Source organism: Nuphar pumila, chromosome 7 (assembly GCF_984573655.1).
Source record: "Nuphar pumila chromosome 7, dmNupPumi1.hap1.1, whole genome shotgun sequence".
In the NCBI taxonomy this organism is placed as follows: domain Eukaryota; kingdom Viridiplantae; phylum Streptophyta; class Magnoliopsida; order Nymphaeales; family Nymphaeaceae; genus Nuphar; species Nuphar pumila.
The window spans coordinates 33010996-33083084 of record NC_143255.1 but is presented as its reverse complement, the minus strand read 5'-3'; the positions used below and the strand labels follow the sequence as shown (position 1 = coordinate 33083084).

General features: G+C 37.6%; 4 protein-coding genes across 4 annotated transcripts in view; 2 read left to right on the top strand and 2 right to left on the bottom strand.

Moving 5' to 3' along the window:
* The window catches only part of LOC149831825 (pentatricopeptide repeat-containing protein At1g19720-like), a 3535-nt gene extending 1750 nt beyond the window's left edge, over positions 1-1785 (top strand). The window contains exon 1 of the mRNA XM_090012247.1: positions 1-1785. This exon is cut by the window's left edge and continues 1750 nt beyond it. Coding sequence (XP_089868373.1) covers positions 1-986 — 986 coding nt within the window. The 3' untranslated portion in view covers positions 987-1785.
* A 439-nt stretch (positions 1786-2224) lies between these two features.
* LOC149831824 (DNA repair protein RAD51 homolog) lies at positions 2225-11223 on the bottom strand. The gene is made up of 9 exons (XM_090012246.1): positions 11128-11223; positions 8319-8463; positions 8108-8218; positions 7902-7993; positions 6781-6875; positions 6589-6702; positions 4286-4415; positions 3750-3871; positions 2225-2653 (listed from the first exon to the last, which is right to left on the bottom strand). Exons 1-9 carry the CDS (start codon positions 11221-11223, stop codon positions 2530-2532), a joined length of 1029 nt encoding a protein of 342 aa, XP_089868372.1. The 3' UTR covers positions 2225-2529.
* An 8821-nt stretch (positions 11224-20044) lies between these two features.
* LOC149831823 (proteasome subunit alpha type-5-like) lies at positions 20045-44590 on the top strand. The gene is made up of 10 exons (XM_090012245.1): positions 20045-20132; positions 20540-20590; positions 20704-20785; positions 21115-21195; positions 26201-26314; positions 26390-26491; positions 27192-27250; positions 27762-27864; positions 28259-28324; positions 44299-44590. The coding sequence occupies exons 2-10, from the start codon at positions 20577-20579 to the stop codon at positions 44389-44391; spliced, it is 714 nt and encodes a 237-aa protein (XP_089868371.1). The 5' UTR covers positions 20045-20132; positions 20540-20576; the 3' UTR covers positions 44392-44590.
* A 2065-nt stretch (positions 44591-46655) lies between these two features.
* LOC149831822 (alanine aminotransferase 2-like) lies at positions 46656-66170 on the bottom strand. Its single transcript, XM_090012248.1, has 15 exons — positions 66036-66170; positions 62951-63001; positions 62537-62587; positions 61898-61963; positions 61757-61818; positions 54243-54321; positions 54036-54140; positions 53817-53927; positions 52879-53016; positions 51226-51300; positions 50942-51062; positions 48558-48712; positions 48415-48489; positions 47671-47874; positions 46656-46975 (listed from the first exon to the last, which is right to left on the bottom strand). Exons 1-15 carry the CDS (start codon positions 66075-66077, stop codon positions 46859-46861), a joined length of 1452 nt encoding a protein of 483 aa, XP_089868374.1. The 5' UTR covers positions 66078-66170; the 3' UTR covers positions 46656-46858.
* Between the last annotated feature and the right edge of the window lie 5919 nt (positions 66171-72089).

Sequence of the window (72089 nt, the reverse complement as noted above, 5' to 3'; positions counted from 1 at the left end):
ATACATATTCTAAGTCTGGGGGCATAACAAGTGCCAGAGCTGTATTCGATACAATGTCACATGGGGATATTATATCTTGGAATTCAATTATTGCTGGCTATGTTCTTCATGGACAAGCAACATTAGTCCAATCTCTTTTTTATCAAATGATGTCAGTTGGTGTCAGAGCAAACAATATAACCTACACAAGTATGATCACTGCCTATGGTCTCCTGGGTATGGTTGCTGCAGGGGTAGAGTTGTTCTCCAACATAAATGAAGGTGCTTCATCTATGCCAAGTTCAGAACACATTGCCCCCATGATTTATCTATTTGGTCGATCGGGTAGGCTTAGAGAAGCAACAGAGTTCATTGAGAGAATGCAGATGGCACCCACTTCAGCTGTTTGGAGTGCATTGTTCACAGCCTGCAGGATCCATGGCAACATTAGATTAGCAATCCATGCACTGGAGAAGTTGAATGAATTGGAGCCTGGAAATTCCATTAATTACAGAATTTTGGAGCAGTTGTATATTTTAGATGGAAAATCTGAAGAAGCTTCAAGGTTGCGAAAGTCTGTGAGCATTAATAGGACCACAAAGTCTCTCGGTTACAGTTGGATTGAAGCTAACAATATGGTGTATCATTTTATCACAGGAGACCAATGTACACCATGCTTTGAATCCATCCATGCAAAACTAGATAGTTTTGCTCAAGAAAAGAAGACCACCAAACATGATTTTGGGTTGAGAGGGCTTCCGATTGAGGAGGAAGAGGGAGAGGACGTCATTGGCATCCACAGTGAGAAGCTGGCAATTGCTTTTGGTCTCATAAGGAGTCCTACTTCTCAACCTATACGGGTGGTTAAAAACCTTAGGATCTGCCTAGATTGCCATACTCATATCAAGTCAATTTCTAGAGTTTGTGGGCGCGAAATCTTTCTGAAGGATCCCAATTGTCTGCATCATTTTAAAGATGGTAATTGCTCTTGCAGGGACTACTGGTGAATGACACTGCGATGATACTGATACCCTATACGGGAACATGAACAGCTTTGTAGACTTGCACTGTGGTTTCAGTTAAAGTTGAGACTTAACTTGAACTGGTCAGTCCAATCCTAGTGGAGGGTTATGCAAACTGGAGCAATTTAATCCAATCCCTCATGGACCCAAGCTGCACCTAACTAGTCTGAGAATCAATTAAGCTGTATCGTGCACATCACAAGCCAGATTCACATTTTCATACTTTGATGAAAAGCAAGCATTCCACAAGAGTATTGGTGTTTTATGAATCAGCAGATTGACCACAGGTATGATTTTACATCTCTTTTCTTGAAGATTGAAGCTCTTCATCCAAGGGAATTGTATGGTGGAAACTTGCAGACATGCTTGGCTGATTAATTGAATTCTGATCAACTCAAAATGTGTGCAGAACTGTCAAATGTACAGAAGTTATGATTTCTTGAAAATGTGAATATTTCTCAAACAAGTTAGCATGGTATACTAACCCATCCAGCAAAAGATATTGGAAGATCATACATGATGCTGTATTGGAACTGCATGTAGAGAAGTACATGGAACAAATAGACCATCAAATCTCATTTACTTTCAATAGGCCCTTGAATATCATAATCATCAGAAGCACAAGAGAAAAGCATGAATGAAATTACAAATTTCTTGAATATTAGGCTTATTAAACTTCCTGTCTTTCCAAATTGGTCAATATCATTTGCCTTTTCAACAGGTGTATGGTTTTGTACAGATGATTGCTTATTCATTAATTTATATTCAAGTATGTTCACTTAAATTTGGTTATTGTTTTGATGTTTTGAACTTGAAAATTGCTCCACTAGAACAAGTTTGAACTACTAGAGCTGGAGCATTTTTCCTATGAATGCCAGCTGGAGCATTTTGAGGAGCGTCTCCTGTTACCCTGCATTTATTTTGGAAGATACTTTACAAACTGAGAGCGTGCTGTTGTAAACATGCAAGATTCTATATAATATCCTGACCTCTCAAAAGATAATCCGTCCTGACCCAAGTTATTCATCAGTTCCAGCAAATTCATGACTCATTACCGACATGCAAATTGCATGACTGCAAGGCTTTGCATGCACCAAAAGAAAAGCAGTATTCTGACTTTGGACTAAACTGTCAATGAAAAACAGAAGACAACTGAAAACCAAATAGAACTGCTGTAGGCATGTTAGAATAATTAGGAAAAGAGAATAGAACTCATTTGATGCATACAAAATAATGGCCATTATGATGCCCACAAGGCGCAATGTCGCTCTACATGATGAATTTTACATTGCAAAATTTGATAGTATTACAGTACCTTGAGAGTAGTTGCTTGGACACGAAGGTATTGACTCCTTTCTGTGAATCAATTAAACAAGTTATAGGATCTACACGACACACTTAGGGATCTATGAACAGTACTGGATCTATTTATCACTAGTGACATCATCTGAATTTGTAATATATATATATATATATGTGTGAGCATCACAAGTTGCCAAAATTGGAGAAGTTTCCTTGCTGGCAGGAATCAATCTTTAACATCAGTCACGCCTTCTGCAGAGATTTGGAAGCGTGCTTCAGCTTCAGCTAAGCAAGGTGAACTTATGACTTTGCAGATGCGTTCTTCTCCTCTTCCCTTACGTACAGCAAGTCTGATATAAATTAAAGTAGTTCATCAAAAACATAAACGGCTGTTTGATTACAAGGAAAATTTGTCAGGCAGGTGAAATTTATCCGCAAAACTGTGGAGCCTGCAAGTTTCTCCAACTCACTACAAACATGAGAAATATTTCTCTTAGAAAAGTTTGGCAATTTAGACAGCTTTTGTAGATAAAAGAGTTGGACCTCCTGAGGCCCGACTTTTTTCTCCATAAAACAGGTCTCTATGCACATTTCCAAGCAAAATCATGTTCCTTTGACAATTTATCTAAATAAAGTTGTCTAAATATCAAGCTTATCCCAAAGACAAAAAGACTTGGGTAATCAAACGGACCCTAAAAGAAAAGAAAGAAAGAAAACAAGAGAAAAGAGGGGCAGAAGACTAGTATAAGATAGACTACAGACATGAGACAATTAGGGTATTCTTCAGCCATTCTTGACAGGCTTCTATTGACATGCTATGAAAATATGCAACCTCAGACTTGCAGACAGCATATTTCACAATATGTCAAACAGCAACAACTCGTTAAAGAATAAATACATGATTGAATATATTTTGCATTAGAATAGACATAAGAAATCACATAAAACATGAATTAAAATAAAAGCACAGATGAGGCCAAAGAAAGGGTTGTCCGAGAGTTTTTTTCCTTGAAAACCAAGTTATCATATATGAACTCCTGGACTTGAACCCAAGACCTAACATGATTTGAGTCCGTCATCCAGTAATGTTGGATCAATACTAGAGTTTTTTTTTTAAAGTGCAGAACATAATTTTGTGTTTTAAACACTTTTTCCATTTCAAACTTTCATCAACAAAAGAAGTGTTTTAAATGGAATTTTGCTTACTATGGGCCACTCTCCAGAGTGAAGTAATTGGGTGCTTGTATGACTGGGTGAACTCAGGCAACTTGATGAAAGCCTCTGATGGGCAAAAGGTGGCTCATACAAGTTACAACTGATGCATTTGCAGTCTAGCGTAGATTAATTGATTCAATACTGATCTCTATGCAAACTTCATGGCCATTGAAACTTAGTTGCATGTAGAAACACAATGACAAGAAAAAAGTACAAGCTTCGGTTTCAGACCTTGTGGTAGAAGCATGAGCGATAATGTTGCCACCAATAGGCTTGATCTGTGGCCCAGCAAAGATGGCAGACCCATCCACTTGTGCAACAACTTGGTTAGTAATAACTACTGCTACACCAAACTGAAGCCAGTAAAAAGAAAAGTTAGCAGCATGTAAATTCAGCAAATTTTCACCTAACTTCAAAAACCATAAGCAGCTTCATGTTGCATCGTGCTTTTGACTCAAACAACTTGCTGAAGACCTTCAAATTGAACAAGTGATTAGGTTTTGCAAGACTTTGCCTTCCATTTAAATTGTTCATCATGAAATCAAGTATTTATTATCCCATAGCAACTTTTCCAGGTGCCTGATTGAACGTTAAGTCATGTAATGTTTTCTACATTTGCATATAAAAATACCAGCAAACATTGATACATCTTCCAACCAAAAGTCTAAAGAACACAGGAGCACACACAGGCACAGAGAGAGAGAGAGAGAGCAAGTTGCTAAGTGGCATGACATGAAATTTGGATACAAGAAAAAGGCAGCAAATACCTCATCAGCAAGCTTTTGAAGGCTTCTAAGAAATTTTGCAAGATGCATTTGCCTGGCTGATAGCTCTCCTCTTCCTGAAAAATCTGTCCTATAGAGAGCAGTGGCACTATCCACAATCATAAGGGCAAACCTAGAAACAAATCTTACGTCAATAGTGACTGATTTGCAGCTTGGCTCTCAATGACAATAAAGTCAATTCAGAATCGCATTGAAGTATAAGAAGACAAAGGATTCCAGTCTAGGAGTTGGTGCTTTGAATCATTATATTTGAATTAAAATACAGATAAAATAAATGACATTGAATTTGGTTATATCATGTTGAGGATGCAGTTTTCAAAATAATAGGGAAATGAATCCAACTCAGGCTAAACTTTTCCAATGACAAAAGCGTTGGTGAATGATGGAACATATATGGACATGGTTCCTCCATTTTAATTTAAGTGGCTTGACCAAAGCTCCCTCGTCAAGACACCACCACAGTTCTGGCTCCTCGGTCAAGTCTAACGTGGCTCCGCTTGTCTGGTAGGAGCAGCTAGTGCATGTCACCTTGTGTTGGGATGTTGCAGGTTCAAAACTCAATGGTAAAGTTGTATAACTGCTAGGGGTCTGCCTAACCCCAGCTTGCCTTTCAAAAAAAAAAAGTCTATAACCTAGCCAGTGTGCTCTTGCGGTTGTCTTTTTGACCAGGGCAAGTTAGTGGCATTAGCACATATGCATGTTATTGGATCCTCAACAAATCATACATCAGAGTGCGGGTGGGGGTGCGGCACTTTAAAAAAACTTGGGTGCGGGGGTGCGGCAAATATATATATATATATATATATATATATATATATATATATATATATATATATATATATATATATATATATATATATATATATATAAAGTCCAAAAGTTGAACATAAATGACCTTGGGTACCCGGGGTCAGGTTGACCCTATGTCACATAGGTGCAGGTGCGGGTGCAGCGATGTGGCACTTTAAAAAAAACTTGGGTGCGGGGAGGGTATATATATAATTTTTAACAGTTTTAAGTTAACACTACGCGTATGTGTGTGCATTTATGTATTTATATATATAATATAGATAAAAATGGACTTGATTAGGGTTAACTGAATCTACTTTTGGACAAAAATGGACCTCAGTATGGTTGACTTCACCTAACACAAAGGAAGCTATGTCCAAGTGTTGCACCCGCCTGGGTGCGGGTGCGACGTGGGTGTGGTGCCCTGTTAGAAGAGTTTGTGTGACATAGAGTTGACCGCATCGGGTGCCGCACCCGCGCCACGGGTGCGGCACCCAGTTGGCCGAGTCCATGTGACACAGCTAAGAATCTAAAGGAGTAAAAAACCCAGTCAAAATAGTCTTTTGCTGAAAATCACAATTTAATTTGCATTATTTGGTGTATATATATATATATATATAGAGAGAGAGAGAGAGAGAGATTCAACCACTTCAACAAAGAGATGTCCCATTTGAAGATGAAATAGTGGAATATAACCAGTGTTTTGAATATGTATAAACATGCATGACATAGAAGAACAGATGATTTGAGCATATTTCAGTCTCAGCTTGAGATGCAATTGCACTTGCAAAGTAGGGAAAGATTTCAATCTCAACATGAGAAACGCTTTTCTTTGGCACAAACCAATGCTTTATGTGATTAAACATGAGAAAGGCTTATCTAGTTAACTTTGCACTTTCAAACACTTTCAAATATGACCATGTTAATTATGAAAAGATGGAATGGAAAAAGAAAGAACACATAGAGAGAGTAAGATAGAATAAGCGTAACTTGTAAAACTGGTTTGACTTGGAGAATGCCCGGTGACCTTGATTTATTAGGCACACCCAATTCCAGAGGGATTCAGAATTAGGCTCCAGCAGCTCAGTGGACTATATTGAAAATGAGGTTATTTTGACCACAAACAATAGTTGGAAACACTGTATAGGCTTCATCAAAGAGACAATGCAATTTGATAAAATATTTTTTACTAGAGTATTGACTTTTATATAATATTGCACCAGGCCAATACCGATAAGCCAATTTTTAAACTGTATAAATTAAAGTTATAAAGAATAGTAAACATTTTAGACCAAGAACTATCAAATAAAGATGCTAAATGTGCAAACAAGCTACCTTTCTACCAATAGAATGACAGAATGACCTGAGACCATGCAACTATCAACCTGGAGTCTCTGTGCCAGATGCTTAATTTGCAGGGTTGCAAAGCCTTCAACATTAGCTTCTTCAGTGACCGACAATTTTAATACAGATATTCATCAAATAATGTAGCATACCTAGTCTCCACCATCATTGAAGCTGCTTCAAGAAGAAGCCTTGACTGATGATCAGTATTATAAGCTCTAGCATAAGCTACGTTCTCCAATACATCAGCACCATTTAATCCAAATCTGCATTTTCCAGGCATGAGTTATGTTTTTGTTATATTGTACTAGTCTAAGTCAAGACTTGAGTGGAAACTCTAATACCTATCTGCAATCTGTAGGAGCCTTTGTGGCCTAAAAGTGCCTTCCGCATCAATGTACATTGCTTTCCCCTCACCGCCTCCTTGATCCAAAGGAAGCTGCCAAGGAAACAGACTCAGAAAACATGTATTTTAGAAGGTTAATGATTATACATTTAACCGTATTTAACTGCATGCCTACATTGATATGCAATAGAATAATCATAAATAAGCTCCTAATTTTGTTCTATCAATTCATTTTTCTCCAACATTTACTGATGATGCAATAGAATGAACATTTCCCTATTGTTCATGTTTTGTACTTTTATTTAATCACTCGTTGATCATCAATTGTTATAGTGTGCTTGTTTTTAGCAGATTTTACCTATATATCAATATTGATAATGTGTTGTAATAGCACAATGTATTGGCTTGCTTCTTGATTTCCTGCATAATATTCCATTTCTTTCCATACCTTACTATAAACAAAGTAATGGCTTTTATTTTTGGAAATGTTCAATGAAATTCTCTTATTTTTATTTCTTTGTTTGTCCGTTTTTTTTTCCTCTGTGAGGCATAAACAACAAGTATTTTTAAGTGTACGCCTCACCGTATAGAGGTTAAGTGCTTCGCCTTACCTAAAGCTTTTAACACTGGACATTTTATTAGTTCCAACAAATAATAGATTTGCCCCAAGGCGCCTAAGCCATTAGTGAATAATGCCACATAAAATATTAGTGAAATGGCAAGACTTAAGCAATGGTTTATATTAGTTTTCGCCACTGCTGGATTTGCTTAAATTTTCCAGTTCATTAGCAAAACAAATGCCACTCTAAAAGACTAGGAGGAAATGGATGTAGGATTTGAGAACCTGACCACTAGTGTACTTGGCTTGAGTTGTCCTAGTCTATTAGTGGCTGAAACTATCTTGGGAAAAAAATTCTGCTAAGATACTGAAACTGCCCTCCAGTGCTTGTAAGAGAGGAAAAAATGAAAATCATTTTCTTCCACTGGTTACAGAATTTTTCTTCGAATTAAAATTCATTTTTATGCTCTAAAAATACTACTAAATAATTGACACCTAGTTGTGATTTGAACCTTTATTTTCAACACTGGAACATATGCAACCAGAATGCAACTGCTTACTTGACAAGTGACGCACAAGGTGTGACACAACTGAGTCTTTCCTGACCGAAATTCACCATATATCTCAGTAATTGAACCAGTTTCAATTCCTCCTGCTCAAAAGTTTAACTTCATAAGTTCCATGATCTTAACTTTTAGTAGAATATCAGATGCTGTAAACTCACTAAACCAGACACTTTTATATTGTTGTGGGCATATTAACGTACCCTCTAAAATCTTGTCGAGTTCCCTTGAACCAGAAGTTATTTGAATGATTTCAAGTCGTTGAGCATGCAGTTGGCTGGCACTCGTAAAGCCCAATGGGACCAGCTTGGATGCTGTGTAAAATAAATCATACACCAAATGAGGGCCTCAAGAGAGAAATGGAAAAGGGAATACATTGAACAAGAAGTATTATTCTTAAAAATAATCACATGCCTGCTTCAATAATCTTGTCAACTTTTGCCTCGCTGATCCCTTTGATCTGCAACAGTTCCTTCCGTGGTGAATAAGCCACAGCTTCCACCGTACATAGACCAGCATCTTTGAGCTTTTTAACATCAATAGAAGCAATTCCAGATGCCTGAAACATTCAAACCAGAATCATCACAAGACATTATATGATGCTAAAAAGTCAAATAAACTAATCATATTTTTGTATTATGCACTACAAATTCATTGGCATGCCATGGTACATTGATTAGTAAGTGTTCCCCTTTTCTCTAGTAAATGTTAAGAGAATACCAAGCTATGCACAAGATTTCCACAATTCAGCATCCAGTAGGTGAGGTTCTCCGTTAACAACTGAAATTTTGAAAAGAAAAACTGATTCCCAAAATGAATCGACAACTACTCATGATTTGAAGAAAAACCAAATCACAGAATCAGGTGATGGCCAGAAGTTCCCCATACAACAACAACAACAACTACGCCTTCATCCCAAAACAGAAGTTCCCCATATTTACTAAAAATATTTTGGGGCTGTTTGCATGTTGCAGAAGTAGGGATGCACAACGAGCCGAGCTACCTGTTTAAGCTCGGCTCAAACTCGTTCGAAAAAATAAATAAGCTCAGCTTCAACAAGGGTTCAGGCTCGGTACACGTAAACAAACCAAGCTTGAACAGGCAGTTCAGCTTTGATAAGCTCGGCAAGTCCGATTAAGCTCGGCTCACATAGTTATATAAAGAAATTAGATTTTATATGTGTATATATTTTGTTCATGCTATGATCACAAAGAGAGGTCTTACCTTAACAGGTAAATCACAGGTCTTCTTTGGAAGTGGCATGGGTTCAAATCTCACCATCTTCCTCCCTTTCAAAAAGCATTTGACACAAATTTCAAATAAATTTAAAACATTTTTAAAATAAAGGTGTTCAGCTTGAGGCCAAGCCAAGCTTTGCTCGAGATGAGCTTGAACAACCAGATTTTCTGGTCGATCCAGCCCAAGCTCGGCTCAAACCCGACTCGTGTGCATTCCTAGGAAGGAGGCTCTATGCCTCAATCCGCACAAAGCCTCCTTCTGTGGTAAATGAATCAGAGAACACCCCCCCCCCCAGCGGGAAGCGTTTCTGCTGAAAGGGAAAAGGGAGCCCCATGTTTGCATTGTCGTGGTGGGCCCCTCTGAAACGCATGAAAAGTGCACTTCTGCGGCACGCAAACTCACCCTTAATAGTTTCACAAATTTTCATGCAGCAAATCTACTTTGAGAAAAAACTAACCAAATTTTAAGTCAAAGGATTCTCTCAAAAAATAAATCTAATTCGCAGGAAACCCTAATTCAAGAATCAACTGTGAACTCCATGATGACCAACTACTAATTGAACCGCCTAGTTCACTGGAAAATGTAAATGCATCAAACTGTCTGAAGAATGATCACCTAAAACCAAAAGAAACACCTAGATAAGTACATGATTGCACAACATTTAGCAGAATACCAAGTTGGAAATAGAAAGTTGTATAAAAATAAGATTCATTTTCAGAATTGAATACAAATAACACACTTTATGAATTGAGGGCAAATCGAATTCGCAAACCAAAAAAAAAAAACCCATAGAGAGGAGTGAAATGCTCCAATCTCCATGAAATAAACCCACAAAATTCTTGGAAGAATATCTTTTTGCAATTATTCATAATTCAGAGAGTAACCCAGTATCAACAAACCAATGGTTAAATGTACAACGAACCACTAAATGCTTATCACACACAAGGAAAAAAAATCATATATATTTTGGAAAGAACAAAAATAAAATAAATTCTTTGCAGGATAGCAAGTCAGAACACCCCTCACCCCCCAAAAAAATGTCTATTTTTCACCATTCGAGAGCTGGAAAAATACACGAGGCATTGAAATACTTCAAATCTCCAAAAGACAAGAACTCACAAAGCCTGTCCTTCATAGTTCAAAAACTCCCATAAATAGCAACCCACATAATCCCATTAAGAAAAAACGATTATTCGTAATTTAAAAGGCAATTCAATATCAAGGAGCCAATGCCCCCAAACACCTAATTAGCCACTAAATGCCTCTAATCACCAAAAAACAGAGAAAAAAACCGCATCTACTTCATGAACGTCATCAACTTATAACACAAAATAACAAAGGAAAAAGAAAACTAAAAGCATATAAATTCTTGCAGAATAAATACTCAGCACCTAAATAATCTATTTTCCATAATTCAGAGGAATGCCTGATTCAGATATCCAAGAAAACCAACATTCAACGCCCCCAACGAGTTACCAAATGCCTCAAATCTAAAAAACATTGAAGAACCCACAAAATGTCTCGGCTTCACGAAGCAGATATCAGGCAAAACCAACACCCCAGGTACCCAACAAGTTGCCAAACGCCTAAAACCACCATAAAAAAACGAAGAACCCACAAAATTTTCAGATCCACGACGCATATATCAGAATAACCAATGCCCCAGGCTCCCAAAGAATTGCCAAACACCTCAAATCTCCCAAACGAAGAATAACCCTCAAAAAATCTTGGTTTAAATAAGCAGATATCAAAGAAAACCAACGATCCAAGAGCCCAACGAGTTGCCAAACGCTTCAAATCTTCGAAAAGATGAACCCACGAAATTTCTCTGCTCAAAAGAAACAGATATCGAAGAAAACCAGTGCTCCACGTACCCAACATGCTACCAAACGCCTTAATCCGACGCAAAAAAGTAGAACCCACAAAATTTCTCTGCTCAATGGAGCTTGTAGTAAACCAGAGAGAGAGAGAGAGAGGGTCAAACCTGTAGCTGCTCGATGGGGAGGGGACCGTGCTGCATCCCCTCGGCCTCTTGCTCTTCTTCGACGACCTTCTCATTCCTGCGATGCTGCTGCTCCATGGTCCACGACGCTTGAGAGAGAGAGAGAGAGAGAGAGATCTTCTCCCACAGCCGAAACAAGAATTCTCTCTTTTTTATTTTTCTTCTTTTTTTCCCACAGCCGAAACAAGAATTCTCTCTTTTTTATTTTTCTTCATTTTTTCAAATGCATCTAAATGGGCGCCAAATTTTTGGCAAGCTTCTCCCACAAGCCTCTCGTTTGGAACCGCACGTGCCATCTTCAGCCTGTGTGCGGTGAGATCTGTAAGCAATTCAATGAGCCTTCTTTGGGACAGTAGTGATCCACCCCAGTTTGACCACGGATCGGACCAACCCAGGTTCAAGCAGACCTGTCCTAGGACCATGTAGATCAGACCTGATTTTGGAATCAGACAACTATAAATGTAGGTTTCGGGAATGGATCATAGGGTTAGCATCGTATGTGTTAAGTTTTGTATTCAGGTCAAATGGAACGATGGTCCGAAGTTGTAAAAGAGGGTATTCTGCTAGTATATTACTCATTGTGGGGGTTTTTTTTCATAAGGAATAGAGAAACCACCCTGGGAACAAAAATCTATTTACGCTGGCTGAGCCTACCCTACTTACAATCCTTGTTCCAGCAATATTAACCTGTGGCGCACACCTCACCCCCCCCCCCCCCAAGGAGTCGCCTTACTTCAGCAAAGCGCAGCTGTGATGTCATTGGGAATGAAACCCCAACCACATGTTTAGTAGCCCATGCCAGCTCCCACTGCACCAAATCCCTTGAAGTTTTTTTTTATTTATAACTCAAAGAAACTGCACCCGGAATGAAGACCTGGTCCGGACGTCATGCCAGCAGCGTAAAACTCCAAGGCTATAACCCCTGCCCTGGGGTCTATGCTACGCATTGACTTGCGCAGAGAGGCGACGCCCATGAAAATCGAACCTTGACTGCCCGTCTAGCAGCCAAGGCCCCACCCCACTACACCAACCCCCCTTGAGGCAAATGGCTTGAGATTATTATAAGGAATTTTATTTTCTTACTAGGAACCCTCCATGCTGCTTTGTCTGGATTTTGTTTGTGCCAATTATGATAGGTGTCGGTTCAAACATTGGATCAGCTCATAAGGAAAATAGTCAATATTCATATCAATAGTTCAGTACGGGTTTGGTTTTTATATATTAGATCCATTGCTTAAAGTCATCCAACTAATTGAGCCCAAAATGCACACAATGTGGGGGCAGCAACACTTGAGGGGTATACCTTAGGGTTTGTTTGATGGCTTGTCCATGAAATTACTGAATAGAAAAACAAAATAGACAGAACACTCGTTTGGTTCATTCAATAACAATTGTACCAAGTTCAATGTTTGTTTCGACCGCACACAAAAGTTCTATTCAAAAGTTCAATGTTTGTTTTACGTTGTGCACACATAACATGAACACACAAGGATAATGGGTCACATAACTTCATTTTGGATTGTACGACTGGATCCGCCTGTTATTATCCACGTTTTAGCAAGTTTATTATGGATGATAATCTTGGATATGGATCTTGAATTGGATATAAATATGAAAAAAAATGTAAAAAAATACGCAAACCATTTTTTGATTGATATTTTAAGACTAAAAAAGGAAACTGACAACTGTAGAGGGGCAGGGACAGGGAGGCGATCTCGTCTCTGCCACCCAAAATGGTGAGGCATGGAGGGGGTTCCCTCTGCCCTCACAACTAGCAACCAGCAGGTTGCTGGCGACAGAAAAAAAGAATGGCAAGGGCATGCATCGAACCTTGTCGCCTATCGCTCTCAGTAGGGAGGCGCAAGGGGGGTCGTTCCCTCTACCCTCACCACCGACAATTAGGTTGTTGACGACCCATTATTGTGGATAAAAAAAAAGATAGAAAAGGGATGCCAGGGCGAACAGTCGTCGACAATCATTGATTGTCGGTGGTGCCGTCGCGATAGTAGTGGAAGGCAAAAGGGGAGGTGCCCTACACTAGCTGTCGATAACCATGAGATTGCCAAAGGTAGTCATAGTAGAGAAGATGGGGGAGATAGAGAGTTCCAACTCTCTGTCTCAACCTCGAGTGGGCAGAGCAGACTCGGTCTGCACCGAGTGGGCAGAGCAGACTCGGTCTGCACCGAGCTGGCCAGGCCACTCGGTCTATCTATGACCCAGACCGAGTCAGACCAACAGTAAAAGACTAACTCGGTCTGGTAATGGTCAAGACCAAATCAGGCAAAAAAAATGGCAAGCCGACTCGATTTGGAAAGACTGATTCAGACATGTTTTTCTGCAGACCGAGTCAGGTCAATTTTTTAGGCAGACCGAGCCGTCTATATTTTTTGATAGACCGAGTCGGTCTATTTTCGACAGACCGACTCAGTCTAGACCGAGTCAGGTCTGCTGTTGTCAGACTGACTAGATGCAAACTGAGTCGCCCCAGCTTTTGGACAGACCAACTTGGCCTAGATCAACTTGGTCTATACCGAGTCGGCTATGTTTCAGAAAAAAAATATAAAAATAAAAATAAAAATAATGAAGCATTCATATATATATATATATATATATATATATATATATACATGTGCGTAAGCGAATATAGGTATGTATATGGAATGGAGAAAAAATTGAGATGGTGAAGACCTCAATTTTTCCAATATGAGTCAAATTTAGGTTTGGATCCAAACTCAGATTGAATCTCGTGTACGTATAGTGGATCCCAAATAAATTGGATCAAGTTGGGTTTAGTTCAAATCCAAGTCTTTTTCATCATTGATGCCACACTTGTACCAAACCTATTACAAAAAAATATTTAAACTGATCATACCAGATCCAGGATTCAGTCAGGTTTATATTTGAAAAGCTTGAATGATTCGCACTAGAATAAGACTTGGATTCAGATCCAAAACTCAATCAACAGATGCATTAAAATTAAATTTAAACTATAGTGAATGAAAATAAGGTGTTGTGTAAATACAAAACGAATCTAAGAAAAATTACATGAACTCAGTAATGGTCAAATACTAAAAATACCATTTTGCTCTTGATATGCCTGATTAATAAATGAGACATAACTTTTCACCCTGATATCAGATTTAGGTGATTTTTGGATTCTTAGATTTTTCTTTTCAAGTAGGATCCATTAGCAGGGGACACAATGACAAACTCTAAAAAAATAAATTCAAAGTTTGATATAAAAGCCAAGGGGCATTTTCATATTTTTTTACAAAGACAATACTCTAAGTGATGATACGAGATTTTTTATCTATTTTAGATCAGAACTTGCAAGAAGACTAAGGTTATTCTTTAGAATTTGAAATTTAAGCGTTCCAAATAAGTGAACATTTGCAAATTCCTCCTTAGTTAAATAAAATACATGTTGGTTGGTTTAGGCATCTTGCAATGTGATTTCATGTGTTATAAGTATGCTAGTGTGATCGTGTTTTGAATAGAACAACTGAGTAGCATGCTTAGGAATCCATAACTTTGATGTTCAGTATGATGCTTAAATATGTTCATATATGTTACATGTTTCTTGACTTATGACATGATTTAGATTATGAATGTATATTGGAGAAAATCATGACATTGATGCATATAATATATTGTTAAATATTGATGTATGACTTTGAAAAATGAGATAAGAGTTCCAGAGTTTTAGGATAGGATCTGCCATAAGAATGTCACGTTTATGCCTTGGGGGGCATTGTAATTATCGTGGCGTAATGAGTTGACTATATGGTGGGATGTTATCCTTAGATATATGATGTGTCTACATGTTAAAAGTAGTTAGTGAACATATATTGATTATTGTATAATGCACTAACGCTAGGAAGTAAAAGATAAAAGAATAATGTGTATAGGATAACAATATAGATCATGATAAAAAACTCTACTAGGTGAGACATGGTCTAGGGCATTGTTTGTGGTATATGTACATCATTCGTACCTCAAGATTTGTTGAGAATTCTTAGGTGACCCTTAGGGATTAAAGATAATTGCCCACTAGACATATATAGGATATATCATAAACCACAAACCTTGAGAGTATAGTTTCTTGATACCTTGGGGGTAGGTATAGCTCTTTGAGTACCTTGGGGGCAAGTATAGCCTCTCGAGCTCTGTGGCTAGCTACCGATGAGTACTTTGTGGCTCTCGGCTTCCAACCGACGAGCAATTGCAGCGATTGTGTGTCCATAGTCTGAGTTGGTTTGGACTATATTGTGGTGAATGGTTCATATGTCTGGCTAACACTGTAAACTCTGAGTTGTCTACATGGGTTGCTACACTCAAAATGGCTACTTTTGGAATAGCCGATTAGAGTAGAATATGAATATCAACTTTAAGAATGATGATAAAGAAACAATAAATGAAGTAAAATCCATAAAAAAATATATGTGCTTAGTTTGCAAACTAAACTAATATTAGTAGCTTAGAGCCCACCACAATTGTAATAGTCATATCTAATTTGTAAATAGGCACTTACTGAGTTGTAGACTCACCCCCTCTCTTTGTTACAATTGTAGGTTCAGAGACTGCTGCCAACCGAAGGAATTGATTGTTGACTTAGACTCAGCTACCACCAAAGTTTTTGACAATAGAAGTATTTTTCATCCTATAATTTTTTTTTTATTCTGAATATGTAATTTTGATGCTTTTATTTGGATGATTTTCTGGCATGATTTTGACACTTTCCACCAAAAAAGTTTTTTGGCATAATTTTGAGTTTATTTTGATAATTTTTTTCTGGTGGTTACAATATATATTCAAATTAGTTATCCTAAAAATATGTTATAAATATATACGATAAATTAAGCAATAATTTATAATTATCAATGCAGTTATCTTACAAACATGTTTCACACACACATATATAACATTTTACACATTGAACTGTAAGAATAAGAATAATTATCCTAAAAGCATGTTTCACACACACACACATATATACATATGATAATGTAATCAATGATTGTAAGTAAAATTGACAATGATTGGAAACATCTTACAAATATGTATATACCAAATTACACTCATGTGCAAATTACTTGTCAACAAGCATTTGACATTGTTCCTTACTGCAATGTCTTCCTCGAATGATGCACATTCTCCGCCAAGGGGTGATCTACTCGAACATCAACCTCATATTCTTGGGGATGTTTATTTGATCCCTTCAAATGATCCCCCTTAGGATTGTCCAATGCATTATCCACCGTAGCCTTAACTTTTGGTTGAGTATCCGATCCAGCCATACGACTTTAGAGTGAGCCAATGAGTCAAATTTCTTTTCTACTAAGTCCCCCTCTCTCTTAGATGCTTTTGAGATGGAAAACATGAATATGGCAACAAACTCGTTAATCTTTTTTGAAGATTTTGCCTTAGATTTGGGTCATGATGAAATCGTTAGTTTTTTGTTTAAGCATAAATTGTTGGGTTTTCGATTAGTGATGCTACATTTCCTATGGTAAATATCGGGCTCTCAGGCTTTTGGTCACGGTGTAGACTCTTTCTCTTCCCATGTATCAAGCTCACTCCATACTTAATAGTAGGAAGGATCACCCAGTGTATGATTTTTCTTCTTTGTCTCTTTTTGCAATGTTATGACACTAGCAGATGATGTGGATATGAACCCCTTTGAGATAGTCTCCTCATTACCATATTATAATAAATAAATTTATAATTTCTTATAATAATAAAATAAAAAATATAGATAAACTGGTAGGCAACAAAGACAGTAGACAAAGTATTTAAAAAATATTACAAAAAAACAAATACAATAGCCTATTAACACTACAAAAACTTGAAACATTATTAAACAATAAAAAATAAACAATATTTCCTAATCATGTTTATAATATAAGATATACAACATATAAACAACCAAACTAAGGGATAGAGGCATACAAATCGTTAAGAAAATAAATGATTTAGGATAACTAGTTAGGCAAACAAACATTCACACATAAATGATTTGACCAAGGAAAAAACATAATATGTCATTGAACATGCAAAACTTGAAAACCATGTAATTATTGCACAAAGCAACAAACTCATGCCAATGTTTCAAAACAATAACTGATTCAAACTGTTGTTTTAAAAAAAATAATTGTTTCAACCGTTAAAGACATGCTTACCAAAAAAACTCGCCATGGATAATTTTGAAAAGCTCAGTGATGAAGTGCCACTAATGAATCACCTTAAAAAGTTTCTAGAAATAATCATCAAAAAATCATTGTTGAAAATTATTGTCGGGGGAAGCATGTTGGGGGATTACAAAAAAATCCTAGTTTATGCAAAAATAACACAGGGGTGCATACAATCATTTTAAAAAATCAAAGGGTTGCATGCAATGCTTGTATGGAAATATGCAAATAAGAAGAAAATTTACATTATATTCATCACTAATATTTGCATTGTTTTGGAAAAATCCACAAATTTGTTAACAAGCTGAGCATTTACAAATTTGGACATGGGGCGAATTTCAAGATTTTTGTGACATTTAAGAAAACATGTCATTTTTGCTGTGATCATTTTTCGTTTCCTATATTACTTTAAGTCTAACCACTATCCTAATTAACCTCTCGGGAATTTCCTTTTCCTGTACATTACAGTCAATGAAATGTAGCAAATTGTCTTATAGTTTACCTTAACCCGTCCTAAACCTACTGCAACCATACACGTGACCGGTTTATAGTGCCTAGATCAACACCCTGTTCACTTGTCTTATATAACCCTCCATTCATGCTGATTTAAGTTTGACTTTCCCTAACCAACTGCACCCTAAGGCCTTATTTGAATGACACTCAAATTTGTTGAGTGTAAACATGGTTTTGGAAAACATGATTGACATCCAAAACGGGACCTTGCTTTCTATAGGCCCTGTTTGGATGACGGGAGTTCAAACCTGTTATTTGAGAAACCTAGTTCAGCTTTAAATTTTGGCATTTGGCGAACTTAGCTTTGCTAAAACCAAGTTTTGCCAGTGTTTGAATGACCTAAAACCTAAAAAAGCTAGGTTCTGGGGTTTCCAAAACACACAAAAAAAGGGAAAATAATGACTACCAATTTTTTTACATGAAAATGGTCGAGTTGATACTGCTCGGCAGCACGAGACCAACCATTTCCTGGTCGATAGCTATTCAGAAAATAACTAAAAAATGTAAAAAACTAAAATTATTAAAAAGAAAAGAAAAAATATGCCGTTTTACGACCAACCATTTATTGGAAAATGGTAGGCTGATCACTTTCCGCCCAGTGGTTGGTCAGAAAATTGCTAACAAGTTTATAAACAAAAAACAAGTAAAAAAGTAGAAGGAAATAAAGGCTAACCATTTTCGGCCAACCACTAGTTGAAAAATGGCCGGATTGGCTCTTGCCGGACAGCACCAACCCAACAATTTCCCGGCAAGTAGTCGGAAAATGGCAAAACATGTCAAAAACGTGAAAATGAACTAAAAACATGAAAATAAAGGAAAAAGACCCAACCATTTTCTGACTGCTCACTGTGCAGAAAATGGCCGAATCAAATGATATCAGCCCAAATATTTCTTGGTCTATGGCTTGTCGGAAATTGGCCTGCCAACATAGAAAACAAAAATGGTTGGTCATTTTTTTTATTGCTCATCAGTCGGAAAACGGCTGGCCATTACTGAAAAAAAGAAAACAAAGGGGTGGCACCAACCCGACCATTTTTTGACCGGTAGGTTGTGAAAAAAATAATCCATTAATAATCAACCATATTTCAGTTCTCATATCCAAGTGATTCCACGTGTATATATATACACACGGCCCGTCAGATAAGCATTGAACGTGCACAAAATGTACATGTTTTTTTTTTTTACTTTTAGTGGCGGTCCAGGACTGCCGTGCGCTAAAACATGAAAAAAAAAAGATGTGCGCACAGTTGATGGCGCACGTTCTGTCCAAATTCATCAGACCAAATTAGTGAAAGATGATACACTATTTTCTCTCGCTCTATACATGTATGGAGTTGCTAGAATATGAGAACTAGAAATATGGGCATTTGCAATATTTTTTTTCACAAACCCCACCGTATAGATGTGTTGAACATGGCAAATTTGCTAGAAATCAACTGTTGGATCATGCATTTTTGAAGAAAAAATGTGATTTTTATATGCTTGAATATTTATGAAGATTCTGACCCATTGATTTTGAAGCTTTAAAAAATCTCATTTATGCACCATAATTGAATGACATCTATATGGTTAGATTTAAGAGAAAAGAACAAAAAAAATCCATAGAAATCATGGTTCTATTCTAGTGACTATATATATATGAACATTTTTCAGCCAATGACTTGTGAGAAAGTGACCGGACCTGGTGACAGTACGAGTGCTACAACTCAAAAGATGGCTGAACAAGCAATGAAGGGGAAGGGCATTCATAGTGGAAGATAGTGATGGTGGTGGGAAGGGAGTTGGAAACACCACCACAGTAAACCTGGTTTTAAAATCATTATCACCCCTGTTTTTCCTATACCAAGTTTGAGTAAAACCTGGTTCGAGAATCCAAGTTCTTGTGTCAACCACACGTGCCAAAACCTGGTTTTTGTTTGAAAACTGGGTTTATGCACACGATTTAGGCGTCATCCGAGCTATAGAGGAGGCCTTATGCTTGCTGAATGCTTCACGTTTTATGCATTAATTTAGATTGCACCTAGCGATTGCCCCCAAATTTCTTCCGATAACCTTGATTTATAATTATAATATACTATTGCGTAATTACCATAAAATGAAAAAGTTGATAAATGTAAGCCGTTGATGTTACAAAATCGACGGACCGAATTATTACTACAAAAGAACAAAAAGCCTCGGGCCATTTATTTTTTGCTCCCCTCCTCCTTCCCACATTTCGTAGTAGCGATCTACTGCGATTTTCAGGGAATAACTTGGGCAGCAAGGAACATCTACCGCCTCGGAGAGGTAGTCCTTCTCCTTCTTATTCATCATCTTCCGTTTCTCTTTCTTGCTTATTCTCCTCCTCCTCCTTCTGCATCTGCTTTCATCCCATTTCCCTCCCCACTCTCTCACTCACACCAATGTTGATTAACTTTCTGGATTGCTAGTAAGGAGACTAGTCTGTGTGTCAGTGTACTATTTTTTCTTCTTTGATATGATCAGAGCTGGATCTTTTACCAAGTTCCCATCCAATTTGAGTTCCTTTTTTAGTGAAGTTTCTTAAATGGTTCATCTAGTTCCTAGCCTCGGTTGATTACCTGGCCTTGGGTGGGCTTTTCTGATTGTAATGCATCAACTAAATGATTAATCAAGCTTGAACAACGTCGTTTTCTGATTCTCTTGATATTTTCTTTCGATGGATTTGTGAGCAGATATTTGGTGGTTTATGAAGTTTAGGTAATTGGAAAAATGTTTCTCACCAGGTACGAATCGTTTTGATCTGAGCCCAATTTGGTTTGACGAGGGAAGGGGGTGATTTTTTTTTTCCGATTTCTGGAACACCCATTTTAATTAATCGTTTCATTTTCTATTAAAGGACTGAGTACGATAGAGGCGTGAACACGTTCTCGCCTGAAGGACGATTGTTTCAGGTCGAATATGCGATCGAGGCAATCAAGGTGAGTTTTCTTTTCCTTTTTTTCCCGCCTGATGGGTTTCTTGTAACTTTGTTATTTTTCTTATTTTTTGTTTAAATGTTGGGCTTTAGTAGATCTTTGTATGCTTGGGTTTTTTATATATGCTTTTATACATCGATTGATTGCTTTGATGTGTTGGAGTTCAATTGAATTTTATTCTTATTCATTTTGAGTCTTTTTTTCTCAATGTATTCTAGAACTTGATGATACATGCATCTTTGTTATTCGATGAAGAATGGGTTCACTTTAATTTGGTTTTTATAGGAAATGATTTATTAGTTTTAGATTAATTTTCTTTATCTTTGGTGTAGTTGGGTTCAACTGCAATTGGAATAAAGACCAAGGACGGCGTAGTATTGGCAGTTGAGAAGAGAATTACTTCCCCATTACTGGTTAGTGCTACTTTCTTATTTTTTATGTTTCAGTAACATCGTTGAATTTTCAAATTTGCAAATGAAAATTTATCAATTTGCATGATCGTTGCTGATTTCACTTATCTCCATTGGCCTTTTTACACATAAACAACTAAACGACAGGCAAAAGGGGAAAAGGGAGATTTTTCAGAAATGATTGTGGGTTGAGGGTGGATGATTTCAAAACAGTATTCTCCACTCATTAGATAGAGAAGATCACCAAGATGATTTTCATTTTTGATTCCTCCTTTTAGAAGTCCTTTTCAGCTTCTGCTTAGTAGCAAACAATACATAATGTTATAGGCCAATCATGGAGGAGAAACATAAGTTCCACAATTGAGCCTATTGAGATAGTTGGGCTGGGTAGAACTTCCTTATATTATCTGAAGATATTTAGCTCAACTCCAATAACGGCAATCAGCCAGCTTGCCAATAGGAAAAACAGGTTTGCTAACTTTAAGATGGACCTTTTTCTTAGAGGCAAAATAAGGGTGTAGATTAGTTGCTATGCCCAGGTTGCATACCAAAAGCAATTATGTTAAAGGTGTGTAGTGGATGGGTGCTAGCCTTATTAACATCATCAAACCCCAATAGGCAGCCTAGTGCCTAGTCCAAAGCAATTGCGAAAGCACCTAAAATTACTGCCTAGGTGCTGCCTAGGGTGCCTAGGTGGGAACTAGGCTGCCCTCGCCTAGTCCACACGGGCACTTTGGCTGTTTTTTAGAAGACAAAAAAAAATGTTACGAAGGGGGAAATGGGGTTTAAATCCTAGCCCCCCCCCCCCTCTCTCTTCCGTCCGAAAGAAATGGGAAGACGAAGAATGCCTTAATATGTATGTATTGTTTTTTTTGACTTGAGGCAAGAGGGGCTTGTCGTAAATGTGGCATGGCCCTCTTGCTTCACAAGGACCTCACCAGAATGATTCCTAGTGAGCCCTCCATCCCTAGGAAAAAAAACAGAAAAACAATTGAAGAGGGCTCACTGGCAAGCCTCTCCCATGAAAAAAAGAAAAACTAATGCTTGAATAGGGGCTTGCTAGAAATGTGAAAAACAATTGAAGAGGGCTCACTAGCAAGCCTCTCCCATGAAAAAAAGGGAAAACTAATGCTTGGATAGGGGCTTGCTAGAAATGTGCCAAGCCTCAAAAGATAGTTTTCTATCTAAACAAAAGAGAGGAGGTGCTCCTAGTGCGCCCCTCTTTGGAGGGATTGTGAGCTTGCTGGTTCCAAACTAGCTCCACATGAGGGAAAAGAGGAAAAGAGAGGGTGGCATGCTGCAAATTTGGTGAGCCCATTTCTGTTTCGCAATTGGTAATGCACCAAGCTGCTCTTGCCTCAGAAGAAGGCTTATGGCAAACCATAAAAAAGAGAGAGGGACTTGCCATTGAGCTTCTTTTTGGCAGCCTTGTGCTTGTTGGTTCTCGGCAAGCTCTACATGAGGAAAATAAAGTGGAAGAAAAGAGTAGAGTAGCAAGCCCCTATACGCACAAGGTAAGCTTGCGGTAAACCACTTTTGTGTGAGCTACAACTAAAAAAGTAAAGGAAACACAGTAGGCCTACCTATGATTCCAGTGAGTTGAGGGAAGTACAATTTTATTGAGCTGGGGAACCAAAAAAGCGGAGCACCATTCAAGCAAGCACAAGTAGGTGGGGTTTGTTGCAGATGGGGGATGAAGTTCAGGTTGGCCATTTATGACTGCCAACCAATGCCCTCACCTCCCAATGATTGCAAGAGTGTCATGTCAAAGTTTTTTCAGATTCTTAATTGAGAATCTAAAGTCTGTAAAAGCTGGTCACAGGTTTTGACCCATGACCAACATTCACAGGGCAAAATTTCTTATGTTTGCAATGGCATGCAAAGGTATTGTTATTGTGATCCAGAATCACAAGAAGTTGAGAAAATTCTTGAATCATAGGGCATTGCAAATTGTGCCCTAAGAAGAAAAGGGTTTTAAGAGAGGAAAAGCTTGGTAAAAGGGCCTAAGGATAAAGTGGTAATTTCATTAGCAGACTAGTGTTTTATACCAGAGAACTTGAACGGGCATTTACCTAAACATCTATTTTAGCAATTTATAGATAAGTTAGATGTTTATTTGTATGTTTTGAAAGTACAGGGAGTTAAATGTGAAATATCTATACCTTGGTTTGTGATTTGTGAATTTTTAAAGTAATTTGATCCATATTCACCATCGCTATCAACTCAAAGAGAGTTTTTTAAGGGAGAATTGGTTTTCAAGAAAAGCTTTGGATTGGCAGATCACAATAGCTATATCATGTTCAAATTTCAAGAAAAAACCCAACAGTCTTGCAACAAAGTGTCATAATTGAATTGATTTTTCCCAACAATATTACTGTAGTATATAATTCTATACATAGTAGCTTGGCAATGCTTGGAGGATTTGTATGTAGAAGTTGTCATTTGGACTTAAAGCTGTTTCCAAGTATGAGTTCATTGATCAATTTTGAGAACCATACTGGAAATTAGGGATGTCAAGGTATCAGATTTTGTCTGATATACAACCGAACTTGATTCCGTTTAGTTGCATTTTGTAAGCCAAAACCATATCCGATTATAATCAGATGCGGATATGGTTTTGATTTTTTGCTACCGAATCTGACAAATATCTGAAGTTGATGGATATCCAAATCCCTTTACATGTAAAAAAGCAGATCTGGTATAAGCTTTTCACCATCTGAATTCAAATTCAAATCCGATTAGCCAACATCCGATTAGTTGGATATCATATTGGCTACCTCCGATCCAAATCCAAACTGTTTACATCCCTATTGGAGATTGTTCAATTAAGTTTCACTTACAATAAACTTAACTTGTCACACATATTTTTTGTTCACTTGTATAATCATATTATCAAACTAGTATATTATAGGTTTTGGACTTTATCTGTTTCAAGTTGTGCAAAGATGACCAATCTTATAATTTATGACCTTATAATAAATATAATTATAATATCACTATTTTTTCTCCTAAACTGCACATTTTATGATCTGGAGGAGATTAAATATAATTATAATCATATTATCAAACTAGTATATTATAGGTTTTGGACTTTATCTGCTTCTATGATTGTCTGACCCCCCCCCCCCCCCCCCCCCCCGTGATTTACTATCCACTTAGGTGATCCTTTTGCAAGCTCTGCAGGGAGGGGGTCTTTTAAGCTCTACATTAAGGTCTGAGCAATCATATTAAACCCTATTTCTCATCTCTGATTCATTGATTCTCAGCTCAATGCACATGAGATTCTGGCTGGCTTTCTCTATTCATTGTTAGCATGGTTGCGATGGGAATCAGAGTCCTTTTTGTCATGTTCATGAGGAAAGTGTGCACAGATTCTATTGATGTTCATCTCGGCTGGCAAGGATCGATAGGTTTCATTCCTCTGATGTACCCCAAACTGACACAAGTGAACGAGTATAGTAAGGGGATTAGGAGAACCATCTTGAAGAAACTTGGCAAAATTACCCTGTAATCAGGATAAGGGGTGCTTTCCTATTGGAGGAATATAGAAGTTGCACAACCTCATCCTGACTCAAAAAGGTTTTGCTTCTGATTTTGGCAGTGCTAATGCCCGCAAAGGGAGGCAGTCACTATACCAAAAGAACCCGGTGCGTGGAATCAGTCAAAATCATTGAAGGGCCATACTCAGCCATGTCTCTGGTAATGGGGGATATTTGAATGGGGTGTACAAACTTGGCATAAATATGAAGTTCAATATTTATGTGAAAATTATTTTGTGTAAACTGCTGTTAGTATAAGCTTTCTCCACCATTAATGGGGAGAGCTTTGATTAAAATGAAAAATCCTATTGAGAGTGATTAGTACCAAACTTGCATAATTGCCAAGGCCATAAGTTGCTAAGCAAACAAAACAAATACAGGTGGTGCAAACAGGTCCCTGATGACATTGTGATCATTATTTGCTTGTGTAATAAATAACATGTAGCATGTATTCATGAAACTCATGCAGTTATTTCACTTGTAAAGTTCTTATTAGATGATGATGTAAACTTGTAGAAATGTCTTACTGTTCATTTCAATAACCTGAATTCATTTTCTGTTAAGAACTGGTTTTAAATTTTGTCAAGGAAACTTTTCCATTCCCAGAAAACTTTATGAATATAATTGAATCCTTTAGCTTTATTGAACATGAGTCCATCATCATATTGGGTATACAAAGGGCTACTTTACTTTTGGAGTTGAAAAAACTTAATAAAAGAATGCCAATGACAAATAAATAATGAACTTAAGAAGTATTAATATCCTTACACGCTCACAGCTCATTATTATGAAAGCTTATATATGATAATTCATCTTATTGTTTTTAGTTTGAAACAATAAACTATTTTGCTTATAAGTTCATTTGAGTTTGTTAAGGCATAAATTATACTTTTGAGGGTTGTTGATGTCGAAATTGAATGCAAAATATATCAATCTTGTTAAATACTCTTGCCAAATTCTGGTAAGTCATATCAATGTCATCAGAAACTCCTAATTAAGTTAACATTCTTTTGAACTGGCATTTCAAATAAAGCTGTACACGGAACTTTCTAATCCTCCACATACAATACTAGCACCCATACCTGTACCATCTTTGGCAACCTGTGTCACATGGATATGGCCATTTTGTGAAGTTTCAATATGCATAAGGTATAAAGGTACAGGGAATGGGAGTCAAATGGAGTATCCATGTGACGCAGCTGGCAGCTATGTGTTAGAAGTTCTATGCATCTCTTGGCCTTCGTGAGCTTCATGAGTATCTATTTTATTCATTTATCAATGAAATAATGTTTTTTCATATATAAATTGCTCCAAAGACTTGGAGAATGCCTTCGGGCATGACAGAGTAGCTGATGATCAAACAACTAATGTAGTCTTTGGAGTCTTTACTACAGATGGAACCATATATAACTTAAAAGATCTTTTGAAGTCAACTTTTATTATCTGAAGTTGTTCTGCTTGTGTTTTAGGAGCCTAGTAGTGTGGAGAAGATCATGGAGATTGATGAGCATATTGGATGTGCAATGAGTGGACTTATTGCTGATGCTCGCACACTAGTTGAGCATGCACGGGTTGAAACTCAGGTGATTGACGTACATCAATTATTTGGTTTTCTGAAGGGCATTGAGTTGATTATTTAATTTTATGTGTTTTTGCAGAACCACAGGTTTTCATATGGTGAACCAATGACTGTGGAGTCCACTACCCAAGCACTTTGTGATCTTGCTCTTAGATTTGGTGAAGGTGATGAAGAGTCCATGGTAATACTTGTTACCACTTTCTATTTAAAAACCAACTGTGCTAGTTGCTTTTGAGTTATGTTGAAGTTCTTTATGCATCACTCTACATATTTAGGATTTTGTCTCTCTTTTCCTTTTATTTCTCACTTGCTTGGATTGTAAAGTGACATTTGCTTCAAATTTTATTATGTCTTCAATGTTAAATACTTTGATTCAATGGACAAACAGGAAAAAAGGAGTTAAAATTCTAATGCATGCACCCATTCATTTCATCTCTTTTCATATAAGCTCCTGGACAGTCCAAGATTGTAGGTTCGCTTAATAGCACAACCCTGACCATTAATGCATATGCCAAACTAGCATACATGCATCACACAGTCTACATCTATCATTAACTCATACAGCATATTTGCGTGCCAGCGTTACATGGTTTCCATCCATTGATACCACACAACAACAAACATACATCACACATCACAATCATTCATTCGTATGCCGCAATCACATGCACACACAAACACATGTCCATTTGTATGTCGCCCTTGCTCACGAACACAAAAAAATCTACCACATTTACAATTTTATATGTCGATTTTATCTTTTAATTTTTAGGAGTTCAACCTGCAAAACAAGCACTTCATCATTTCAGAAGGAAAGGAGATTTCTTCTTTCCCCCAAAACATGGAGCTCTAACAGGATCTTTACAATGTGTTATGTGCAGTCTCGTCCATTTGGGGTATCTCTTTTGATTGCTGGCCACGACGAGAATGGACCCAGCCTGTAAGGGATTCATCATTATTATCTGATTCTTCAATCATTCATTTGTGTTTCATCTTTTTAGTTTTAAGGCCTACTGGCCTCAGTTAGTTTCAATTGATGTCCACAAGTATCCTTGCTTTCTGTTTATCCTCAGAATGAACATTAATGCTTATCGCTTAAAATTCAAGATGGTTTGCACAGTTCTAGAATTATTGAATAAATGCTAGGTTTCAATTTCTTTTTAATGAACTATGATTTTGTTATATTACTCATCTTAGGTAAGAAAAATGTTGCCATTAAGGAAGCAGTCTGTTTATGGTAAATATTTATCAGAAGCCTGATTGTGTCACCCATACTGTATACTATATAACATTACAAATGAACTTATATTTTCTTTGTAAATAGGCTAGCATTGATGTCTATAAAATAAATGAATTACAACTTACAAGTGATTGTTTTTCTTCTCATTGTGGAGTTGCATGAAATAGGCTCTCTCTCTCTAACTTGAAAAGTGTTTGTTTGTGATGTACAGATACTACACAGATCCATCTGGCACATTTTGGCAGTGCAATGCTAAAGCCATTGGATCTGGTTCTGAGGGAGCTGACAGTTCCTTGCAAGAACAATACAATAAGGTAATGTCTCATTTCTTCACGTCTTTCATTCCAAATGGGAAAAAATATAATATTAAATAAGCATTTGAGGTAGCATTGAGGTTTGATGTGTTCCTATTCAGTAAAGGAAATAATTTTGTGGGTGAGCTTTTAGTTTGGAAAAATAAGGTCCATCTACCGTCTGCTGCAACATGTAAAGGTCTGTTAGTTTTTCTATAAGTTCTCCATCATTGTGTCAATTACTAAAAAGCTTGAGTACAAGTGCTAGCATGAAAATTTGGGCTTGAACCGTAGGTTGTATTGTGGGTCACCCTCCCGCCACTCTTAGTATATACAGTCATGTAAATAGGTATAGTTGAGAAGGATTTAGCCACTTGCACCAATAACTTGGCCTTTTCAATTTCTTGGTTTGCAGGATATATCTCTTCTAGAAGCAGAGAAAATTGCTCTTTCCATCTTGAAGCAAGTAATGGAGGAAAAGGTAAAGACTACTGTCTATACTATTTTGCCACATACAGACCTTATTTTTTGGTTGACAGGATGGATACGGAAACATGAGACGGACTTTCTAAAATACATGTGAAACACAAAACATTATATATATATATATACATATGTAATGAAACATGCTGAAAGAAAAAATACAATGTGTAAAAGCACAAACACAAGTCTACTAAGGGACAATACAAAGGCGAGAGCCAATATAAAAGCACAAAAGCGCATACAAAAGCCACAATGAGCCAAAAGAGAGCACAAGAATGTAAAAATATAAATATTATTGATCACCAAATGCTTAAGATAAGCATTGAACAAAAGAGGGGCAAAAACAACCCCTATATATACATGAATGAGGGCCTTGGGGACCTCCCAAAGAATCACGGCTATAAATATAGCCGTTGGGATGACTCCCAATAACTTTATGGTCCTTAGACCATAGTGCCCTTCTAAAATATAAAAAAGACAAAAATAAAAAAAAGAAATAAAAAAAAGACAAGACTGTCCCTAATGAACAATACCTATTTCAGAATATATATATATATATATATATAAAAAAATATATATATATATATATATATATATATATAAACCAATAAAATTTAGAAAGTAATAACTATGCATATATCGACAAAATTAATCAACAAAATTAACATGTTTTCGGGCTTTTATAGAAAAAAATAATCAACAAGATTAACTATGCATGCTTTCACAGACAAATACAAATTCAACTAATAAAAAATCAGATTATATTGCAGAATATACATAATTACATATATATAATTATATATACAATTACTCATAACATATCAGTATAAAGTATGAATTCAGCCTTTCACAGAAAAAATCCCAGAAGCAAAGTAACACACATACATATTATATATTACATAATAAGTAATATTAAACATGCTTACAGGTTTTTATAAAAACTTCACAGAAACAAATAAAATTCAGAAATTAATAACTATGCATATATCAACAAAACTAACAAGATTTCAGGCTTTTATAGAAACAATTAATCATTAAAATTAACTATACATGCTTTGACAAAAAAATCAACTAATAAAAAATCAAAAAAATAAAAAGAGGAAGAAGAACATGGGAGAAGAAGACGAAAAACAGGGGAGAAGAGGCGGAGGAAGAAACAATGGGAGGGAGGAAGAGGGAGGAATAATAGGGGAGAAGAAGAAGAAGAAGATGGGAGAAGAAGAAGAAAAAGAGGGGGAGAAGCGCAGAGTAAGAAACTATGGGGGAAGAAGATGCGGAGGAAGGAGAAGAGAAAAATGAAGAGGGGGGAGAAAGAAGAGAGGAAGAAGAGACGAGAGAGTGAGCAACAAGAGGGAAAGAAAAAGTACCTTCTTCTTCTGCTTTTTTTTTGTTGCGTACGCAAAAGACGAGCAACGAGAGACGAGAGAGGGAGGATGGAGCAACGAGAGAGGAGGGAGAGACGAGAGATGATTGAGCAGCGAGAGGGAAAGAAGAGAGGGCCTAACCCTAATAAGGGTCGGGTCCTCCCCAAATTTGGGTCAAATGGGGGCTTTGACCCTCATTTGACCTAAATCAAATGAGGCCCGCCATGGCTTCCGTGTGCTATTTAAGTGTACCTCAAGGCACAGAGGGCCGCGCCTCGAGGTGAGGTGTGTTTTTTACAACACTGTAGTGGCGGAGCCACGGGTGGGCATGGGTGGGCGGCCGCCCACCCTAAACTTTGAAACCGAGTCGACTCATGACTCGGGAAACCGAGTCGAATTGGGACTCGTGAAACCGAGTCGACCGGGACCCGGGCTCTCGATGAGTCTAGAGCCTGCCAAAAGAGGCGAGGGGTAAAACCCTCGCCAGTTTTCTAAAGCTCTGCCCCTCCGTTCCGGCGTTCCCCTTCTGTCACAGGCAAGGCGGCAACCCCATTCGCCGGCAACCCCTGTGCTCTACAGTGCCGTCGGGCCGCCGGCCTCCCTTCAGTGAACCCGCGGTGGCGGTGCCCCCCTCCGAGCTTCTCCCTATCTGCTGCAATCTCCGGCGACGCGAGGCACCAGTGTCGCAGTCAGTCGGACCTTCACCAATCTCCGGCGACCATCGCTAGCAGCCGGCCGTCGCACTGTCTCAGGTAACCTCCCTAGTCCCTACCCCCTCTCTCTTGCTTTTCTTATCGACGATAACCCTGTTTGCGGTTTCTGAGAAACCGAAGCCTTCGGTTTCTCAGAAACCGCAAACTATATTGGTCTGTTGCTGTTGAAAAAAAAAACTTTGGAGTTCGGAGTGTGGCATGAAGCCCTATCTCTCCCTACCATGTTTCTCAGTGGTCATGTTGGCCTTAGGTTTCTCAGAAACCGCAAACTATATTGGTCTGTTGCTGTTGAAAAAAAAAAACTTTGGAGTTCGGAGTGTGGCATGAAGCCCTATCTCTCCCTACCATGTTTCTCAGTGGTCATGTTGGACGTGTGCTGCAGTGAGACCGTCTGTCCGGGCGTCGACCTTGGTAGGTCTGTCCGTGTGCTGAGAAATCGTGGATTAAAGGACCTGTGAGCTTGGTGAAGACACCCTACAGTTCCTCCCCTTTGGTGGCCGCCCGAGGCGTGCGAGTGCTACTGTCAAATATACGGCAAGACAACGACCTACCGTGGTCTGTCCGAGTGTTGCAGATCGCTTGGACGAGTTCCTCTTCGCTTGGCCAGAGTTGCAACGTGGGAGCTAAGCTAAGCTCGCCCCTTCTTCTTTCCCTTCTTGAATGTTAATCTGTGCATGTGTTTTTTCGAATGGTTGAACGATTGGACTGAATGGATCGATAACATTATAGAATATGTTTATTAGATATTTTTCCTGATTTTCGGTATTAAACGATTAGATAGAAAAACTGTTAGTACATTGAGTATGATTTGGATTTGTTTGTAGTAAATCTGATTTCATTGTATTAAATCTGTTTGGGCGTTGAATTAGATTTACATGTTGAATCTGATTTTTGTTTGATTCGTATTAGATTTGATTATATATGTTGAATGTTCATTTCATTATTTGGAATTGAATCTGCATATGTTGTTACAAATTTTTAGTGTTGAAAAATTCAAGGAAAAACCCTATCAAAATTCTTTTTTGAAGAGCAAACCAAGTGTTCGGTGAAATGCCTCAAAGGGCTCGAATATGTTAAATAGAATTGAATTTTCTACTGCATCTTTACTTTATTTTAAATATTTGTACATGTTTAAGCTTTGTTTTGGTTTCATTTGGGTGACCTGAACGAGGATGGTCATCACTCTACAAGTTTGTTTGCGTCTTCCCATAAGCAACATAGTTCAAATTTGGTCGATTGATACAGAATAATGTTTTTGAAATTTTAGCCATGTTTTATGTTAATTCTGTTTGTTAACTTATGAAGCTTCTCCTGTTTCTTTCTGGTTGAGTGATTAATGAACTTTATTGTTTAAATTCTTCTTCCATCTCTCTCTCTGTAATCTTGACCCTCACTTCTTTACTAAAGGCTTCCTTATACTATGACTTCACGGAGTGTGTCTCTGCAAATGGTGAAGGGGCATATAGGTGAACTGTTTTTATGAGGTATAGTGGTGGGAGCATGGTGCTTATCTGTAGGTATCTCATACTACCGAGTCTGTTTTCTGACAAGGACTTTGGTTAGTATGGAAAGTCTGATAGTATATAAATGTTGAAGTGATTTAGATTGTGTATGGTAAATTTATAGAAACTTGTAGGATGCTATCCTAAACTTTTAAGAAAAGTCATCCATATCCCTTTATATACAAGTCATACTGGAAACTTCATAAAAATGGTTGTATTCCTATATTTGCAGTCGTATCCATGTGACATAGGCTGTAGGCATTCTGACAGCTTGTTATGAAAGAAGGTTAAACCTATTTATCTTGATTTCGATGGCCAATTTTATGTGTTATGAGTTGGCTAAATGAATTATCATTCATCAAGAACTTGATTTTTTAGACTGACACTGGACTTTGCTTCCACTGCCTCCTCTGATTGCCAACAGGGGGCTTCGCCCCCTGCCTTGTTCTTGTTGTCATTTCATTCTACTCGATCCTTTTTTGCAATGAGATTTGGCTTATATAACATTGTCATATTTTTTTTCGTTGCGTAGGAATGGATAAGTTTATAACGAAAAGGTCAATCTTTGATAAATCTTCTGTAACTTGAGAAGGAGAACCAAGTCAGAAAATATGCAAAACAGAAAATGATGAATCAGAGTTACCTGCAGACCCTGCACTTTGTCCTTCTATTTCTAGTTAGAATCGTTTACGGTGGTTTGGACATATTCGGCGAAGGCCTAATGATGCTCCAGTTAGAAGGTTGGAGAAATGGGAAAATATATTAGTTAAAAGAGGTCGGGGTAGGCCTAGGAAGACTTGGATGGAGATGATAGGAAAGGATATGAATGCTTTGAACCTCACCGAGGACATGGCGTTGGATAGAAATGATTGGAGGAAAAGGATTCATGTGGAAGACCCAAAATGAATTTCTTTTTTGGTTCATATCGCTGACCCCAATTGTTTTGGGATGAAGGCGTAGTTGTTGTTGTTGTTTGTTGTTGTATCCTAATATCCAAGATAATGTTCGTAGAGCATATATGATCCGAGGTCCTTGTCAACCTCGAGATTGTATGTTTCAACTAAACCATAAAAAACGAAGGTTCATTCCAGCTTGGTATGATGAGTATAAGGATTTGTTGGAGTATAGTACAAGTAAGCATAAAGCATATTGTTTGCAGTGTTATCTTTTCAGGCCAAAAAGCACAGAGAAGATTAGTTTAGAGGCATTCGTATCTGAAGGATTTGATAACTGGAAAGACAATAAGAGGTTTGATAAACATGTTGGAAGCTCTGACAGTTTTCACAATTCAGCACGAATGAAGTGTCAAAATTTGATGCAAAAAAAACAATATATTGATTCTATACTTTATCAACAAAGTGTTCGACAGAAAGATGAATATAGACTTCGCCTTTGGGCAACTGTTAATGCAATCAGATACTTGTTAAGTCAAGGATTGACATTTCGAGGTTATGATGAAGCTGAAGAATCTCTTAATAGAGAAAATTTTATTGAATTGTTGAAGATATTTGCAAAGATCAATGATGACATAAATAAAGTTGTATTGAAAAGTGCTCCAGAAAATAACAAATTGATATCTCCTGATATACAAAAGGATATTGTCAAGGTTGCTTCTATACAAACCACAAATGCTATTATCATGGAACTTGGAGATACTTTTTTTTCTATTTTACTTGATGATTCTCGTGATGTATCAACTAAAGAACAAATGGCTATTGTTTTACGGTTTGTTAATGAAAAATGTCGAGTGGTTGAGCGATTTCTTACTCTTGTGCATGTTCTTGAAACAAGTTCTCTGTCACTCAAACAAGCAGTTGAAGAAGCATTCTGTAAGAATAAATTAAGCATATCAAGTTTGTGTGGACAGAGTTATGATGGAGCAAGTAATATGAGAGGGGAGTTTAATGGATTGAAAAGTCTTATATTACATGAAAATGCATCTGCATATTATATTCATTGTTTTGCACATCAACTTCAATTGGCATTAGTTGGTGTTGCTAAAAAAAATTCATTCCTTGATGTGTTTTTCAATATATTAGGCAGGTTGTCAACTTTTTTCTCCACTTCATGCAAGAGATCTGAGCTTATTCGAGAAGCAGAATTTATGCGAATTGTTGAAGCACTTGCATTGGGTGAACTTGAAACAGGACGATGATTAAATCAAGAAATAAGTTCCAAACGACCTGGTGATACTCGGTGGGGTTCTCATTACGATGCTTTGGTTAATTTACTCAGTATGTATTCTTCTGTTATTCAAGTGTTAGATTTCATTGTAAAAGATACATATTCAGGAAAAAGTTCAGATGCAATTATTTTATATCATCTGTTGCAAGATTTTGAATTTGTGTTTTGCTTATATTTGATGTGTAAAGTTTTGGGAATAACTGATGATCTTGTGAAATTGTCTACGAAGAGACAATACATAAACAAGCATAAAAACCTTATAAAAGAAGTGCACGAAAGCACTCTCACAACACTTGAACAAAATACGCAAAAAGCGTATAAATAATAAACATGCAATAATGCATGTATTTCAATATATAAAAGCAAATGCTTGAGACTCTCAAGCTTATTACTACAACAAGGGGGAACACCCCTATTTATACAAGAAAGAAGAGGGCAAGAGGGGTCTCCCCAATAGAGTCGTTGGGGAGCCCCCAACGGTCACAACTATTGGGGAGACCCCCAATGCCCCTTTTTGAATGTGCAAAAGGGAAAAAATAAAAGGAAAAAAAGAATTACAAAAAATAAAAAGAAAAAGGAAAAAAAGTACAGCATATTCCAAATGGGATATGTGCAAAATGTGAAAAGACAAAAATACCCTTATCGGGTAAAAAGAGAAAAATGTATAAATATATATACTTATATATAGAGATACGTATACATATAACATATGTATACGTATCTCTATGTATATAAGTATATATATTTATACTTACAATAATGCTTTTGAGTATACATTTTAACACCCCCCCTCAAACTTACGGTGTGATAACCGCAAGTTTGTCAAGGAGGAAATGAAATCTAGGCGAACAAAGAGCTTTTGTGAAGAAGTCCGCAAGTTGATATTCAGACGTCACGTATGGTAAATCAATGACCTTCTTCAAGTATTCTTCCCTGACATAATGGCAGTCCATCTCAATATGCTTTGTTCGCTCGTGAAAGGTGTGGTTTTTGGCAATATAGATTGCACTTTTATTGTCGCAGCACAACTTAGTTGGTTCTCTGATAGGCACTCCCATATCTTCCAAGAGGCGTCGAATCCATACAATTTCCATGGTAGTGGATGCCATGGCTCTGTATTCGGCTTCAGTGGATGATAAGGATACCTTCTGTTGCTTCTTACATCGCCACGAGATCAACGATTCTCCTAAGAAAATACAAAAACCAGTGGTGGAGTGACGGTTACTAGGGTCACCTCCCCAATCTGAGTCAGTATAAGCAAGCAATTTTAATTCAGAAGAAGAAGATAGGAATACTCCCTTATTCACCGTTCCCTTTAAATATCTGATGATGCGAAGCACAACACTCATATGAACGGTTGTAGGAGCATGCTGAAATTGGCTGGCGATGTGTATAGCATGTGACAAATCGGGTCGAGTAATGCTAAGATACATTAAAGAACCTACCAATTGCCTGTAAGGAGTAGGATCCGTTAGAGGAACACCGTCGTCAATCTTCATTTTTGCTCCCACAACTTCAGGAGTTTCGCATACTTTGTCATCAGAAATCCCTGATCTGTCAATAATCTCACAAGCAAGCTTAGACTGAGATAGAAAATAACCACGTTGCGAATAAGCAACCTCAATTCCAAGAAAATATGTCAGAAAACCCAAGTCTGACATCTCAAATTTTGAAGTCAAGACAGACTTAATACCCTTGACTCCTTGAACATCATCACCTGTAATTAACATGTCATCAACAGTAACAATATTACAATGCCTGCCTTAGATTTTCTAGTAAATAGAGCAGTGTCAGTATAACAGGAGGAGAAACCATTTTCCAGCATTACACTGGTAAATCTGTCATACCAAGCTTTGGGGGCCTGTTTCAAACCATAAAGGGCCTTTCGAAGATGAAGAACTTTATCTTTAGGGATCTCCATGCCTGGTGGAGCATCTATATACACTTCTTCGTTAAGATCACCATTTAAAAAAGCATTTTTTACATCCATTTGAAAAATATTCCAATTTTTAATAGATGCAATAGTGATAAGACATCTAACTGTAACCATTCGGGCTACAGGAGCAAAAGTTTCTTCATAATCAATTCCATACTCTTGCCCATATCCTTTTGCAACTAAGCGAGCTTTATACCTTTCAAGGGATCCGTCACTCTTAGTTTTAACCTTAAAAACCCATCGACAACCTATAGTTTTCTTTCCTATGGGTAGAGTTTCGAAATCCCAAGTTTCAGCCCTTTTAAGAGCATTAAGTTCATTTTGCATAGCTTCTTGCCATTCTATACATTTTTTAGCTTCTTCAAAATTTCTAGGTTCAAAATAAGAATGAATGACACTAAGACAAGCCCTATATCGGGGTGAAAAGGAATCAAAGGAGACAAAACGAGTTGGAGGTCTCCTATTCCTCTCAGATCTACGGTGATCGAGAACAGGAACAAGTTCACTATATTGATCAATAGCACTTCTAAAGGTGTCTTGGTTTCTACGTGAGTATGTTATTGGATCACTTGAAATCCTGCCTTCTTGTTGGTTATGCTCTTCGACATTACCCTCAATGTCCTCATCATGGTTTGATGATACATCATCATCACTAGATATATTATCATTACTAGACAATAAGTCAAAAAGGAAGGAATAATCAAAATTTTCTTGTTGCGAAACATTTTTTTCAAATCCACTTTCATTTTCCAAAAAAGTTACATTTCTAGAGACATATAACTTATCTTCTCGAAGATCATAACACCGAAATCCCTTTTGAGTTTCAGAATAGCCAAGAAAAGCGCAGGGGATAGCCTTGGGAGAGCGTTTGTCATTCTTATCCGTAAGTATGAAACACTTACACCCGAAGACTCGTAACCTATTATAATCTGGTTCAAGTTTATATAAAATCTCAAAAGGGGATATTTTTCCTAATAATCTAGAAGGCAAACGATTTATCAGATAAACAGAAGCAAGAGCAGCTTCAGCCCAAAAATTTTTTGGTATGTTTTGGGAAATAAGAAGGGTTCTAGTGGTCTCAATAATATGTCTATGTTTTCTTTCGGCCAACCCATTCTGTTGGGGGGTTTTAGGACAAGATCTTTGGTGAATGATTCCTTGATCTTCAAGATATATTTTAAATTGGTTGGAGAGATATTCTCCTCCAGAATCACTTCTAAAAATCTTTATGTTACTATTAAATTGATTCTTGATCATCGAATGGAAAGTTTTAAAGCATGAAAAGACTTCATGTTTGAATTTAAGAAAAAAGATCCATGAATATCTAGAGAAATCATCCACAAAAATAACATAATAAGAAAAACCTCCTTTTGAGACAACAGGTGCCGGTCCCCAAACATCGGAATGAACAATTTCAAAGGGTTTTGATGAGAACATAGTTCTTTGCTCAAAAGGTAAACTTTTCATTTTTCCAAGAATACAGTCATTACAAGAAAATGAACTTTTACATAGGTCTTTTGCAAAATGTAAGTAAGACAACTTGGTGATATTAGGATGACCAAGTCTTTTGTGCCACATGTTTATATCTTTGTTTCGGGCAACATTACAAAAAGATTTTGGAACTCGAAGAGATTCCATGTAGTATAAATCGCCTTTTCTAAAGCCTTCCCCAATCAATTTCCCGGACAGGCGATCCTGTATTAAACATTTATCACATGAAAATTTAATATCACAACCATGATCCGAGAGTTGAGAAATAGAAAGAAGATTTAAATTAAGTTTAGGTATAAATCTAATTTTTGGAATAAAAAAATCTTGAGTTTCAAAATTACCTATTCCTTTAATTTCAAGAGAAGTTCTATCCGCAGTGGAAACAAAGGATGGAGAAGCATTTTTTGAATAATCGGAAAGTGAAAACATGTTTGGGGACATATGAAAGGATGCACCTGAGTCCAAAAGCCAAGGGACTTTACCTGGAATGGAAGAAGTAGACACGGCGGCACCGGATGTAGCTCCCTTGAGAAGAGGTTGAAGGGCTTCCATTATTTGGTTCAACGAGAGTGACCCACTTGATGATGCCTCTTCCTTTTGTGGTGCGCCGGTGGTGGCCATAGCAAGAAGCTTATTCCATTTGGGACCTACCGGCTTGATATGCCCCGGTTCTTTACAAAAGTGACATATAGTCTTGCTATAGTCCCGCTTCCCTCTTTGTCCACCATCTCCTCCTTGATTTTGGAATTTAAAGTGAGGAGGACGATAGGTCTTTACATTATTTCCGGGTCTTGATACGGCATTAACCTCATTATTTTCTTCATAATTACAAGGAACCATAAGAACACTTGGTCCTTGTTTACATAAATTCATACGAGTCTCCTCACCACTTCATTTGGTGAGAACATCTTCAAGAGAGGGAGGAGTAAATGAGGATAGAAGTGATGACCTTATTTGCTCAAATTCCGGTTTCAACCCATTCAAAAAATTGAAGAAACGATCTTCTTCAAGTTGCTTGTGGCGGAGTTCAATTGCCTCTCCACTCCATTTTGGTTCAAGCATAGAGAGCTCATCCCAAATAGAGGAAAGATCGGCAAAATATTCCCTAATAGACATTTCACCTTGAGTAAGGGAGAGGGCCTTCTTTTGAAGGTAATACTTATGAGATAGATCTCTTGATGTATACATCTTCTCGAGATAATGCCAAGCTTCCGATGCCTTTTTGAATTTGATAATGTTGGCATCAATCTTCGTTTCGACGGATGCGAAGAACTAAGAAAGAATCTTGAAGTTCTTCATTTCCCATTCGTCGTGTTTCTTTGAGTATTCTTCAAGAGCTTTGATCCTTTCCTCTCCCTCAAGAATCTTGATTTCACTTCCGTCCATTATGGTTATCTTGGGTTCCGGTTCCGGAATAGTTCCTTGCACATAACCCCACAATCCTTTTCCTTTTATGTGGGCCTTCATATTCCCGGCCCAAATATGATAGTTGAACCCATTCAACTTGAAGCCAAGGGCAAAGTGAGACTCTTTCTCACCCATTAAGACGTAGAGAGAAGAAGAAAAAAGACGTACCAATACGATGTTTCAACTTCTTCTTAGCACAAGATCCTTCTAAAATATTTGAGAAGCAAGATCCACCACTTCAATCTCAAAAAATCCGAAGGCACGGTTTTCGAAGCACTCGAACAAAGGCGGATCTCACGATCTCCAATCATCAACCGAGCTCTGATACCATGTGAAATTGTCTACGAAGAGACAATACATAAACAAGCATAAAAACCTTATAAAAGAAGTGCACGAAAGCACTCTCACAACACTTGAACAAAATACGCAAAAAGCGTATAAATAATAAACATGCAATAATGCATGTATTTCAATATATAAAAGCAAATGCTTGAGACTCTCAAGCTTATTACTACAACAAGGGAGAACACCCCTATTTATACAAGAAAGAAGAGGGCAAGAGGGGGCTCCCCAACGGAGTCGTTGGGGAGCTCCCAACGGTCACAATTGTGACCGTTGGGAGCTCCCCAACGACTCTATTGGGGAGACCCCCAATGCCCCTTTTTGAATGTGCAAAAAGGCAAAAATAAAAGAAAAAAAAGAATTACAAAAAATAAAAAGAAAAAGGAAAAAAAGTACAGCATATTCCAAATGGGATATGCACAAAATGTGAAAAGACAAAAATACCCTTATCGGGTAAAAAGAGAAAAATGTATAAATATATATACTTATATATAGAGATACGTATACATATAACATATGTATACGTATCTCTATGTATATAAGTATATATATTTATACTTACAATAATGCTTTTGAGTATACATTTTAACAGATCTTTCACAAGCACTTCAGCGAAAAGATCAAGACATTGTGAATGCTATGAGTTTAGTCACTATATCAAAACAATGCCTTCAAGGTCTGAGAGACAATGGATGAGACTCTCTCATAAACAAAGTATTCATATTTTGTAAGAGATTTGATATTCTGATTCCTGATCTAGGGGACTCATATACACCTCAAGGATGACCAAGACGTAAGGTTGAAAAGATCACCACATTGCATCATTATCGTATTGATGTGTTTTATGTTATTATTGATTTGCAACTTCAAGAGTTGAATGATCGTTTCACTGAAGCAAATACAGAGCTCCTCCTTTCAATGGCATGCTTGAGTCCAAAGAATTCTTTTTCTGCTTTTGATAAAGATAAGTTGATTCGTCTTGCTGAGCTTTACCCTAGGGACTTTTCTAACGTAAACATAATTAGACTGGAAAATCAATTGGATATATATATTGCAGACATGCGAAACAATGATCAGTTTTCAAATTTAAAATCTTTAGCAGAGCTAGCAGAGATGATGGTAGCAACTCAAAAGCACATTGTATTTTCTCATGTGTATCTATTGATTAAGTTGGCATTAACTTTGCCAGTTGCAACAACAAGTGTTGAAAGAGCATTTTCAGCTATGAACAATATCAAAAGTCGTCTACGTAATAGAATGAGAGATGAATGGATCAATGATGCTTTGGTTACTTACATAGAGAAGGAGACATTTGATACCATCAGTGATGATGCAATTATGAATTGCTTTCAAAATATGAAAAATAGAAGATGCCAATTGTAAAATTTTCATAAATTTAGTTGTTTGTATTTCTTAAGTGAACAAATTTTATTTTAGTTTAAAAGTACAATTTAAGGTTTTATCTTATTATGTTTATAAATTTAGTTGTTTGTGTTTGTAACAATTGTTATTTTAATTCAAAGGCTTATTTAAGTTTTATCTCTCCACGAATGACTGTTCCTCCAGCGAATTTTTTTTGGCTCCGCCACTGGTCCGAATAAATGGATCGTCCTTCAAGACCATAGCATTGTCTCTGAGACCCAAAGTCTGCCCACCCAAGGAAAAACTTCTGGCTCCGCCACTGCAACACTGGTCACCATATATCCGGATGCACTAACTCAAATGGTTTCTTAGAAATAAAAGTCCTATGTGAAAAATAAGTTTGATTTAATTTTCCCAAGAATACAATATTTGCATGAAATATCTTTTTCATTCCAAAAAGCTTTCACAAAATGGAAAAGATATATCTTTGAAAGGTTTGGATGTCCAAGTCTTTTATGCCAAGTTTCAATATCTTTATTTTAGACATAATTACAAAATGATTTAGATGAAAGAGAAAAAAAATCCATGAAGTATAGATCTCCTCTCCTATGGCCTTTGCCCAATCAACTTTCTGAATCGGAGATCTTACACAACACAATCTTTAGATTTAAAGGAGATTTCACATCCATGTCGGAAATTTATGAAACAGAAAAAAAAATTAAATTTAATTTGAGAACTCTAATTTTTGGAATAAAGATTTTATTAGAGTTTTTAAAATTTAAAGTTTCAGTACTTTTGATTTTTAAAGAGGTCCCATCTATGATTCAAACATAGAATAATTTTGAGTTAATGCATAATGCATCTATTGGAAAAAATATTCTCATGAGAAGTCATGTGAAAGGAAGCCTTCGAATCAAGAATCCAATAGAACATACCCGGAGGAGAGGATGAAGCAATGATGACACCCAATGTTGAATATGATGTTTTGAGAAATTATTGGAGTGCCTCTTTTAGTTGATTAATGGTATCTTTAATATCTCTTCCATTTTTCCTCGAGTCTTCATCCTTCTTGAGTGTGCATTCTTCAATGGAAGCTACATTGTTTTTAAGCTTTGGACGTACCGGTTTGATATGACCCAGTTCATTACAAAAGTGACATAATTTTTTTTGATACTCCTTTGTTGTTTGCCTTCCAAAGTGTTGAGGTTTGTAAGTCTTCATATTGTTGCCGGGCCTAGACACTGCCAACACTTCGTTTCCTCCTTTAGTAATGCCAAGACGAGTGTCTTTTTAGCATATTTCGACAAGGGCTTCTTCAAGAGGCCCCTATGGAGGAGTGAAGATCTCACTTATTCAAACTTCGAACGTAGACCATGTAAAAATTGAAAAAGTATTTTTTTTTTCATTTGCTCACGTCTAAGTTCTACGTCCGCGGTGGCTTCTCACTTGGGTTCAAGAAGTGCTAACTCATCCTATAAAGGGGATAAGATACTAAAGTAGTGTTGTACACTCATGTCCCCTTGCTTAGTACTAACTTTTTCTTGCAATGAGTATTATCTTGCAAGGTCTTTTTAGGTATACATGACTTTCGTAAACAACCATGCCTCATTTTCTTTTCTAAATCCGACAATGTTGACACAAATCTTAATGTCTACATTGTTCATAAATCATGCAAGAATTTTAGCTTGGTTGCTATCCTAATCCTTTACTTTCAATTGATGCAATGAGTATTATCTTGCAAGGTCTTTTTAGGTATACATGACTTTCGTAAACAACCATGCCTCATTTTCTTTTCTAAATCTGACAATGTTGACACAAATCTTAATGTCTACATTGTTCATAAATCATGCAAGAATTTTAGCTTGGTTGCTATCCTAATCCTTTACTTTCAATTGATACTCATTTATGACTTGTTTGATCATCTCTTTCAAGAGCCTTTTCTTGATCTCCTTCAAGTTTAATAAGCTTTAATTGAGTCAATTGAGGCTTGATAATCGTCCCCATCACATATCCCCAAAGCTTTTTTTCCTTGAGGTGGTTCTCCATTGTGGCAGACTACATTGTATAGTTGCTTCTATTGAGTTTGAAGGGTCTATCTTAGCACCTTGCTCTATGTTGAAGGAAAAAAACAAAAAAGAGAAAGAAAGAGGAGAATGACCACAAACATGTCCACCACAATCTTCACGACTACATGGTCCCTTGATCACCACAAACAACTCGTTCTAAGGTCTAACGACTCTGATACCATGTAATGAAACATGCATAAAACAAAAATGCAATGTGTAAAAGCACAAACCCAAGTCCTCTAAGGGGCAATACAAAGGCCAAAGCCAATACAAAAACACAAAAGTGCATACAAAGGCCACAATGAGCCAAAAGAGAGCACAAGAATGTAAAAATCTAAATATTATTGACCACTAAATGCTTAAGAGAAGCATTGAACAAAAAAGGGGCAAACAACCCCTATATATACATGAATGAGGGCCTTGGGGAACTCCTATAGAGTGGTTGGGAGCTCCCAAAGACTATGATCCTTGGACCATAGTTCCCTTCTACAATATGAAAAATACAAAAATAAAAAGAAGACAAGACTGTCCCCAACGAACAATACCTATTATAAATGTAAAATAACTAAAATACTCCTGGCGGTTATTGCCTATATATATATATAAAACAGTGGGTGAATTTTTTGTCCACTGTTACTGTTACTTGGATCAAGGAGCGCCGCCGATCACATGCTCGATCATTGGTGTCCTTTTGTGTGTGTGCAAAACACACATTTAGAGGCAGTCTTGACCGTCGCTAAATCGTGATCTTGTTCGATTTTACGCAAAATCGGAGGCTTCTTGAGAGTCCGACGTTTGTTCAACAGGAAGGGGGTTCAAGGATACCCCCTTCCCTATATATATATATATATATATATATATATATATATATATATATATATATATGGGAAAAATGTACGTGTATGTGGAGCAAAAGTGCAATTATTGAGAATATATATGAAGAACATTATAAGTTTACACAAACTTTGCTTCTTGACTGACATTATGATTACTAATAAGAATGATATATATAAAGTACAGTGTTACATTGACTACATTTATAAAACTACTATAAAGTTGGCGATATTTTATATAAACAAGTGCTTAGTCGGCTTACTTTTAATAAAATATTAAATATCATACATAAAGCATTCAATGTGTGTTTAGATCGAGTCAATAAATAAGAAAAAATAATAGTTACATTAAATTTTGAAATTTCTCAATTTCATCCAATACATTATGCTATTTTCAATATTAAAAATATATACAAAATTTAGATTTAAGGTAAATAATTACATTTTTGAATAGCACGTGCTTTTCAACTTTTTATTAAAAAAATCTGATTTAAGGGGAACATGCAAAAAATATATGGAAAATCCCATATAAAGTAGGTAGGTTTCCCATGTGATGTGTTTCCATGCATTTTTAGAAGCTTCCCACAAGCTTTGGAAATGCTAGGTTTCAGCGGTTTACCAGGAAAGGCGTTTCCCACATGTAAGTAAAGTTTCCTGTAGCCTTTTGGGACTTCATTGTGTGCCTTGTTTCTGATCCAAGTCTGCCTGTTGGACGCTATAAGTTAGATCTTTTGAGTAATTTCTAAGAGTATGGATTTGGTTTTTAATGCAGGTAACACCTAGTAACGTCGATATTGCAAAAGTTGCTCTGACATACCACCTCTATTCTCCTTCTGAGGTTGAGGCCGTCATCAGCCGCATATAGAAGAATTGGATGAATGCAACTCCACTCCTGTCTTTCTAAGTAACATTGGATTATTCCTGCATGTTCTTGGCTATATTTTGCCAATTTTTCTAAAACGACATTTCTTGACCATGTGCATTTACGTGGGGAGAAGTTTCTCAATTAGTAACTGGTCTACCTTTTTAGTTATAGACATTATCACAAATCTTGTTGAGAAAATGTCGGCAAGTAAAAATCTCAGAAAAATATTAGCATATATAGTGATAAAAATGTGATATTTTCAAAATAGTTTTTTTTGAAACTGTATTTTTTTCTGACAGTATATCCGTTTTTGGAAATACTGCAATAAAGTTGTGATCTTTTCAAAATATTGCTGATATTTGTTATGTTAGTTTCAAATCATATAGTTGGTCACCATATTTTAAAACTGACTTCTTCCTTGCAGTCTAATAACAATATTATATCTGTTAAGCTAATAAGATCTATTAGGCTTTAACAAGGTTGGCTAAGGCTCTGTTTGGAAACTGGTGGTCCAAGGGAGTTTATGCGCAGGGCTGCAGCAAGCAGCTAGCTCGAGCTCGGTTTGTTTAAGACCAGCTTGCCAGCTTGGACTCATCCGAGTAAGTAAACAGGTCATCCGAGTAAATAAACAGGCCGAGCTTGAACATGAGCTCAAGCTCTTTAAATATAAGCGATCCAAACTTGATCAAGCATTAGAGTTTAGTTAAGCTCCATTAATAGTCATACAGTAGCTAGTTTTAGGATATGAATAAATTTTTTTGGATTTTTTTTTTCAAAAAAACTTGGCTTGAGCCCAGCCCGATTCGAGCCTCAATCCAAGCTTGAACATGTATTTTTCTGAATGAGCTGAGCTTTTTGAGCCTAAGCTCAGCTTGAACCCAGCTTGTGTGCACCCTTATTTATGTGTTTCCAAAAGTGTTAGCTGCCAGATCCACTCCTTACTTTTTAGTGCAAATATAAAGGGGTGACAGTCTCACTTCCTCTTACAAATGCATGAATTCCTGTATCAGCTATCAGTTTTCAAGCATCCACCACCAAGGTAGTCTGACCATGTATCTGCCAAATGTATAAACCCCCATCCCGGCTGCCAGTTTCTAAACATAGCTTAAATGGAGTCTTATCCGACCCAATATGGCAGATTTTAAAATAGTACTAAGATATTTCTCAAATAAAATAAAACATAAAAATGTCATGATAAAGACAAAAAAGAATAAGAAGTTGGAGGTCATGGTCGAATACCCGAGGCTAAGAGGTCTATTTCCAAGGTTGAGAAGTGGTGATCGCAATATTCTAGGCCACAAAAGGATACAGAAGCAATACTTCCACATGGTGGCTACACATGATAAAGCAGAAAATACAACCGACCAAAACCCTTCGGGAATAAAAAGGATATTTTGAAATCAACAGTCCAGATTTCAAATCTCATATCCAATTAGCTACTTTGCCTGATTTGAACTTTGAAGAACTCGAGAAATCGAAAAATCCAACATCATTCAGGCTGTACATCGGAGCCTCCTCACATTGGAGGGCATCAGAAAAGATTGGAAGAAATGTGAACAATCTATTCTTTTTTGCTTCTTTCATCCTGTGTTCATTAGTGAGGACATTGATGGTGATGAGTAAGCCTTTCATTTCCTCTCTTTCATTTCTCTTGAATGAGGTATTTTTGGGAAATCCATCACCATGCCTTTCCCTTATATTCCAGCAACTAGGCTGGCCGTGTTACCATTTCATATAACCATTCATGGCTGCACTCATGGTCGGCCGGTAACCGTTGCCCTTGTTAAATAGTTGTGCATAAATCATCTGTGAAGGTTGTTGGCTTGGTTCATTGGTCATATATTTGGTACACATTCTTGGAAAAGATGATATATAGGGGGCGTTTGTCCAACACAAACATTGGACACACGGAACACCTGGAACACAGCATTTACTTTGTAATCACCGGCCCCAAATCTGCATAGACATCAAGAATCCGTGCAAACAACTATGAGGATTCTGGTTCAAAAACTACATGTCCATTTGTGGAAAAAACCTCTTCTACCTCTTGCGTGAACTAGCATGCGAGATCAGAGAGAATTTATCAAAAAATCCCATGAGCATGATCCAAACATGATCATTCCAAAGGCAGGGTATGCTTCTCCCGATGAAGCAATCCAAACAACACTCAGTTCACAGCACATGCGACATAAGACAAGGTTGATGCTTACAACCAATCTGACCAAGACTACCAAAGGAAAATTTGCTGCTTCACATGAGAGAGGTTCATAAATGAAATTCCAAATAAAATGGAATTAGCATTTTTTCCAATACAAAGACTATTTATCAAAGATGAAAAAGAAGAGCACTCATTACACAGCCTTGGACAACAAAGTCCAGGAAGCATCATTGGAAAATGTGGATGCCATAAATATTATTTATTTAAATTAAACAAGAACAAGGCCAGTCTGATACCTCTTAAGTCGTTTTAATCACGAAACTCTGCCATGAAGGCTTTATGGAACTCTGTCAACCTGGAGATGACAGTCGGAATCTTGTCCTCTTGGGGAAGTATGGTACACCTGAAGTGCCATGTTCCCGGCACCTTGGCAAGCCAAAACACAGTTTCAGGCACCAGCAAAACAACAAAAGCCAGGGATTCAATGACAAGTTTTTGCTAAAGCTGAAGACCAAACCACAGTTTCATAAACAAGAAAATCAACCAAAGATGGTGCTTTAATGAGAGAGAGAGAGAGAGAGAGAGAGAGAGAGAGAGAGAGAGAGAGAGAGAGAGACTACAACACGTTCAGAAATGATGAGAAGTGATTGTGTTCATATCAGTATGTGGAAACTACATTCCACATGAAAATGGTGCTCAAAGCACGACCTGCTGGGACCACCATTCAAACATGAACGGGAAGTCCTAGTATGTTCTCCATCAATTTCTCGGATGAAGGAGATGGCAATAGACCGAAACATTTGGTCTGGAAGGATACACTGCAACGAAGATGTCTCCCACTTTACATCCAAACTTTAGTCACCTATATATTGCTCTAGACAGAAAACGACAAAGAAAAGCTATACCATGCAACACATAGCTGTTGCAGTGTGAACCACTATGCCCAGTACCAAGGACATGAGGAGATCTGTATCTTTTTACCCCCGTAACTTTTGAAATCAAGGACGGTTAATGTTGTTTGCTAAGAAGAAGCTAATAAAATTGTGAAAAAGCACTTTGTTGAGGAAAGGAGCACTGTGATACAACAAACATGAACATCAGGCTTCTGGTAGCAGTCTAACCTGACCAAAGCCAGACCCAGGAACAACAACAATTCCTGTGGCTTCGAGAAGGCGACACGCATAGAATGAATCAGGTGCAGTTTTTGCTGCTTGCGCAGCTTCCATCGCTCTTTGTGGCAGGCGGATACGAGGAAAGAGGTACATTGCTCCCTCAGCTTTGTTGCAGGTAACACCTTCTAAACTGTTAAATGCATCTTCAAGCATCTGAATTTCACAATCAATGGGTTAGGATTGGTAGAAAGCTATACACATTTAATGCACATGGAGCTATGTAATTTGTTGTCTCAGTACTGCTTTATATACTAGTTTAGCTTACAATCTATTTGAGAGTAGCGTGAGGAAACCAGCAGTAGAAATATTAGAAGTTTATTGAACTGCTGATGGTTTGAACAGATCAAATGTTAGTAACAGTTTGCACATTGATCAAGACTCAGGCCATTGATTAAGTCCATGCAAACTATACTTGACTGCAGGTGAGTCGTGTGAAGATACGTCAACTAGTGACTCTCATCAAAAGATGAGTATTGATCTGCAGACTGAGATATAGGACCTAAAAACCAAATCCACAGTGCCATGAAATTATACAAAAACAAGGACATTTCTTCAATTAATAGCCGTAGTTTTTATGAAAAAGCTGCCAGAACCTCAGACATGGCAGCAAAGCTGTTAAGGACTTATTTTTTAAGCGCAAAAGATCTACCACAAAAAAAAAACAGCAGCAGCGACAGTAGAAGATGCCTTTACCTTAGCACGCCTTGCAAGAGATGAAAGAATCCCACCTTTTTCAGCAGAGTAAGAATCAAAAGACATATCTCCAACCTGCATTATTAACAGGTTTACTTCGCAGAAAGCAAAAGCAGCAAAAAAGAAGATAAACAGAAGCATACCTTCGGGGGATTCATGACAAGGCTTGCCAGAATCTGACCAGAGATATTTGAACACAAGTTAACAGATGCAACCTTGTAAATTTGCTCCCTTACTCTGGCGCTAAAACCAGTGACCTCCATGTACCCTCCTCTTTTTCCACATTCTCCATAATAGCCTATCAAGGTCAAAATATTACATATTCACTTAATTCCTAACGATTAGCATCAAATACCAACTTCCACAAATAAAAGATTGTCACAGATTTCTCTGAAACAAACTAACAAAAGTCTTACCTCTTCATATCCACAAATCGATATTGAATAAATAAATGCCAACAAAGTTATGTAGTGGCAAGACTAGGTATGGATTCTGGAGAACTCAATCAGTGTATCCATCATAAATAGATGAAATAAATCAAGGAACTAAATCCATAATCTAGATAATCAGCTTGGAGTTGGACTGGGCCAACCGAAGTCCAGAGTCTGATTTGGGCAGTCAATCATTATCAACTTCCTTGGCTTCTATGGTTAACAAGTTGCTCTTTTCTAGCCTTGAATCCAGCTCTAGGGCTACACTTGACCAAGCTGAAGACGAGCCTCTGCTGTTCAAGATTGGCCAGAAAAAAGAAGAAAAAGCATGTTCGAGCTCAGCTCCAGCTCAAGCTGAGCTGAACAGCTTTGTTCAAGCTGGTCTCTATTCAAGATTGAGTGAGCCTGGCTCGGCTTGGCTTGAGCTGGTTACAACAAACAACAACAACTACGCCTTCATCCCAAAACAATTGGGGTCAGCGATATGAACCAAAAAAGAAATTCATTTTGGGTCTTCCACATGAATCCTTTTCCTCCAATCATTTCTATCCAACGCCATGTCCTCGGTGAGGTTCAAAGCATTCATATCCTTTCCTATCATCTCCATCCAAGTCTTCCTAGGCCTACCCCGACCTCTTTTAACTAATATATTTTCCCATTTCTCCAACCTTCTAACTGGAGCATCATTAGGCCTTCGCCGAATATGTTCAAGCTTGAGCTGGTTGATTTTAATTAAAAAAAACTGAAATAAGACACCTCTATGATAGGTACGCATTGTCTTTTGTGTAACAAAAAGTGTATTCACACATTTAATGAGCCTAATTGAGCCTACTCGAGCTTAATCAAGCTTTATGGAGATGATCATGCTCGAAGCATTTACACAAATGATCCTGGACTTGTGCTAGATCTCAGCTTAGTTATATAGTATATACACAAATGAGCTGAGTTGTACTTGGGTAGCCCGACTTATTGTCCACCCCTGTCCAGGTCCAGGTTAGAAACACCCTCGTTGTGTCAAAATTTAGTTTCAGGTTTGAGGGCACTAGTTTTTAAGCCATGTTTATGAAATGATTATATAGTGGATTTCCAACAAGATGGTTTGGAAGTAGTTGACAAGCTTTTACTGGAATAGTATAAATTTAGATATACCTAATCATAATCAGTTCAAACTTCAAACCACTATCCATGCTCCACAGGGCTAAGGACTAGTTAGTTTTAAAACCAAAACACTAGATCTTAGTCATGAGAAAGACTCATAATATGTTTATTTTTTTTCTCCCATTTTTCATAGTCAAGATGGAGAGCAGCCCAGCTGAATTTAAACATTACTCCCCTCTAAGTTAGCACAATCCTATCTGGTCTAGCTATCTTATCTGATGACCTACAGTGTTTGGTTCAAGAGAAAACAGCAGTGCGGCTTTTTGTTTTCCAAATAAGACATTGGTACTCCTGTAAAATTTTGAGAATCCTACAAATCTAACTAACGAAGCCCAAATGAAGAAACAAACAAACAGAACAATGATAATCTAAGAACCTGATCATCTTATAATCATAACATTTATTAAAGTGAAAGCACCACACCACAATACATTGTTATACCCAAAATATTATGTCATTTGCAGATTGATGAACTATGTCACACGGACTCTTTTAACAGGGCACCACACCCGCGTCGCACCCGCACCCAGGCGGGTGCGACACTTGGACACAGCTTCCTTTATGTTAGGTGGAGTCAACCATACTGAAGTCCATTTCTATCCAAAAGTAGATTCAGTTAACCCTAATCAAGTCTATTTTTATCTATATTATATATAAATACATAAATGCACACACATACACATAGTGTTATCTTAAAACTGTTAAAATTTATATATATATATATATATATATATATATATATATATATATATATATATATATATATATATATATATACCCTCCCCGCACCCCCGCACCCAAGTTTTTTTAAAGTGCTGCATCGCCGCACCCACACCTGCACCCGCATCCGCACCCACACCCGCACCTATGTGACATAGTTGATGAACAATATTTTGATCATCTAGGGACCAATAGTAAATGAGATCAGAAGTAAAAACCTTTCGAAACTGATTGAAATGACACCAAAGCAATGTCCTCTTCCCCATATCCCATAGACCTTGAAACTTTCTTGAAAGAATTGAACTTCTTATTATCAACATAAATGTTTTCCTGATACACCTGCATTTACCAATTTCGCAAAAAGTATTGAAGACCATTAAAATGCACAATGCAAATTCCACTAATTTTTTTGAGCCAAAATAGTTGAAAACAAAGTTGACATGATGAGTGAATATATTGCTTATGTAGACTTAGATTTTAGTGATGAAAAACAACAACCCACCTCATCGGCAAGCAGAACTAGACCTTCCATCTTACAGAATTCAACAATATCATGCTGATTCTTCTCTGCAAGGACCTAGACGGGCAGTCATATTAATAGAAAAGGTGAGGGCAAATTGATGGAGTCAAAGTACCTTCTCTCACAAATTTCTTTAACAACCAACACAATCATCCTTTTTCCACATTAGACATACAGAGAAATATTTGTGTCAATAAAGTACATAAGAAAGATAATAGGATGTTCCAAAGGCCACATAAGAGATATTATTGGTACCACAATAGCAAGAGAGAAAGATCAGTACCACATCACAAATATCAATGATATTTTCAAAATAGCACAATATTATTGTGTATTTTCAGCAAACATATTATAGGTAAAATATCATGATATTTTGAAAGTATCGCCAATTTGATAATATCATGATATTATCACGAGAATATTGCAACATTCTTGTGATAATATCATGATATTATCAATTATTTTTACATTTTTTTATTTTATTTTCTACATCTTAAATATGTTTTTCTTCTTTCTTTTACTTATTTCTTTTATTATATATACATAATTCTCTAAGAATGATATTTTCTTACTTATTTTTGTTATATATATATTTTAAAAATTTTAAGCCACAAGATTTTCCCGAGATTTATTACCAAACCTATAATATCAAGAGAAATAGCCTCGCTGAGACATAGCCGATACCAATATTTGTGACTATGATCAGTACTAATACTGTAGATATCTCGAGTATATCTCAACCAGGATGGTTTTTTAGTTTGAAAAAAATATTTTGTTATTAATTTAAAAACCTAGACACAAATGTGACAACAATCAGGCTTTTTTAATTTTTAAATAATTTCCTAATATCAATAACACATTTGCAATATGAAAAGTGAATATTCAAATTGCATATATGTTAGCATATTACGGGAGTTCTCCACTTAAGTGTTTCTGCAGATACTGTACTCTGTAATATGTCATTTATCATAAATCCCTACTTTTTATTCTCATTAAAAAGCTAATCATTTAGACCAATGTTGTCAGTATCGGTGCGTATTGGCCGATACAGTATCGTATCGGCAGAAAATCAATACACATCACCCCTGAATCGGGTATTTTTTAATAAATGTAAAAATATTAAAAATTATTTTTTAAATATTTTAATATTATTTTAATGGTTTTAACACGTGTCACATTCTGAATGTCACATAATGTTTTTTAATTATTTTTTGGCTGATACAGAACGATTCACTTGAGTATCGGTCTCGGCCGATACAGCTGAATCGTTGGCCAATCAATTCAGGGTCGATACCGATACAGAACATTGATTTAGACCTTTATTTATTGTGGCCTTCACAGAAAAGCCCATAACTGCAAATAACTTTGATTAAACATTTAAACCCAATATACCTCTCAGAAGCCTCCTTACTTTACTAGAAAGCTGGACCACCACACATTGTTGTCTTAATAGAGACATATGGCTAAACCGCTAACAAGCCACTCAAAAATTAAAAGAAAAAATCAAATTACATGCTTCTGATAGTTCCATTGAAATGACAGGAGAAAAAAAATCATGAGAAAATAATGAAAAGAGTATATATTAATTTCTCACCTTCCATAACAATTCCATGTAAATAAACAGCTAGGGCTCACCTGACCAGTTGGGTTTCCAGGATTTATTACTGCCAAGGCTCTAACTGTTATTCCTTTTGATTGAGCCTCTTCCAATTGATTCTTAAGCTCAGAAACCTCTAGACCCCACCCTGATGCTTCATCTAAGTAATATGGAACCTGAAAACAAAACCACGGTTACAAATCAGATGCATCCTCCCGCTTCTTGTCAACTATATATAATCAAGTCTGGATGACTGAATAGTGAATACAGTATATTGGTCTTAAATATTCAAGCTTAGGAATGTGTTTTATTAAAAAACGCAATTTGCACCATAAAAGCACTAAATGCCCAAACAATCTAAAAAATCAGTACAAGTGGGACAATCTACATTGTGAAGGTGGAATGCTATAGGTCTGGAGAAAGAATTAAGGAAAAACCGTGTCAAGACCAAAGTACTAAAAGGTCAAACAGGAAATATGACAACCAGAAAAAAATGCTAAACTCAAATCCTTCACAAGCACAGAACAAGAAATAAATAAATGAGAATTCTGTACACCATGGGCTGAAGCAAAGCCATAAATCAATTTTGACATGAAAAAGTTCCAAACCACATAGAGACATGCATTGAAACGTGCAGATGGTTGATAAACCTGATGCACAGACAAGTCAAAGCACTCTTTTATAATCTAGCTCTTAGTGTCAGCATTTTAGTGGTGGAATGATTTATTATCCTATGTCAAATAACGTGACAGCCACATCTAGAAATCTTATGCACACACACACACACACACACACACACACACACACACACACACATATATATATATATATATATATATATATAGATAGATAGATAGATAGATAGATAGACAGACACACACACACACACACAGAGAGAGAGAGAGAGAGAGAGAGAGAGAGAGAGAGAGAGAGAGAGAGAGAGAGAGAGAGAGAGAGAGAGAGAGAGAGAGCATACAAGAGTGCCACCATGGAGAGCGATGGATGCAGAGTATAGAGGGTATTGAGGAATTGGGCACAGAATCCCATCTTTTTCAGATCTTAAAAGCAATTGCATCATCATATGAACCTGAGACATAGCAAGAAAAACAGAAGTGCTAATGCTTCTTGAGATTGTGGTATAAAGATTGCAACTACAATTATGTCATCAGAAAAGAAAAGCAGATGAAATCTATACAGCAGGGCTCGCTCCATCTGTCAGGAAGATATCATCTGAATTGCATGGGAAACCATCACGAGCAGCAATTCCTTCTGCTATAGCATCCCGCAATCCCTTGATTCCCTGTAATCAGTTCAGGAATAATAGGTTACAAGTCCAGTGCCAATCCTTATGGCCACAAAATTTTCTCAAATTCAAGCTTGCATGCTCCAATGTGTCAAATACCTGACTATGACTGTATGCACCAGTAGCTCTTCCAGGAATCTGATCCAAAATTTGGGAAGCTCTAGTAATCGAATCAGAACTGAAAACATATTCAATGGGCATTGTTAGCACAGTAAAATGTACAGGGTTTAATGGATACAAATGTGGATGCAAATTAATCATGGGGAAATGATTTTTCAACCAGTTATGATTCTTTGAAATAAACAAAGCACAATCAGGTGCACACTAAACTAAAGATTGCTTTGCATAAAGTTTCTTCTGGAGTCTGCTTGCTCTGAGCTCTACAAACTGAATCCTAGCTGAGGATTTACAGTCAAGAAACTTGTGCTATGACACCAGGTTGATAACTGAAATTTTCAATCCCTGATGAAGCAACCAAGTAGACTGAATCAAAGCAGGGGAAAGCTTGCAACTAGTTCAGACCAAGTTGCTCCAGTTGTGGATTGTTTCAGTGATAGAATGGAAAGAAAATGAATGCACGGCAAACACCATGAGGATTTCAATTCAACCTTGTAAGACTTGGTATTCACACTTACAAAACCATCTTACGGTTAGAGATACAGACAAAATAAGTTTTTAATGATGCTACCCACAAGCACCTAGCAGATAAACAATTTCAGAGACTACATTGATGGATGCATGATTATCATCGCAGTGGAGCAGTTCCATCATATTCACCAAGGTTGTAAATATTGTATCGTTACCCGTAATGGACTTCGGCCCAAAAATAAGATACATATCGTATCATATTGTAAAAATTCATATTTTAATAAAAATTTCAAAAAATTCCAAAAAAATCATGAAAAACAGAAAAACTAGCAAAAATTATAAAAAATTCATTACACATGAACCAATAATGAATTGCAAAAAATACAACCATAAAATCACATATGAAGCATTTATGTCTCTATAAGCAGAATAAGACATCATCAAACATTAACTATCTCACAAGAACAATGCAAAATATTAAATATCTTGCAATTAAGAACATGCCACAAAACTTATACTTTCATATTACACATAAAAAAATATTATGAAAATAGTTGCACTCGATTTTCAATCGGTTTTCACTCATTACTTGAGTGCCTCATTGTCATGCCAGATCATCTGATGCCATCTTTGTTGGAGTGTGGAGCCCGATTTCTACCTTGATATAAATCTTTAATTTTTGTGGATCCAACTTCGTGGTAAGTTGACGAGGGGTTATAGGGGGCAGTGCTCCATGAGGTGAAAAGTTTTTGGAGGGTAGCTTTGCAATTTTATTCATAATAAAGATTTTTTAGCTTAACTTGCTTCCTTGAGTGAAAAAATGGTGGAAATGCACTTTTACTTTAGGAAACCGCAAAAGCTCTCTCCCTTGCACATGGATCAGCCCTCAAATCGCTCTCACGAATCCTAGGGTGTGCGGATACCTCTCTAATGACTTATACAAAATGAGACGATCGTCCCTCAAGAGGTCTTTAAAACCCCAAATTGAAAAATTACGATTCAACCATTTTTTAAGTATGTTGACCCTGTATCGTACAATACGAGCCTGTATCATATGATACATACAATACAACTATGATAGCACTCTTATCGTGGTATGAGTGTACCGTGGTATGAGTGCATATAGTATCAATATTCCTTATAGTAATGATACATATTGTAAGATACGGTACAATACATGTTGAGAATAGGTGGTTTAAGGTTAAACCTTCTTAGTTTGGAGGTTATTTGAATTATTTTCTTAATAAGGGACCTAGAGGTAATTTATTCTTTTGGCCTCTCTCTATTTAACATAGAGAGCAGCCCTAATGTGTTTAACGAGTTCTATTTTTCACACTGCCGTCTCTCTCTCTGCCTCGGTTTCAGCATTTGCTTTCAGGGCTTCAACATGGTATCAGAGAGGTAGATCTCGGGAGTGTGATCGATCTACACAACACAGAAAAAAAAATCAAATAAAACTGAAAGTCTGAAAGAGGTGGAAATAGGTGTGTCGATTCATTTTTTTTCTCTGATGACAGATCTTTGACACGATGAGTGTGGGTCCTTAAGATCTGCATATAAAAAGTTTTTTTTGGTTGCTGAAAAAAAAAACCAACCGAAAATTTCTGGGAGTCGTGATCTCTATGCTTCTGCGTGCTCCTATTATCGTGGGTTGTGAATCTGGTTGTCGAGTTCCCTGCTGAGTCGTGAAATGTTTTTCTTCCAGCTATAACATGCTGTCATTTGTTGTGAATCTGGTTGACGAGTTCCCTGCTGAGTCGTGAAATGCTTTCTTCCAGTTTTTCAGAACATGCTGTCATTTGTTGTGAATCTGGGTGTCGAGTTCTTCTCGGATATTATTTGGCTGTTCATTTTCAGAACATGAATATCAGCAGACGTGATTTCTGCTGTGTCGTGAGTTTTTCAGTCGTAGCATAAGTGCTGCGAAAACAGATGTTAATAGCAATTTTTTTTTGGAAGCAGCAGGCTGTGTCGTAGTATTGGTAGGCGTGATTCCTGCTGTGTCGTGAGCTTTTCAGTCGTAGCAAGAGTGCTGCGAAAACAGATGTTAATAGCATTTTTTTTGGCAGCAGCAGGCTGTGTCGTAGTATTGGCCTGTGACAAGTTTCTTAATTAGAACTGCTGCTGTGTGGAAACATATGTTGCGTGATTCTATTGTTTGGGCCATATCGTAGCATTGGCGTGTGAAAAGTTTTGTTTTGCTGTTGCTGTGTGGACACATTTGTCACCTGTCAAGGCTTCTTTTCTGGTGTGACAACTTGTGTAGTCTTGGACTTGCCTGACGTGGGGTTATAACACCTGTTGTTCACGTGAGTAAGTCTTATTTTTTTTGTTGAAATAGGATTCAATAATCAGTATGGGTGAATCTTCGAAATGTGACTCCAAAACTGAACATATTGAGGAATATAAGGCTTTTGCAAATCCCTTCTCGTATGGTTCCTCTGTAAGGTTGAATGAAACTAACTATGCCAGGTGGTCCCGAACTTTTATGATGTTTGTATCTGGACATCGTAGAAAACATATTTTATTGGAAGATGAACCTAATGAAAAGATTGGAAAATATGTTACTTGGGATGAAGATAATGACATAGTTATGTCATGGATCATGAATAGTGTCGAACCCTATATTGCCGATGGATTAATTTACTATCATACAGCCAAACAGATGTGGGATAATCTTCGAGATACGTACTCACAAGAGACTAATGTGAGTCGTATCCTGCAAGTCGAACATGAGATATATAATTTGCAGCAGGGAGATCAAACATTGTCCCAATATTATGCTTCTGTCAAAGCTGCGTTTGAAAGACTCAATGCTCACAGGCCCCTTTGTTGCTCGAAGCAAAAGGATCATCAAGAACAAACTATGGTTGCTCGGTTTCTTACAGGTCTCTCCTCAGAATTTTCTGTTGCAAAAGTTCAAATGTTGACTGGATCAGATGTACCTACTCTTGCTGAGGCATACAATCGTTTGAGTAGACTTGCGATCTCTCTTCCACAATCTCAGCCTGTGATTCAGTCATCTGCTCTTGTTGTCTCATCTGGTTTTGGGCGTGGAAATATACAGAATATCAGAGGACGAGGTCGTGGACGAGGTATGGGAGGCAGAGGAAAACTTCAATGTACATTCTGTGGAAAAACTGGACATTTAGAAGATCGTTGCTGGGATAAGCATGGTCGGCCAACCTCTTCTTCATCAAAGTCTTATGCTCCTAAAGCAAATGTTACTACTCTCGAGGCAACAAAGGCACAGGAAAATATCTCTGCAAGTGAAAGTAGTATCACCCTTAGTCGTGCTGAATATGATGAGCTGGTAGCTCTTCGACCTTTGAGTTCCACCCCTCCTGTAGCTGGTGTTGCCTATTCAACCGGAAATCATCTTCATCCGACTGACAGTAAGTGGATTATTGACTCTGGTGCATCCAGACATTTGTGTGGAAATTCACTTGTTTTTTCAGATCTAAAGGATATTAAGGCTCAACTTGGAGTCTCATTAGCCGATGGGAGCTCTTCCCCGGTTGTTGGTCAGGGAAATATTTCTATATCCTCCTCACTACAGTTGAAAAATGCTCTTCATGCTCCAAACTTTCCTCAAAGTTTACTCTCTGTTAGTTTCCTTATAAAAGAACAAAACTGTAGAGTAATATTTGATCCAATGGGTTGTCATTTTCAGGATTTGCTGACAGGGAAGAAGATTGGTGGAGGCTATGAAGAAAATAGAATTTACAACCTACATCATCCAATGGGTACTGTTCATGCTGCAGTGGAACATTCATTCAGTCTTGTTCAGTGGCATCGTCGTCTTGGTCATCCTTCATTGTCAAAGCTTTGGTCGATCTTTCCTCAGATTCCTTCCACCACATCATTTCAGTGTGAAGCGTGTCAGCTGGGCAAGCATCATCGAAGTTCATTCCCTTCGAGTCAGAGTCAGTCTAGTAATAAAGTCTTTGAGCTTACTCCTACTAGGACTCAGTGTCGACACTATCTAGTTATTGTTGATGATTTCTCTAAGTTGTCATGGGTGTTTTTAATAAAGGAACGATATGAAGTTCCAAGTATTCTCCAATCTTTAATTCTTGAAATAAAAACTCAGTTTGAATCTATTGTCAAGATTGTTCGCACTGATAATGCTCTCGAGTTTAAATCAAAAGGTCTATTACAATTTTACCAAGATAATGGCATCCAACCCCAAACTTCTTGTGCCTATTCATCTCAACAAAATGGGGTGGCTGAGCGAAAACATCGTCACCTGCTTGATGTTGCCAGGACCATTATGATTCAATCCAATGTTTCTGCGTTATACTGGGGTGATGCGATTACAACTGCTTGCTATCTGATCAACCGCATGCCTTCATCTTCTGTGGGTGATCAAATTCCAATTCATATCCTAAAACCCAATACCCCCCTCTTCTCCCTCTCGCCCAAAGTATTTGGATGTGTTTGTTTTGTACACAAACTTGGCTCTGACCGTGATAAATTAGTTGCTCAAGCTACAAAATGCATATTTATAGGTTATCCCAAAAATCAAAAGGGATATCGATGTTATGATCCTACTTCTCGCCGAGAGTATGTCAGTGCGAATGTCTCTTTCTTGGAATCCACTCCATATTACTCTAGTACCAGTTCCACGCTGCAGGTTGATCCAGCTGAGTCTTGTCCATTACCTATACCTCTTTTCCTTTGGAATCCGTGCCCTCATTCCCGAACCAACCTTCATCCTCTTCCAGATTTCATAATCCTCCATTGGTATATGTGCGTAGAGATCCACCTCCGCAAGTGCCTTCATCTTCTTCTTCCCCTGAGGTAAGTTCTACTGACAATAGTGATCTTCATGATGATGATAACAGGCCTATTGCTCTACGAAAGGGGACACGACAATGTACCTTATATCCCATATCTCATTTTGTCTCCGATGCCAGAATTGGAAATCAGATGAAATCTTTTATTTCAGCCTTATCTGCTGAAACTTTTCCTCTGAACTATCAGCAGGCAGAGCTTGATACTCGCTGAAAGCTGGCTATGCAAGAAGAAATTGATGCTTTAATATCTCAGCATACATGGGATCTAGTTGATTCCCCAGCAGATGCTGTCATTGTTGGATGTAAATGGGTATATACAATAAAGTACAAATCTGATGGTTCCATTGAACGGTATAAGGCCAGATTAGTAGCAAAAGGGTATACTCAGACATATGGTATTGATTTCTTTGAAACCTTTTCTCCTGTTGCACGGATGAGTACCATTCGTCTTGTTCTCTCAGTAGCTGTTCAGCATGGTTGGAGCTTGTACCAATTAGATGTGAAAAATGCATTTCTATATGGGATCTATCTGAGACCGTTTACATGCAACAACCTTCAGGATTTGAGGTTGAGGGGGAGTGTCAGAAGGTGTGTAGATTGAGGAAGGCGATTTATGGCCTGAAAAAAAGTCCTCGTGCATGGTTTCAAAAGTTGTTTGAAGTGATGTCACGCTTTGACTTTAATAGGTCAGCAACAGATCATACACTATTTATCAAGAAAACTGGCTCTGGCATAGTTGTTATGGTGGTATATATGGATGACATCATTCTTACAGGAGATGATGAGAAAGCTATTGAAGCCACAAAGGCTCATCTTCAAAAACACTTTGTTACAAAAGACCTTGGTTCACTCAGGTATTTTCTGGGTATAGAAGTTGCCAGGAGCCGTGAATGGATGGTGTTGTCTCAACAGAAGTATGTTCTTGACTTATTAAAGGAAATGAGAATGTTGGGAGCTAAACCAGCAAATATTCCCATGGACTATAAAGTTCAACTGTTTGAAGAAGGGTCAAAACCGGTTGATAGCAAAAGCTATCGCTCCCTTGTAGGGAAGCTACTGTATGTAACTGTGACCAGGCCAGATATTGCTTTAGCAGTAAGCAAAGTTAGCCAGTTTATGGACAAACCGACTGAGGTATACTGAAATGCATCTATTATGATTCTCAGATATCTAAAATCTTCTCTTGGAAAGGGGTTATTGTTCAGGAAAGGTGAAACTCTGGAGATAGTGGTCTATTCTGATGCTGACTATGCAGGATCTGTAGTGGATAGAAAATCTACCACAGGATTCTGTGTGTTTCTGAGAGACAACTTGATTTCTTGGAGAAGTAAGAAACAAAATGTGGTTTCTAGGTCTAGTGCAGAATCAGAATACCGGGCTATGGCCCAAACAACTGCGGAATTGATGTGGGTTCGTACTGTTTTTTATGACCTTCAGGTGAAGGTTTCCTCTCCTATGACCATGATGTGTGATAACAAGGCTGCAACATATATAGCGAACAATCCTGTCTTTCATGAGAGAACGAAGCACATTGAAGTGGATTGCCACTATGTAAGAGATATGGTTCAAGCTGGACATATCACTACCAGATATCTAAAGTCGGAAGATCAAGTTGCAGATATGTTTACAAAACCCCTTGCTAGACCAAATTTCTCAAAATGTTGTGACAAGCTGAGCATGATTGATATCTATGCTCCAGCTTGAGGGGGAGTGTTGAGAATAGGTGGTTTAAGGTTAAACCTTCTTAGTTTGGAGGTTATTTGAATTATTTTCTTAATAAGGGACCTAAAGGTAATTTATTCTTTTGGCCTCTCTCTATTTAACATAGAGAGCAGCCCTAATGTGTTTAACGAGTTCTATTTTTCATACTGCCGTCTCTCTCTCTCTCTCTGCCTCGGTTTCAGCATTTGCTTTCAGAGCTTCAACAATACATACAACATTTTACACCGGACATGATTCAGATACATATGGTGCATGTAGCTTAGGCTGATCTAGTGACAGCTTTCCAAAAATATCCAATACAAAGTCTCCATAATGGACTCTCAGGTCATTGCTAATTGTTAAAATTAACTAGATAAACAAATTACAAAGTTTCCCTTAGTTGTAGTCTCTGTATATTAATACGGCCTTTAAATCATTATTCTTATGAAAGCTAATCAGAACTCCTAACTAATAAACAAAGGCTCACAGTCCATCCAATTTCACCACTGTAGATGACCCAATTACCTGAACAAGACATGAGTTTCATCCTTGCCAAGGAGGGCTGGATGATCACACAACGCAAGAACCTGTAAAACAAACAGAAGAATATGGTATATAGTTCATAAAGAGGCTTTATTAATAAAAAAAATTAGCAAACCTACTAACCTCCCTGAAAAAGGTGATTGGCTGCTGTCCAAGAGACTGAGGATTTCCAATGTTGCAGTAAAGTATCTACATAAGAAAGTCCAAACATCACAGAAATGATTTATGCATGTGGCATATAGTAACATGGGTTGAATTCAAAACCTTTCATGTGTTGCAAACTTGAGGAGAGAGCATTTTAAAAAAGTTATGCTGTCACTCACATGGAACTAGTGAGAGTTTATGCAAACATTCAGTTTTAGTAAAAAAATAAAGATCAGCAATACACCAAGTTAATAGTTTACAATGAAAAGAAGCATGAAAACACATTTATACATAAAAATCAACCGTTGTTAGAGAAGAACCCTTTAACATTATGCATGAAGCAAAAAAATGCTTAAGCTCATGTTTGGTTGAAAGCCTATAAGCTAACTCCCAGAACAAATGCTCTAGAATCCTAGATACTCATGTGTGGAAGAAAGGAAATAATCAACTAGTAAATCATCAAAATACCATATAGCTATATTTTTGAAACCATATGGTTCAGAAAAGAATGCATTATTTAAAGACACAGGATTATTGTGATAATAATCGGGAGATTTAGTGCCAAGCTGATATGCTTCTCGAGTATGATTAAGCTCTATAGTCAGAAACAACACACACCTCATCAAAGGAAAGAGAACCAGGATTTGCTTTCAGCTCTTGTTGCAAACGCTGCCAATGAAAAATCTCAGAATCATCATCACATGGAACTTATTCTAAAAAATGACAAATGATAAGAACACGCATTTCCAAAGTAAACAGACATACAGTGACCTTGATAGAAACAAACATCAAGGGTCCACCATTTTGTTCTGCTAGTTGTCGAAAATTCAGGGGCACTTTCAAAATTTAGAATAAGATTCAGGTGATTTTTTGGAAAAAAAACTTATGTTAAGCTACATGTGGCAGTAGCAACTAGCAAGACTTATTTCCAAACCTGCAGCTGAGACAAGAAATCATCGCACTTGAAAGAAAATATTACTGACACATTAAAAAATTGTAAAAGGAAATAACCTACTAGCATATTATATTTACCTGGGCATGGGTCACAATCTCTCCACGCACAGCGTACTCACATTTTACAACCTAAGGAAAACAAGAAGCATTATTTTTCTCAGAAAGTTTCTGGTTGTAGCCTTCCGTCTATGTATAAAAGAAGCACGAGATTATTATACAACATGAAATTTTGCATTACTGTACCCATTACATATGCAAACTACGAATCTATACTTCTACTATATAAAAAGAAAACAAAAATATGTAAACTAGCAATGAGCATCAGAGGCTAAATGTGCCAAATTACATTACATACACATTCAAAGTAATTTAATGGGCCACCACATGCCTGTACTAGTTGAAATTAAGAATCTACAAAGCACAAAATCTATGCCATGCACCTATTTTACTAAGATCAAAATGTCATGCAGAAAGACCATGTAGCCATTTCCGAGTTGGGCTAGGCAAATTCAACTGGTCAGATGCAAGTGTGAATTTTGAGCCACTTGAATGACTTGGATGGCCTAGCCTACAGATGCCATGATGGTGATAATAGGAAATAGAGATGAAAATGACTTGGGATGCCAACCAACCTAAGTCTTGTCTTGAGCCCCAAGTCCAGAGAGAAGTTGTGGAAATTTTGATTTATGGAGAAGATGCAAGCGGCACACATAAAAGATTAAATTAAAAAATTATCCAGGGATATAAGGATTAAGAGGAAAAAAAAACTCCAACCATCTGATAAATGAGCAATTTGATGAATAAATTCAATCAACATAATACTAAAAATAAAACTTATCCAGGGAGATGAGGATTAAGGGGAAGAAATGGGCACTAATCCAACCAACACAATTATTTTAATGTTTCAAATATATTATGTCATGTCGCTGACCTCAACCATTGGAAATTGTGATAAATGAGATGGTGGATCAATATGTGACAAGGGGCAACTGACATCACCATATCACAATATTTGCCATTTGCTCCTAAACATAATGCTGCTGATAAATTGGTGACCTGGGATAACATCATTATTAACTCTGAGCCAATATGAATAATCAAATGACCATCAGCTTTAGTTATAAATGATTAGGATCTGAGTTGCTAAGTCCTCAGAAACCAACCCTCCCGTGAGGAGTTCTGATTCCCACTTTCAATACATAGCTCAAACAAGTTAAAATGCCAGGTGACATAGGCTGGTCCCAAACAGATGAAAATTGCTTCATAGTGCAGATGGATAACTGCAAAGATAACTAACAAAGAGGGTTTCTCTTTGCTTTCTACCGTACAGATAGAGATTCAACTTGATAGGTTAGGCATGTGTCATCATGTTCATCAGGCCCTTTCCAACTACTGGGGGTCGGCTTTGCAGTCTTACTTCTTCATTCCTATCTAGAGCTATAATTTTGGTCACTTTATAATCCTTCATATCACTTCTAGCTGTCTCTTTCTAAGTCTTTAATGGTCTTTCACTTTTTCTAGTTCCTTGTACTTGTATCATGTCAACCTTTCTCACAGGAGAGGTGAGAGGTCTTCATGCTTTATGCCCAACCATTTTAAACGGCATTCACTTATTTTGTCTTTTATTAGTTTGATTTCTAGGCTAATTATAATATATTCATTTTTAATTTTAGTTTTTCTTGTAGCTTCATACATCCATCTTAGCATACACATCTCTGTAACATGCCCTGTCTTTTTGTCTCTTTTTAGTTAACCAACATTCGACTCCATATAATAGTGCTGGTCTTATAGAAGTTTTGCAAAAACATTCTTTCAATAGAAGAACTCTTTTATCACATAAAATGCCACTAGCATGTCCGGCATTAAAAGTGATATCTTTTTCAAATCCACCATTCTATTGTACTACAGACCCTAAATACTGAAACTTGCGATATTGTTGAACATGTATATCAATAAATTCTGAATTTATAATCAAATCCAAATCTAAATCTTTACCATTTAAGTGTTGATGACGGCTTTGTAGCTTTATAGATTTGCAGGGAGATTCCAGTAAATTTCTATAATTCGGCATGAAAATTTTGAATTTTACAAGGCAATCTTAGGTACAGTTTGGATGATTTTGCCTAAAACCTTGGGTTTTGGCAAAATCCAGCTTAACTGAGCTGTTTGGATGGCCAAAAACCTGGTTTTCAGGTTTTTGGTTACGAAAACACTAACAAATCACAAAAAAGAAAAAAAAGAAAAGAAAAAAAAGAAAAAAAAGGAAGTCGCCATTTTCCGGCCACCCAATGGCTGAAAATGGCACCTCCTTTTAGGATGGCAACACCATCCCGGCAATTTTGCCGGCCACAAAATACAAAAAAACCAAGAAAAGAAGAGGCCGGCCAAATTGCAGCCAGCTGTCATGGCTACAGCATCGATGTGACAGAGAGAGGTGAACAACTTTCTTCTTCTCTCTCTCCTGTGTTTGAGATGCCGGAGCACCGGGTTTGAAACAGGGCGGCCAGTGGTGGCACTGCCAGCAACTTGTGGGTGCAGGAGGACAGCAGGAAAGGAGGGGGTTGCAGTCTCGCCGAACCCCACTTTTCCGGCAGGCATCGCTCTCCCTCTCTCTCTGCTGGGCTAGTTTTCCCGTTTCTGGCAGCTTCCTTTCTATCGGCTCCGGCTCGACTCGCCTTGCCCGGCTGACCAGCCCGACGTGGGCATGTCAGCGGCGGGTTATCGGCACTGATTCAAAATCTGAGCCCAAGCCTGACAAGAGTTGGGGATGACCCTGAGTCTGGTGTGGTCCTAATGGGCTTCAAATCGAGGTGGCCCGGTCTGATATCCAACCCTAAGAAAAGGACAGGTCAGAGAGAGAGAGAGAGAGAGAGAGAGAGAGAGTTTCAACGCGCGGTTCAATCTGAAACAGCAAAAATGCAACCAAACAACGTCTCGTTCACAAGAAACTCGCCACGAAACAACAAAAACGAAGTCCAACGTCTCAAATTTCTCCCCTCCTCCCCCTCATTCCATAAACTCAACCAATCCCAAAACCAAAAAGAGCCCAGCAATCTACTCATCCAAACACACCACGACCAAATTCAAAACTCCCTGCAAGAAGAAGAAGAAGAAGAAGAAGAAGAAGAAGAAGAAGAAGAAGAAGAAGAAGAAGAGGTGTTACCTTGGGATTGATTGTGTCTACTGTAATTGGTGACCCCTCCATTACAGAAGAAGAAAAAGAAGAAGATAAGGTGAGAGAGAAGACCGTGAAAACAGAGACTTTTACACCAAACCCACCAGCTTATTGGTTCTCCCACTCGCGAATCTCCGCATCCTTTCCCTCCTCTTCCCGCTATTTATAGTACGGTTATCACCCGGCTGATTATAGGGTTAATTTTTGCTACAGTCGACTGTAGTTACAATCGAGTTATCAAGGACTTTTTTAATTTTAATTTAATTTTAATTTTTTCTAACACTTAACACAGATCTACAGTGGAGACCAGCTTTTGTACTGCTGAAATCTGACTTGTATGCAGGTTTTCTCGGCGATCCAAAGATCAACGGCCATAAATATATCAATTTTTTGAACTGAAACAATTTTCTCATAAAAAACATGATCCAAGAGAGGATTTAGTAAAGCTCAACTATATATGCTCAACACACTCCAAATAGATTGTACATACAAACGATTGTATTAGTTATATTATTTACTCATTTTACCATGCGTAATTGCGCATAAAGAGAGAGAGAGCCCACAGGATTTTCTATTGCGCCCGGTTTTCAGAATCCTCCTTATATATACTTTTTTTTGGCAGGGTTCATCTTGTCATTGTTGGCTTCTGCAAGGGTTCTTTGTCATTAAAAAAAATGAATTGTTTAGATCATCTTTTGGTGGTGCATCTCGATTCCCCAGTCGATTCAGGAATCCATAGCTTTGAAAAAGTACGGAGTCGGATTGATTGCCAAGATTTATCCGTAATTCAGAGCCACTTTGGTTGGCAATTATATGCTAAAATTATCAGCAGATGTGCCTGATTTTTATGGTGTTTTATGCTTTCTGGGCTCATTTCATGGCATGGAGCCTCTTTGTTCTGCCCATATATCAGCAATTTCACATATTATTCTTTCAAGACATTTTTATGATTTTTTTTTTCGAAAGGCAAGCCGGGGCTATGCAGACCCATGATCTTTGGATGTCTGTGTTCTCTAAAGATTTTCTTGAAAACCTATTCTTTATAACATTTATCGATAGATTTTCCCTCTGAAAGAATATCTACAATAAATCCTCGATTTTTTTTTTGTCTGAGAGAAAATTTGTCCAATAAGAGAAAATGGTAGAGACTTTTTTCTTGGTGCTTGATTGTGCCAACATGAAAAGCCGGGAAAAGCTGTAAACACCATTTGGATCAAACAGATTCTGTTATTTCTCTTACATATTTATCATTTGAACCTAGATCGGTGGATATCTGAGCCAAACCTGTATCTCTTGCACTTCAAGTTTGGATGCTAAGATCAACATATATATCCAGCGTTGATGTTTGTTACAGGGTTAATGGAAACTCTAGAAGGATGGGAAATAAGTTTTCGATCTTCTTGTAAAGGATCCAGCGGATTAGGTGCAATCACATTTCATATCAAAAGTATGCCACTGTACTTGACTGCCCTTCATCTCTGAGTACAGCCGTTAGCTGTGGGGCCCAACAGTGAGATGGAGCTTAGCCAAGTACAATGACCCACTTTTGGTGTGTAATGTGATTGCACATGATCCGCACTCATATTCCAGCCTTTGAATAACTTGGCTTTTGTTGCTTGCATTTTGTTTGATGACATGATGCTAATGATATTGACCCTTATTTTTTTTTTTTGACAGGGAAAGCTGGGGTTAGGTAGGCAGACCTCTACCTAGGGATGGCAGTGGGGCGGGGGACAAGGTTTCCACCCCCGCCCCGCCTCAAGATTTTATCCTCCACCCCCGCCCCGCCTCCCTGGCGGGGATGGATTTTATCCTCCACCCCCGCCTTCATCCCCGTTTCATGTCCTCCATCCCTGGTTCAAACGGGGATGAGGCGGGGCAAGGATACTGCGGGGAAAAGTGGTCGGGGTGGGGATATGGCGGGGATCGGGGCGGGGCGGGGAAAAGTGCACGTCCATCCCCGCCTCCACCTCCGGACGGGGATGGATTTTAACCTTCGTCCCCGCTTTCCCCCGGTCCACTGCCATCCCTACCTCTACGGGTTATACATCGGTACCATTTGGGGTTCGAACTTGACAAGGCGACGTGCACTAACTGGTCCTGCCAGACAAGAGGAAGCCCCGTTGGTCGATGATATTGACCCTTGATCTTTATTTATCATGGCTTTGTGGGCTGGCCATATTTTTATTCTACCAGCAATGTGGGGTCCCTTTGGTTTGAAAATTGATGGTTCAGCTGATGGTAGAATGATTACAATTAATAGCCTCAATTAAACAATGGTCCCCTTGGTAAACTGTGTATGTGGGACCCTGCTAAACATGTCCAATATCAAGAATTCAAGTATTTCTAGCACAGCAGAGACCATGAATCCAAGCATTTCTATCACGGCCAAGGTCAAGATCTCAAGCATTTCAGATAAACCATTGACCGTTTCTAAAGCATTGGAGTTCATGATCGTCTTGGTGCACAATGCTTATGTAATGACTCTCATGGTTAAGTGTACGTGTTGGGCCATGCTAAGCATGGCCATGACGAAAAGAGAAAAGTACGTATATAGCATTACCAAGATCAAGAACTCAATCATTTTTTTCATGATCTTGGTCTAGTTTCTGTTGGAAAACTTCATGATCTTTGAAAGAAAAAAAATGATTCTACCATATTGGTGGGCAGCATCCACAGGTGGGCATTGCACCGTTTATTCCACTTAGAAAGTCAATAAGCCAATGTGATGGCATCATTTTCCGAGATATTAATAATGTATTCGACATGGTGAAGTGATTCTTTACGGGATGCCTGTGATCGAAGCTAGTGATCAACTAATTTGGACGGTGTAAGATCCATGCCAACTTTGCTGATCAAGAGAGGAAACAGAGATAGAATTTTATTAACCCCACTTCCTTTCAACATTTATTCTCCTCCTCCTCCTCCTCAACCAGTATCACTTAGATTGTCAGGGAGGAATCTTTTGCTAGGGACTTGATTCTTGGACATGTGACAGTTTATAAGCCAAACTGTCGTTCGTACTTTATTTGACGCTAGCTGCTGGCTTATACTTGCATGTGGTACACTTGGAAAGAGAGAAACAAACACACTTTCAACGAAGTTCTCACTGCCCCGGAGTCTCAGTCATACCCTCTTAGTAGACATCTTCCAACTGGTTAGGATCCCAGGATGTGAACTGATTATACCACCTCTGTTTCGAGCTGATTCCTCCTTTTTTCAAGCTTTATTGGTCGAGTCCTCCTCAACCTAAGACTGCATTATCTATTTACTGTTAAATAAAATTTTCTTTTCCTAAAAAAAACCCCTCTTCCTTGAGTAAGGGGCAAGGAGTGAATAAATTGATTTAAAAGGTGACAGAAGTATGTCAATGGGTCTGGTAGGGTGTACCCCAATCTGCCTAAACAACACGTTGTTGGATTTGGATCTTACCGTGTTAAGAAAATGAAATCCCAAAACTAGATCCATATAATTTCAGAAGCCTACTTTTACTATGCTTGGGTTGGGATGTATATCTTGCAAAAAAGCAGGGTCAGGTAGGATATCTGGTAAAAATCATAAAAACTAAACGAAGCCTGCATATTACTCAGGTTGAGTTCGGGTCGACCCGAATAATATTCAGTTGAAAATTTCTATGCTGACAGCCGTAAAATCGGGTTTGAGTTGGGTCGTGTACCCGATACATTCCCTGACCCATTATCAGCTGCATGAATGTCACTGAAAATTAAAAAAATATTTGATAATGCATACCTCGGTGTCAAAAAAAAAAAAAACTTGACAATTTGTTTGAACCTAATTTTTCTGAGTCTTCTGGCCAGGTTTGTGAAAACCTTGCTCTCTAAAAAAGTTGGAGCTGGTGAGCTACTTCATCTTGTCTCATTCCCCCTTAGAGTCAGAATGATGTTTGGATATCCTAATTTGGATAGGTTCAGTTGGACTCAGTATACAACCTAGAGAAAATTGTAAGATCCGGTGATGAGTTTTCAAATCCAAATCCGATATAAAAATGCGAAATATCTGGGTCTAAATGTATTATTATATATACCAGTACAGATCCAGAAAGAGATAACCAGAGTGGATCTCCACCAAGTCCAACCGACACAAACCTTTTGACTAACATAAATTGTGATAGTGAAGGCCATTTATTTCAAAACTTTCTAGCCAAGGACCCTAAAATGGGTATTATGGATGCCAAAGCAAAAGCAATAATCCCTTCAAGAACTTCCTGTGACGATGACTCCCCTCTGATAATCCTGCTTTATAACTTATTGGTCATCTTAAGACATATAAATATGTACAACTTGTACATTGGAATTTTTATTAAAGCGAGAACCTAACCCAAGTTATACGACAACCTCTTCTTTCTATATCTGGCTGCAGAGTGGGCTAACTCCACACTTTTTTTTTTGTTTTTTGTATTGTTTTTGGATGATGTCTAACTCCACACCTATCACAACCAGACAATGCAATAAAACTCCATCTTGTCTGCACCACTCTCCTAAACCACTTGCACAATTATAAAATGAAATATCTGACATCATCTAATTGTTGCTGCAGAAAATGACACCATCTAATTGAATTTGTTTCAAACTAGTGGGAGGTCATCAGTCATGTGGCCACATTTTTGTTGTTTAGCAAGAGATTTGAGCAACTGAACATCTTTCTTCCTCTTTAAGGATATCATTTGTCATAAGGTAAATATTTTGTAGTCAATTTTTTTTAAGAGAATAAAAGATGAATATTATTATGATAGCAATAAATGTAGAATCAAGTAAAAGAAACAAAGATCCTGCGAGGTGCAAGAGATATCTGCATGCAATTCAGTAAGCAGAAAATGACAAAATCTGAACATATGTCCCAACTAATCAAGGTCACGAAGGCCCCGCTTGTTTCATCATGTAGAAAATGTATGATATGATACAATGTGGAGTGCATTCCCCGTTGAAAAAACGGTCATTCATCTCCTTCTACACATACCATCAAAGAAGGTAAGAGCTAATACCTCCAGATGTGTGAGGGTGGTGTATGTTCTCCCTGATGATTCACTGAATCCCACGTCTGTGTTCGGGGTCCGAATGAGCACCACGTATGCAAGCACATGAGGCTCGTATTCCCGTGTATGTTGACATCACTTAGCATTGGAGTCTGGTGCGGTTGCAAAGACTTAAGTAGCCTTTATTGTTATTCTTGCCTAAAATGATGGTTTGAAAAAATGACAAAAATGTCCTTCATTAAAAAAAAGAAAACAAACGGTTCAAAAAAAGGACAAACATGTCCTCCATCCAAAAAGTCGAGGATGATATTGACTCTTCAAAGTCTAAACAATGAAATGAACCTGAGCTGGCGATTCGATGGTGATCCGACAAAATGAATCTGAGCCATAAAAAATGTCTGTTTGAACTTTTCGTCGTTATCTTCTTCTTCTTCTTCCTTCTCTGTAAAACCCCCTCTCTCTAGAGAAGAAATCAAGGGAGGCAAAGAGCCGACAATCCGATGGTGATCGTCATCCTCTTTCTACTAGCAGTAGCAGGAATGTTGCTCTCGTTCAGTGGGCAACCGACTGCGGCGGCTCCTCCTCTGCCTTCGAGGGACACCTACAACAGAATCTTCTTCCAGTACACCTACAACGAAGTATAGCCTCTGGCTTCCCCATCATGAACCTCAAGACTGCCATCGGGATGGCTGACAACTATAACCTGATCACGGCGAAGATCGTGCTCAAGGGGGCGGTGTTCGGCATCACGATTTATGAAAATCACGTGTCGCAAAAAAATGACAAATCACAAAATCAAGTAGCGATTTATGAAAATCGCGTAGCAAAAAAAATAAATGGGAAATCACTATATCGAGCAGCGATTTACAAAAATCATGTAGCAAAAAAAAAATGGCAAATCATTATGTGATTTTCGTAAATCGCTATATCGAGTAGCGATTTACGAAAATCACGTAGCGAAAAAAAATGGCAAATCGCTAAATCGAGTAGCAATTTATGAAAATCGTGCAGTGAAAAAAATGGCAAATCGAGTAGCGATTTATGAAAAT

Bases quoted from the DNA above. Each gene is read 5' to 3' on its own strand.
- LOC149831822 (XM_090012248.1), bottom strand. From the start codon at position 66,077: ATGGAGGGGTCACCAATTACAGTAGACACAATCAATCCCAAG. The intron at 61,819-61,897 runs GTTAGTAGGTTT...TTTGTTTTACAG, and splicing joins CAATCACCTTTTTCAGGGAG to GTTCTTGCGTTGTGTGATCA. The intron at 53,017-53,816 runs GTATGCTCTCTC...TTTTGTTTTCAG, and splicing joins CTCTCCATGGTGGCACTCTT to GTTCCATATTACTTAGATGA.
- LOC149831823 (XM_090012245.1), top strand. The intron at 21,196-26,200 runs GTTAGTGCTACT...CTTGTGTTTTAG, and splicing joins GAATTACTTCCCCATTACTG to GAGCCTAGTAGTGTGGAGAA. The intron at 26,315-26,389 runs GTGATTGACGTA...GTGTTTTTGCAG, and splicing joins ATGCACGGGTTGAAACTCAG to AACCACAGGTTTTCATATGG.
- LOC149831824 (XM_090012246.1), bottom strand. From the start codon at position 11,223: ATGGAGCAGCAGCATCGCAGGAATGAGAAGGTCGTCGAAGAAGAGCAA. The intron at 6,703-6,780 runs GTATTAGAGTTT...TGGAAAATGCAG, and splicing joins CTCCTACAGATTGCAGATAG to ATTTGGATTAAATGGTGCTG. The intron at 2,654-3,749 runs GTCTGAAACCGA...AATTTATATCAG, and splicing joins GCTCATGCTTCTACCACAAG to ACTTGCTGTACGTAAGGGAA.